Raw genomic sequence first — 55,140 nt, forward strand, 5'->3', positions numbered from 1 at the left:
AGTTTGACTGCTATTATGGCAGTGTGTCGAATCCAAAAACCTTTGTGGACATAAACTTGGCATTTAGGCTGCGCTACAGTACTATAAATTCAAAGACAATGTTCCCGCGTTAGTGGAGACTGCAATCACGGTAAAAGCTGCATATGTTGGCTCAATCGGAAATTACCTTTAAATGTGAACCTTGCTATAAAGCAGATCTTCAGCACTACGGATTGAATTGAGCCCTCGTTTCTGAGCTTTTTTCAGGGCACAAAGATCTTGTAAGTTCCAGGAGATGTTGAGTAACTATGGATGTCCTGAAGAGGAGCATCAGTTTCATTATTTTAAGCTTTTACAAAACTAAAGCAATGGCAGAGGTCTAGATTACCATCTGTGTCCCATTTTAGTGTTTAACTGAAGATATTATCGCAAGAGATAAAATCCACTTGGGGGAAATCTAGAATCACTTTTTCTTATTCAAACGTGTGTTGACGTACAAAGTCATGTTTTCTGTCTTAAGGTACAAGTGGATGAGTGTTTGTGGGATTGGCCAGAGGTGTCACGTAGTATAAATGATTGGAGACAGGCACAGGAATTCGAAATAGTGGGTTTTAATACTACACCCAAAAATTCAACATGCCATGAAAGGCACGGGGACGAAGCCCAAAACAAACACATATACGAAAACACAGGGGATGTAACCCAAACAAAAGAGTGAGATTAAACCAAAACAATAAAGCACAGGTAATAATAAAGACCAACGGACATGGGAACAATAACCGACAAGACAATGGTGAACAGAGGGCACAGACATATACAATTACTAATCAGGGGAAATGGAATCAGGTGTATGTAATGAGACAGTTCAGTGACGCCTAGACAGAAAATAAATGTCCTCTCACTGTCAACTGTGTTTATTTTGAGAAAACTTAGCATGTGTAAATATTTGTGTGAACATAACAAGATTCAACAACTGAGATATAAACTGAAAAAGTTCCACAGACATGTGACTAACAAAAATGGAATAATGTCTTCCTGAACAAAGGGGGGTCAAAATCAAAAGTAACAGTCAGTATCTGGTGTGGCCACCAGCTGCATTAAGTACTGCAGTGCATCTCCTCTCCATGGACTGCACCAGATTTGCCAGTTCTTACTGTGAGATGTTACCCCACTCTTCCACCAAGGCAAGTTCCCGGACATTTCTGGGGGGAGTGGCCCTAGCCCTCACCCTCTGATCCAACAGGTCCCAGACGTGCTCAATTGGATTGAGATCCGGGCTCTTCGCTGGCCATGGCAGAACACTGACATTCTTGTCTTGCAGGAAATCACGCACATAATTAGCAGTATGGGTGGTGGCATTGTCATTCTTGAGTGTCATTTCAGGATGAGCCTGCAGGAAGGGTACCACATGAGGGAGGAGGATGTCTTCCCTGTAACGCACAGCGTTGAGATTGCCTGCAATGACAACAAGCTCAGTCCGATGATGCTGTTGCACACCACCCCAGACCATGACGGACGTCCACCTCCCTATTGATCCCGCTCCAGAGTACAGGCCTCGGTGTAACACTCATTCTTCGACGATAAACTCGAATCCGACCATCATCCCTGGTGAGACAAAACCGGGACTCGTCAGTGAAGATTACTTTTTGCCAGTCCTGTCTGGTCCAGCGATGGGTTTGTGCCCATAGGCGGGTTTGTGCCCATGTTGGGTTTGTGCCCATAGGCGACGTTGTTGCCGGTGATGTCTGGTGAGGACCAGGCCTACAAGCCCTCAGTCCAGCCTCTCTCAGCCTATTGCGGACAGTCTGAGCACTGATGGAGGGATTGTGCGTTCCTGGTGTAACTTGGGCAGTTGTTGTTGCCTTCCTGTACCTGTCCTGCAGGTGTGATGTTTGGATGTACCGAACCTGTGCAGGTGTTGTTGCACGTGGTCTGCCACTGCGAGGACAATCAGCTGTCCATCCTGTCTACCTGTAGCGCTGTCTTAGGCGTCTCACAGTAATTTGCAATTTATTGCCACATCTACAGTCCTCATGCCTCCTTGCAGCATGCCTAAGGCACGTTCACGCAGATGAGCAGGGACCCTGGGCATCTTTCTTTTTGTGTTTTTCAGAGTCAGTAGAAAGGACTCTTTGGTGTACTAAGTTTTCATAACTGTGACCTTAATTGCCTACTGTCTGTCAGCTGTTAGTGTCTTAACGACCGTTCCACAGGTGCATGCTTATTAATTGTTTAAGGTTCATTGGGAAAAAGTGTTTAAACCCTTCACTATAAAGTTATTTGGATATTTACGAATTATCGTTGAAAGATAGGGTCCTGAAAAAAGGGTGTTTCTTTTAATGCTGAGTTTATTTTTGGCTACATACAGACCGTTACTGGAATTCCCACGAGAGAGTAACAGTTAATGTGATTGGATGTAAATTATTTGACTAGGCTACCTGTATTTGACATTGTGTTGTTATTTCGCTGAACACTAGATGGTTTCATTTTATTTTTGGCAGTGAAACGAGGCTACTTAGGCGAGAAAAAAAACTCACCCAAATGTATAGCACTGTTGGAAAATATAAATGGACTATTTGAAAATGTGAAGGATTTTTTTTTTCTCCAAAAATAAACTGAATAATTTTTTTATTATAATTTAAAACAAAATGTAAATCACATTTTTATTTGGCAGAACAGGAAAATATTCTGCAGAACAGGAAAATTCTCTTCAACAAAGGAGTGATCAAATTAAGATCCTAAATCCGTAAGACTCACCTCAGCCTGAGTACTCACCTTCATAGCAAAACCTAAACATCATTCTCAGCTGTTACCCACTATCACTGTAGTTCAAATTTGGTTTGGGAAGAGACAGAGGATCATAGGATCCATCTTCCTTCTTGTTGTCTGTAAAAGGGAACCACGAATAGCAGATATTGCTTCAAACAGTGGTTCCCCACTTTGTGAGTTCCCCTGTGACTCAGGGATTTAACAAAGCCAGTTCCTCTTCTAACTTCAACCCAGCTTGACCACAATCCATGGACTAGTGGCGACCCACCAGTGGGCCACAAACCACTATCTGGATAACACTGCTCTAAATGCTACTGTATCATAATCTTCACAGAGAATCCTACATGTTCATAAACATGTAATCATAAAATGTCATAAATTATACAATGGGTGGGTCTAATCCTGAATGCTGATTGGTTAAAATCGCATTCCAGCCGGTGCCTATTCCACAAATTGCCACCAGCTAAATCTATGCCTATAAAGTGCCTATTTACTCTATTCCATCTGACTGCGCAATTTACTGTCTCATCAGCCTGGCCATGCAACTTATAAACTTGATCTCCATTATTAAAAGCATCTAGACATTATTTCACATTTCTTTTACACTAACATTATGTTTTCAACAGTGGAGATATGTATAAACCTTGCTGTCTGTCTCTCCGACATTTGCAACATTGTTTCAATATTCAAATTCGATCTCCTGCTGTCCCATAGTAATGAACGTGTCGGGAGTTGTGACAAGACAGACAGGCAGGCAGCATTTCTCAGCAAGTCGAAATCATGAGTCAGCTGGCATCATTTTAATGGATATATACAAAAAAATATATAATTGAAGAAGGTACAACAAAACGCAGCTAATTTGCTGTCTTTCCAGCTTCAGTTTGAGGTGATTGTGTTACTGCAGCTATGTTGTTGGCTAGCTCCTCCGAACAACAGTGTCCTGACGAGTGAGCACATTTTCTATGCCAGGCGAAATCATGCCTCGTTAGCTCATTGTTATGGATGTATCCAAATAAATGTGATCCGATTCAGGAAACTAGGCATATGTCACAAGTCACGACTTCACAGGAGAGCTGTTTGAACGTAAAACATTTTTTAAAATCAAAATGTGTTTTTGGGCAGAAATGCCTTCTCGAACATGTGAACTTTCATGTGCCTTAATATCAAACTTGTATGCCATCTCTAAATACGGATAAAAAATGTCAATTACGAGCCTAGTTGGTTTAGCTACGGAAAAAGCCAGCAACCTTCCCGCTAGCCATGATTGGCTGAGATAATGAGTGGGCTGGACATGCCAAGAGATGAGTTTGCATTGGTCTGCCATATAGCACACGTCTGTCTATTGGAGCTGGTCAGCATGTCTAGGTATTCATGTCAAATGTTGCTTTTTAAAAAATGTGTCCCGTAGTAAAACTGCATAAACCTAGTTAAAGGGTACTGTTAGCTAGCTAACGTTAGCTGGCTGGCTCGTTAGCTAACGTTATGTGTATGCTCTCCACTTTTTGGAGGACCCAGTTTTGAAATCAGTGGAATTCGAGCATGATACTGTAGCTAAGGAGATGGAGAAAACGCCAGTCTGGATTACGTCATCAAACTAAGGTACTGGTAAAATAGTCTAGCTAGCTACATTTTCAGATATTACACATTTCAAATTTTTGACAGAAAGTGGTTTAATTTCAAGTGTACTGTTAGCTAGCTAACGTTAGCTGGCTGGGTAGCTAGCTAATGTTAGCTGGCTGAGTTGCTGAGTTGATCTTATTCTTCGTATCTCAGACACATTTGTTTGACTAGTTATAGCCATAGAAACTGGTTGGTTAGCTACCTGCAGATTCATGCAGGGTAGTAATGTAATGAGTTGGGATTATGGTCCATTGTTTAGCTAGCTAGCTAGCTAGCTACCTGTCTTAACAAAAGACTCCATTCTAATTTTGACAAAGTATTTTCATTTCATGTTAGTGTACTGTTAGCTAGCTAGCTAACGTTAGCTGGCTGGCTCGCTAAGTAACGTTACATCATACTTTGGGATTCATTGTTTACCTAGCTAGCTCTCTAGCTACTTTTCTTAACAAAATACTCTCGTCTTAGTGTGCCAGACGCAGAATGACTGATACATTATTAAATGCTCAACACCCATTGAATATGGCCGGTGTCAGTAAATATCAGCAACAAAGCGTAATTCAATGGTTGCCAGCAGCACAGTTAGAGTCACCAACGCTCTGGATAACATGAAAACTGCCTAACCAGCTCTGCTAGGGGGAGTAAAATGGTCAGAGTGGGGTGTTCTCTCATTACGTGTCTGGAAGTAGCTAGCCAATGTTAGCCAATTAGCTTGGGTGCTTTTGGAACAACCCTACTTATTGGCCAGAGCATCCAGTGTGCACTCTGAATGCGAAACACTGAATTTACGAATGGACAATCTGACAGCACAGTTGCAGTCACCAACGCTCTGGATAACATAACAGCCTAACGAGCTCTCCAAGGGCGAATAATGTTCAGTGAGGTGTTCGCTCTCTCTTAGATGTCTGGAAGTAGCTGGCAAGTTGGTACAGAACACGCGGATCAACCCTGAAACAGATGGGTTGGGCTAAGGGTTAAGAGGGTGTGAACAATGCTGAATGGGTGTAGACAAAGAAGGGCTCTCCAATAGTAGAACCAAAACATTGAAAGAAGGTTTTCTCAAAAGTGAGTTTACAAATTGATCAACTTTCAAAGAATAATTATGTTCCCATTGTTTCTTCAAATGCAGTATTTAATATACCATTTTGTAGCTCTGAGTCTTTACTTTTATCCAATGTAAAAAACTGAAATAAAAATGTTGAACATGCAAGTAAGACCGAATTCAGGTGGTGAGTCACAAATGTGACTATGAAACAGCTTAAACAAATGCAAAAGCAGCTACTTTGCTGTTATTCTGGCTAAACTTCTTGACGTGACTGTAAGTTAGCCGTAGTTGGCTAGCTAGCAAGCAAGGGATAAGACCGCTGCCAGCCAGTATGGCAATGGAACATTTAGAATGAACGACTGGGCCGCGTCCATATACTGTATACAGAACAAAAAGACAACGACTGGGTCACGTCTCTAGCAACCCTAGATTTGCGTCTGGACTATATCTTGTGTAAGGATGAAATAGTATGAATGAATTCATCAAAATAACGTTTTTAATGAAAATATGTCAGTCATTATTTGAATATGTTGGTAACCCGTTGTATAAAAGTGATAATACCCGAGAAGCCGGTGTCTGGAGGATATATTTGCATGGGTGTTGTCGAGTATTGCATTGCATAGGCCAGCAACTTTGTGTCTGATGACTGTGGAGTTGTATTGTTCCTTCTTCTGTTCGGGAATCCCCAATCACTTCTGGGAAATTGTCCATCTCAAGAAGTGTTTCTTTTCCCTTTTTAGAGGTTTTGACAACTTTGTGTTTATTTTGAGGTTCGGAGGGTGGAAGTGTGGATGGGGGCGAGTCAGGGTTGATTACTGCAGTTTTATAAGAGGTGGACTTTATTCTGTACTTCCCCTCATGGGGAAATCAGGAAATGTCTGCATCCTGTCACCAGGGTATTTTGGCACAACTTTCACCTAAACCCATTAACATTGGAAAGGGCCTAATTAACATGGATACTATTGTCCATATCAGACCCGTCATTCAGGGCAGGTGGGGCAGAGACATCTATTTAGCAAAATAAATGGTGTATGTTATACAATTTTTTTATTCAATATCTTTGTTTTGCATGTCCATTGATTAATTCATCAATCTTATGCTACCCAAATATAAATAACATTTTAAAAAATGTACTAATCCAATCTGTGACTTGGGCTTGTTGCTCCAGTTACTGAAATGGTTGTTCCAGTTTAGATGGTTTCGGTCAGCAATTCTCAAGTGTAAATTTAACACTGGAGAATTTGCTGTGTAGTGAAAGGGGAAAGATTTATGTACAGTAAAATATCTCTAGCGAAGATCAACCACATAACTCTCAAACTTTTCTTGTAGAATTTAAGAATTTAAAAGGCAAGCCTCCTGCTGTATGGTTCTCATGGGTGTTTTCTCTTCATCCAAATGTCTTCAGGAAGACGTCGTCAAATATCGTCGTGTCGTCAAATATCTCAGAACACTTGAACTTGAGCTTACAATTAAATGAAAATGCCCAAGAAGCCGATGTTTGGAGGATATATTGGCACGGGTGTTGTTAGGCGAACCCTGCCAATATATCCTCCAAACACTGGATCCGAGGGCATTATCACTTTTATACAACAGGTTACCAACATATTCAAATAATGATTGACATATTTTAATTAAAAACATTATTTTGAGGAATTTATTTATACTATTTAGTCCTTCCACAAGATATAGTCCAGACACAAATATTGGGCTGCTAGAGACAAGATCAGTCATTCGGTCTTTTTGTTCGGTATCTATGGACGCGACCCAGTCATTCGTTCTAAATGTTCCATTTCCATACTGGCTGGCAGCGGTCTTATCCCTTGCTTGCTAGCTAGCCAACTACGGCTAACTTACAGTCACGTCAAAAAGTGCAGCCAGAATAACAGCAAAGTAGCTACATTTGCATTTGTTTAAGGTGTTTTCTAGTGACATTTATATGGATACATCCATAACAATGAGCTAATGAGGCATGATTTTGCCTAGCATAGAAAATGTGCTTACTCGTCAGGACACTGTTATTCAAAGGAGCTAGCCAACAACACAGCTACAGTAACACAATCACTTCAAACTGAAGCTGGAAAAAGAGCAAATTAGCTAAATTTCGTTTTACCTTTTTCAATTTACCTTTTTTTTGTATATATCCATAAAAATGATGCCAGCTGATTTATGATTTCGACTGGCTGAGGAATGCTGCCTGTCTACCTGCTTGTCTGTCTCTTCTCGACTCCTGACACGTTCATTGCTATGGGACAGCAGGAGATCGAATTTGAATATGGAAACAATGTTGCAAATGTCGGAGAGACAGACAGCAATGTTTATACAATTCTCCGCTGTTGAAAATTAAATGTTATTATAAGGTAAATGTGAGATAATGTCTAGATGTTTTTTTATAGTGTGGCAGGTTTGCCTAGTGGTTAGACTGTTGGGCCAATAACTGAAAGGTTGCTAGATTGAATTCCCGAGCTGACAAGGTAAAAATATGTCATTATGCCCCTGAACAAACAGTTAACCCATTGTTCATTGGCTGTCATTATAAATAAAAATGTGTACTTTTTATTGCCTGGTTAAATTAAAATAAATAGTGGAGATTAAGTTTATTAAGTTTACATACACTTAGGTTGGAGTCATTAAAACTCGTTTTTCAACCACTCCACACATTTCTTGTTAACGAACTATAGTTTTGGCAAGTCGGTTAGGGCATCTACTTTGTGTAGGACACAAGTCATTTTTCCAACAATTGTTTACAGACAGATTATTTCACTTATAATTCACTGTATCACAATTTCACTGGGTCAGAAGTTTACATACACTAAGTTGACAGTGCCTTTAAACAGCTTGAACAATTCCATAAAATGACGTCATGGCTTTAGAAGCTTCTGATAGGCTAATTGACATCATGTGAGTCAATTGGAGGTGTACCTGTGGATGTATTTCAAGGACAACCTTCAAACTCAGTGCCTCTTTGCTTGACATCATAGGAAAATCAAAATAAATCAGCCAAGACCTCAGAAAACAAATTGTAGACCTCCACATGTCTGGTTCATCCTTTTGGAGCAATTTCCAAACGCCTGAAGGTACCACGTTCATCTGTACAAACAATAGCACGCAAGTATAAACACCATGGGATCACACAGCCGTCATAACGCTTCGGCTTAGGCATTCTGTCTCCTAGAGATGAACGTACTTTGGTGCGAAAAGTGCAAATCAATCCCAGAACAACAGCAAAAGACCTTGTGAAGATGCTGGAGGAAATAGATACAAAGTATCTATATCCACAGTAAAACGAGTCCTACATCGACATAACCTGAAAGGCCGCTCAGCAAGGAAGACGCCACTGCTCCAAAACCGGCATATAAAAGACAGACTACGGTTTGCAACTGCACATGGGGACAAAGATCTATTTTTGGGAGAAATGTCCTCTGGTCTGATGAAACAAAAATAGAACTGTTTGGCCATAATGCCCATCGTTATGTTTGGAGGAAAAAGGGGGAGGCTTGCAAGCCGAAGAACACCATCCCAACCGTGGCAGCATCATGTTGTGGGGGTGCTTTGCTGGCATCATGAGGGAGGAAAATTATGTGGATATATTGAAGCAACATCTCAAGGCATCAGTTAAAGGCAAGTTAAAGCTTGCTCGCAAATGGGTCTTCCAAATGGACAATGACCCCAAGCATACTTCCAAAGTTGTGACAAAATGGCTTAAGGACAACAAAGTCAAGGTATTGGAGTGGCCATCACAGAGCCCTGACCTCAATCCCATAAAAATCTGTGGGCAGAACTGAAAAAGCTTGTGCTAGCAAGGAGGCTGACAAACCTGATTCAGTTAAACCAGCTCTGTCAGGAGGAATGGGCCCAAATTCACCCAACCTATTGTGGGAAGCTTGTGGAAGGCTCCCCGAAACGTTTGAACAAAGTTAAACAATTTAAAGGCAATGCTACCAGATACTAATTGAGTGTATGTAAACTTCAGACCCACTGGGAATGTAATGAAAGAAATAAAAGCTGAAATAAATCATTCCCTCTACTATTATTCTGACATTTCACATTCTTAAAATAAAGTGGTGATCCTAACTGACCTAAGAGAGGAAATTTTACTAGGATTAAATGTCAGGAATTGTGAAAAACTGAGTTTAAATGTATTTGGCTAAGGTTTATGTAAACTTCCAACTTCAACTGTAAATGACCTGGCTGGGCTGATTAGACAGTGGATTGTGAAGTCAGATGGAACAGAGTAAATAGACATTGTAATGTTGTAGATTTAGCCGGTGGAAACTTGTGGAATAGACAACATCTGGAATTTGGTTTTAACCAATGACGTTGGCCTGGGGGGTAGGTTTATGACAGTCATAAATACCTCTTCCCCCCTTTTTCCTCTCTCTACCCTAACTGAGGTTACATTTGCAAAACCCTTGGTTAACATTGAGACTCTGGGAACATCAGAAGGTGGGGGGAAATGAACTATATTCTGGCAATCCGATCAATTGAACATATGCGGTGGTACTTACTTTGTCAGTTCGGTTGTCATCTGAGGCATTCTCATCAATGATAAGATGACAAACTCTACAGTGGAAAGTCTACACATCAGAGTTATCGGATTCACATGGAATTGTTGTTCAATTTAAATGTTTGAATATGAAATTATTCATGATGGGATGAAATGTGATTTTAGCTTCTAAAATGTGAGATTTGGGTTTTCATAAGATAGGGCTCTGCAAACATGCAAACTTGATTACAAATGACGTCATAAAGGAAAACATCCATAGAGGGCGGAACAGATATGACAGCTTGTTACACAAAAGAAAAGCGGCTGGGTATGTGTGTATGTGTGATTCTGTGTGATTAGTTAGGCATTTAGTAAATAAATAATTAAACCCAATTTTGTATTGCTGATTCAAATTGTTAGCCAGAATTTGTGCAGATAACTAACAATTTACAACTTTCAGGTGAGATTATTTTATAGAATAGCATGTCATATTACTTAATCCGGCATAGCCAAAGACACAACAGGAGTCAATTAACCTTTGTTTGCATGTAAAACAATATTTTCTAGGAATGTGTTGAGAGAAATAGGTCACGAGTGGTGCAGCGGTCTAAAGCACTGCATCTCAGTGCTAGAGGCGTCACTACAGACACCCTGGTTTGAATCCAGGCTGTATCACAACCATCCGTGATTGGGAGTTCCATAGGGCAGTGCACAATTGGCCCAGCGTCGTCCGGGTTTGTCCGGTGTAGGCCATCATTGTAAATAATAATTTGTTCTTAATAACTGACTTGCCTAATTAAATAAAGGTTACATTTAAATTAAAATAAAAAAGATGAAAGGTTCCCTGAGGAGCACTTATTGGTCTCTGTTGATCTCAGAAAGGGTAAATCGCACACAGGCAGATTTACTATAAATACACTAAAATGTACAGGACATATTTGACCGTGTACAGTAAAAACTGCTGCCAGATAATGTTACAGTCTTGGAGTACATCAAGACCAGTCAAGTTCAAATCTAAACCAATTCCTTAAACTGTGTGAAATGTGAAATACAAAGAGGTCTTTTCATTGAAGTATGACTCACACCAACCCACACAAACTATGATCAATCAGAGCAGTAGTCATTCATTATTCGCACCATTCTCTATCATTCATATCATCTGTCTAGTACTTTCACAACAATACTCTGTTGCAATGACTATTACTATCAAAAAAACATTGTGTGGCAATGCATTTTTAGGTAATGCCATTGTTGTAATGCTGAGAAGCTCAAAAACGTCAATGAGCCAAAACTTGTCAAACATTTTCTATTTCAAAGGTTTTGACACAGTACCCAACGCATTATGCACATTCACTTCAAGCTGTTTGGATCTGTATGTAAAACACATACAGTAATGACTTACAGTAGACACATTGTTTAATTGCATGCTTATATAATACTGTGTTTTTCCTCTACTCAGCATATATTCTTTGTGTTTTGTGTCCATGAAGCCTGCCATTAATCATTTGTAATCATTTTTATGTAAACGGTAAAGATAAGTGTTATTTCGCAATGGCAAGGTCGTCATGCAGAATATCATTTCTGCATAGGGGTGGCGTCAGGGAGATTGGTTTGGGCAAGATGATCAGTACTATCCTTTTGAAAGGCTTCAGGGAAAATAAAAAGAGAGGTTGATTGTAACATCTTTGTTTTAGGTCAATGGGTAGAGGAACATTGTGGTCTTACATTAATTTTTATGTTTTTTAAGATCACTGTCTAAATTTGCATCAGTGTGTGTTTGTGTGCACGTTGTGTGTGCAATTACACTACTGTGTTGTGTCTTTATCATTAAATTGACGACTTCGTTTTTATCAAAGATTCCTGTAATTAGTATTACGTGTTTAAACTGAATTATCATGTAACTGTAATTATCTAGGAAGTCAGAGGACCAAGGAAAGTATTCAGATTACAAAGTTCTAATTTCCCAATATAACCTTTCAGATATTTTCATATCTGATCAATAGTCTTCTGATTAATGATTTATTTATTTTACCTCACGTTAGTCTCATTCCAAACGTCGTAAATTGTTGGTTATCTGCACAAACCCAGTCTTCACTATGACTCATCCATACATCAATTGCCTTAAATAATTTATTTATGACTAACTAAGTAATTCACAGAAATGCATAAACAAACAAACAAGGTAAATGTGGTTACATGAAATGATAGGAAAATGTACCCTAGTGGGCTGAACCGGCATGGCGGCTTGTTAGACAGAGGGGAAATGGGGGTCAACTAAGAAGTCACTACAAAGTGATAATTATAACAATTAAAATGCAAATCCTTTACACATGAACGCTCACTCATTCGGGAACAATTGCAATCAATATATATATTTACGCTCAGTATGTCGTCTTGATCGCTGGTGAAAAGTTTGTGTCTTTTGTAGAATTGTCCGTCTCTCTCCCTCTCTGTCTTGGTTAGAGGGCATAGTTCAAAGTGACGTTCGTTATAGAATGGATGTTTCGACGGTTGTCGTTCTTCGCGTTCAATGATACCGAATTCCTAGCTGCAGACTAGTAATTAGTATCAAAGACTTGTTCCTATTCTGTCGGTATCGATAGTCTAAGAGTTTAACCACGCGGTATGGTTAAAAGATTCTGCAACCTTTAGCCATCTCGTAATTGAGGTAAGCTCGGCCTACAACCTTTGTCCCCCTCCTAATGGAGGAACACATGGTCTGGTGATAATTTCTCAAAGTTGGGTTTTATTCGGAATGGCAGAAAAGGGCTGTCCCAGGATGTCTGACCCTAACTGGGCTCAGGGGCGTTCCTCTGATTTAGTTCAAATCCAATTCCCTTTTTGAGTTTTCCTTCATTAAACAGTCCAAAATCACATTGTAAAATTGTGTAAACAGTATCATACTCACTCATTCATCTTATACAACAATTAGATGTAAACTTTATATCTGGGGCTATTATATAAACAGCATTATGGTAATGTGGCCACACCGTCTCCCATGAGCTTCCCAAGTTGTGACAAACGGACCAGTTCGTAGCTGGATTCTTCACCGATCTTTTACACTTTCTCCGGAACATGAAGTTTGTTCATACCTCAAGTTCTGTGAGGTGGAAGGATTTCCTTTGTCCTCTGTGAAAGTTTACCCTATCTCTAATACTGTGTGGCCATGAGGCAGGGTCTTCTGAGGAATTTACGACTTCTGACCACAGCAGTCTGGTTGTAGAAGCAGAGAGCGGGGGATGGTGCTCGCTGTACTCAAAGAGGGCAACGTCATGACAACTGTATGTTATATATTTTTTTTTAAATAGATTTTTGGAAGGCAAAGTGACAGTATTTGATGTATCAACCAGGTGGAGATAATACATGACACTTTCCTCCACTTAATAACTCTAAGATGTGTGTTTATGTTGCGTAGTTTGACTGCTATTGGCAGCGTGTCTAATCCTAAAACCTTTGAAAGGCAATGTTCCCGCATTAGAGGAATCTGCATATGTCGACTCAATCGGAAATGACTTAAATGTGACTGGTGCTATAATGCGGATTATCAACGCTACGGATTGAATTGAGCCCTCGTTTCTGAGCTTTTCTCAGGACATGTCCTTCTAAATTCCAGGAAATGTTGCGTAACTATGGATGTCTTGAAGACAAGCATCAGTTTGATTATTTTAAGATTAAACAATACCAAAACAATGGCAGAGGTCTAGACTACCATCTGTGTTTCATTTTAGTGTTTGTCTGAAGATATTATCGCAAAAAATAAAATTCACTTTATTTGTATACAGATTTGTTTGGGGTGGTGGGAAAATGTTGGGGAAAATACAGAATCTCTTTTTCTTGTTCAAACATGTGTGTTGACGTAGAAAGTCATGTTTGCTGTCTCATGGTGGATAAGTGTTTGTGGGATTGGCCTCAGGCCACTTGTGCATGGGGAGAGACTGATTAAGAGAATTGAAATCTGGAAAGCGGTCAACCTCAGACATGTTTGGATCTGTGGTCAATACTAATGCGATCGGGCATTCAGAATATTTCGAACAGTGGTTATATTTTTGCTCTCCTAGTCCACTAATACAGATGTAGGGTCTTAATTTGAGCAAGTTTGCTACAGCAGGACAATAATCCTGCCGCAACAGAACATGTGAATTATTATGTGGATTATAATTAATGGTCAATCTTTGTAGGGAAGATACATTTTACGTTAGGGCAATTAGAAATGTACAACTTTAGAAGCTTTTTTATTCCTTGAATGCACTACACTTTTATATATCCTGCAGTACAGGAACAATATTTTCAAGAAAAGAGTGATCAAAATAAGATCCTATGTCTGCGAGACTCATCTCAGCCTGAGTACTCACCATCATAGCAAAACCTGAACACCATCATTCTCAGACATTACCCCTTAGCAATGTTGTTCAGATTTGTTTTAGAAAGAGACAGAGGATCTTAGGATACATCATACTTCTAGTTGTCTGTAAAAGTGAACCCCGAATTGCTTCAAACAGTGGTTCCCCACTTGGTGTTCCCCTGTGACTCAGTGATTAAACAAAGCCAGTGCCTCTTTTAACATCAAAACAGGCTTGACCACAACCCATGGACCAGTGGCGCGCAAACCACTATCTTGAAAACACTGCTCGAAACGCTATCATAACATTCACAAAGAATCCTACATGTTCACAAAGATATAATCAGAAAACGTCATACAGTGTATTGCATAGGCCAGGAAACGAGTGTCTGATGGCTCTGTTTTGTCTGCAGAATTGTATTGTTCCTTCTCCTGTTTGGGAATTCTCCAATTACTTCTGGGAAATTCTCAATTGTCAATCTCAGGAAGATGTCCTTTTCCCTTTTTAGATGAGGCTTTGGTGACTTCATATTTCGTTTGGAAGTGTGGATGGGGGGCAATGCTGATTACTGCACTTTTATAAATAGTGGACTTCATTCTGTACTTCCCCTCGCGGGGATCCTGTCACCAGTGGGTTTTGACACAACTTTCACATGATTACAGTAGTAATGGAAAGGGCCTAATTAACATTAATACTGTTGTCCATATATCGTAAGTAAGAAAGATAACAGTTAGAAACTGATAAAATTAGTACATGCTAATGTAGAAAACCTTTGTTCATGTTCAGGTCACATGGTCCAGAAAAAACGAATGGATCTTGGAATGAGCATCGACCTCTTTTGTTCACAAGGTCATGATTAACAAAATGAGAGCCGCACACTCTAGGAGCTCAGATGCAAAAATGTAATACCAACGTTTCGACAGCCAAGTATTACATTTTTGCATCTGAGCTCCTAGAGTGTGCGGCTCTCTTTTATTTTCAAGTTTCTACTCCGCTAGCCAGCACCTCGTCTTAATAGGTGTGCGTTTCTTTTTCTTCTACATGATTAACAAAATAACACATAGCTTCAGTCACCAGACAAAGGGAATTTGGCGCACGGTGGCACACTCATGGGTTTCAAAATACTACATACAAATGATGTTTACGTATGTATGCGTCATAGAAAACCATCAGGGTTGTGCTGCATGCAGCCTTGCTGTATCTGAAAACAGCCATCTCTATAAATCAACAACATCGTATAAACAAATAGGCTTATGTACGGAAGAATGTAGATGAATGAAAGCGAGCCACACAAATATTTAGGTCACAAGTTTTATTACATCTTGTTTTGTAACTAAAATGTTGGGAGTCATCCCTTGTTAATACTGCATACAGCTTGAAACAGCTGAACATTTTGCTCTGTGATGCTCACCCAGTAGCACTGAGAAGTCAACACAATCATTCACAATAGTTTTCAGTCATTCAACCCCAGTCAAAATCATTCTGATAGTTCAGTAAGCTAGCATCACAGCTCTGAATCTTTAGAGATAACTTTCATATACAACTGTCATAGAAAATCTGCAGTCAGGCTATGCCATAATAAATAACACGTTTAATTAAATAAAAAAGTTAAATACAGCTTTATCTTTACTATGCTAAATAACATCAGCATATCATACAATGTATCACAAAGTGATGCTCTCTGCATCCCATCCTTTTAACATAAAAGATATTCAAGATGTCCAATTGCACTTTCTTCTGTGCAGAAATTCAGTCTGAATGCTTGTGCAATGTCCCAAAAACCCTGTCCCAGTGTGTGAAGTACGGAGCATAGTTGGACTTGAACTTCAGATGGTGCAGGTCGTGGTGCGGAGCTCCACCGTAGAGCCCAAAGGGCACCAGTCTATGCGTGGACCAGGGCAGGTCATAGCCAGAGTGGTCCTCCACAGAAAGCCAGATATTTAGAATATAGAAGAGCATCTCTGTCAGGGGGTGGCAGCCCAGCAGCAGAGGGTTGACCCCAGCGAAGAATCCCAGAGACAGGGTTTCCCAGGCCCCAGAGTACTCAGTGGTCAGGGCGAAGGTGGATGTGTGCTTGTGGTGCACCTTGTGGAACGTCCGGTAGAGCCAGGGCACCTTATGGTGCAACAGATGCCAGATGAAGTATTGGAAGTCGAACAGCAGGAGGCAGGCGACCACGTCCCAGATGAGACGCAGCGTTCCGGGGGCCTCGGGCATGAAGGTGGCTGGTCTCCAGAACCAGTGCAGCACAGTGAGAGGGAAGAGGAACACTACATGGTTGTAGAGGGAGTGAGCCAGGCAGCTCCACATCATGGTCCAGGAGACGTGGCTCTTCTGCTGGATCTTAAAGGTCCTGATCCAGGCCAGCCTGGGGGAGAGGAGGTCCAGCACCACGAAGGGCAGGCAGAAGGTGAGGTAGACGCTGAGGGAGAAAAGCACAGGGAAGAAAGGTGATCTGAGCCACGCATGATATCCCAGGATGAAGTCCCATAGGCTCTGTAGAAGCATTGTGTTCAGTCTTGTTGTGTGTGAGCTTGACAGGCGTGTTTAAACAACCTCCTGCAAAAGCTCTCTCCTTTTATGAGTTCTCTGTGAAAAGTATCCGCCCACAGATGTCCTTATATAGACTTACTAAACTTCCGGGGGACTTCTTACAGTGCCTTCAGAAAGTATTCATACCCCTTGACTTATTCCACACTTAGCTCAGTTATCTGATTCAGAGTATGATTGTTCTGTGTGCCTGTATTGAAAATCTCAATACAATCATTAAATAAATACATTCATAACCAGAAATGAGTGTTACTCTAAGCTAAGGTATATCAAGTTTCCCTGTACTGCATAATGTTATCAAGGAGAAGAGGAGGACAACGAGGAGGGGTGGGTTGAACATTTTTCTTTTGCCAGGAGCAAACAACGTGGTGAGAGCTGATGGAGGTCTGACCCACTGATAGTCAGAGAGACTTCACCACTGTTACAACAGAGCTGTGACCCTCTGATGACTCAACCTTGTGTAGCAGAATTCCTGTGAGAGCTGAGAACTTGGCATAGTGACAATGCAAACAGTAGATGGCGCTGTTGATTGCTTTCCGTTTCTGTTCTACTAATTGTCCTTCTATTCACATTCCAATGTGTGATGAAATGAACTTTCCATTCATCAGTTTTAGGGATGTGTTCCTGAACAGTATTATGTCGGTGCCAGAGATCAAACAGAAAAGGAAACCTGTCATTCCTGATGTTGAGTGGTCGACTGCCTTGGTATTTAGAGTGAATAGCTGGATAATAGACCATGACTCATATAGGCTCTGTCAAGCCCTACTCATGATAAACATCTGTTAACAAAACCCCAGTAATTAATTATTTTCTATGCACAATGAAGATGTCAATAGCACTTTCTGTAAACTGGATGTGGCAACTAACTAGGTTTTAGTTGGGATTAAAGCTCATCCTCATCTCCACTTTAAATTCAATGCATCTATCCTATGAATCACAGGGAGAGAGTGGGAGTGGGTCAAGTGGTGACTCTCCCTTTCTGAGATAAGATAAGGTAAGTTAAGTTCCACTTGTCTTTACTGGTTCTTTGGTGTCAGCTACAAATAGAGATCCTTCCATTCCCGGAAAATCCAAGGTGTACTTTCCAAGATTACCCAACACACAATGGTTACATTCCGAAATCTCAATTCTGATCATATCTGTGGCAGTGGCGACTGGATCTACGGGTTTACTTTGGCTCCCCCCCTCTGTCACACAGTCTGGCTTAGTGAACCACTTTACGTTTGTATTTTTTTATTTTTTATATTTCACCTTTATTTAACCAGGTAGGCCAGTTGAGAACAAGTTCTCATTTACAATTGCGACCTGGCCAAGATAAAGCAAAGCAGTTCGACACGTACAACGACACTGAGTTACACATGGAGTAAAACAAACATACAGTCAATAATACAGTAGAAAAAATGAATCTATATATAATGTGAGCCAATAAGGTGAGATAAGGGAGGTAAAGGCAAAAAAAAGGCCATGGTGGCGAAGTAAATACAATATAGCAAGTAAAAAATAAAAAATAAACACTGGAATGGTAGATTTGCAGTGGAAGAATGTGCAAAGTAGAGATAGAAATAATGGGGGTGCAAAGGAACAAAATAAATAAATAAATACAGTAGGGGAAGGGGTAGTTGTTTGGGCTAAATTATAGATGGGCTATGTACAGGTGCAGTAATCTGTGAGCTGCTCTGACAGCTGGTGCTTAAAGCTAGTGAGGGAGATAATTGTTTCCAGTTTTAGAGATTTTTGTAGTTCGTTCCAGTCATTGGCAGCGGAGAACTGGAAGGAGAGGCGGCCAAAGGAAGAATTCGTATTGGGGGTGACCAGAGAGATATACCTGCTGGAGCACGTGCTACAGATGGATGCTGCTATGGTGACCAGCGAGCTGAGATAAGGCGGGACTTTACCTAGCAGGGTCTTGTAGATGACATGGAGCCAGTGGGTTTGGCGACGAGTATGAAGCGAGGGCCAGCCAACGAGAGCGTACAGGTCGCAGTGGTGGGTAGTATATGGGGCTTTGGTGAAAAAACAGATTGCACTGTGATAGACTGCATCCAGTTTGTTGAGTAGGGTATTGGAGGCTATTTTGTAAATGACATTGCCGAAGTCGAGGATTGGTAGGATGGTCAGTTTTACAAGGGTATGTTTGGCAGCATGAGTGAAGGAGGCTTTGTTGCGAAATAGGAAGCCAATTCTAGATTTAACTTTGGATTGGAGATGTTTGAGACACCTAGGTGTTTGAGACACCTAGACACCTAGGTATTTGTAGTTGTCCACATATTCTAAGACAGAACCGTCCATAGTAGTGATGTTGGACGGGCGGGCAGGTGCAGGCAGCGATCGGTTGAAGAGCATGCATTTAGTTTTACTTGTATTTAAGAGCAATTGGAGGCCACGGAAGGAGTGTTGTATGGCATTGAAGCTTGTCTGAAGGGTTGTTAATACAGAGTCCAAAGAAGGGCCAGAAATATACAGAATGGTGTCGTCTGCGTAGAGGTGGATCAGAGACTCACCAGGAGCAAGAGCGACATCATTGATGTATACAGAAAAGATAATTGAACCCTGTGGCACCCCCATAGAGACTGCCAGAGGCCCGGACAGCAGGCCCTCCGATTTGACACACTGAACTCTATCAGAGAAATAGTTGGTGAACCAGGCGTGGCAATCATTTGAGAAACCAAGGCTATCGAGTCTGCCGATGAGGATGTGGTGATTGACAGAGTCGAAAGCCTTGGCCAGGTCAATGAATACGGCTGCACAGTATTTTTTCTTATCGATGGCGGTTAAGAAATCGTTTAGGACCTTGATCGTGGCTGAGGTGCACCCATGACCAGCTCTGAAACCAGATTGCATAGCGGAGAACGTGTGGTGGGATTCGAAATGGTCGGTAATCTGTTTGTTGACTTGGCTTTCGAAGACCTTAGAAAGGCAGGGTAGGATAGATATAGGTCTGTAGCAGTTTGGGTCAAGAGTGTCCCCCCCTTTGAAGAGGGGGATGACCGCAGCTGCTTTCCAATCTTTGGGAATCTCGGACGACACGAAAGAGAGGTTGAACAGGCTAGTAATAGGGGTTGCAATAATTTTGGCAGATAATTTTGGAAAGAAAGGGTCCAGATTGTCTAGCCCAGATGATTTGTAGGGGTCCAGATTTTGCAGCTCTTTCAGAACATCAGCTGACTGGATTTGGGAGAAGGAGAAATGGGGTAGGCTTGGGTGAGTTGCTGTGGGGGGTGCAGTGCTGTTGTCCGGGGTAGGTTGAGCCAGGTGGAAAGCATGGCCAGCTGTAGAAAAATGCTAATTGAAATTCTCAATTATAGTGGATTTATCGGTAGTGATAGTGTTTCCTATCCTCAGTGCAGTGGGCAGCTGGGAGGAGGTGTTATTATTCTCCAAGGACTTTACAGTGTCCCAAAACGTTTTGAGTTTGTGTTGCAGGAAGCAAATTTCTGCTTGAAAAAGCTTGAACGTGTTACACAGATGTTGATCTATACGCAGCAAATTGGCCAGTGTTAACTAGTGCTGATTTTTCAGTGTAAAATTTCTAGTGTTGATTCAGGTGTTACATTAACTCTGTAAATCTGTCCTGTACAGCCAGGGCACCTTGGGGTGCAGCAGATGTCAAAGTAAGTATTGAAAGTCGAAGGAGGCAGGTGACTACGTCAATCTGAGAATGTGATCTGAGTCACATATGATATTCCAGTATCAAGTCCCATAGGCTCTGTAAAAGCGTTGTGTTCAGTCTTGTTGTGTGAGCTTGACATATGTGTTTAAACAACCACCTGCAAAAGCTCTCCCCTTTTGGGCTCCCGAGTGGCGCTGTGGTCTAAGACACTGCATCTCTGTGCTTGAAGTGTCACTACAGACACCCTGGTTCGATTCCAGGCTGTATCACAACCGGCCATGATAACAAATATGGAATCATGTAGTAACCAAAAATGTGTTAAACAAATCTGAGGTAACTCTGGGTCTTCCATTCCTGTGGTGGTCCTCATGAGAGACAGTTTCATAATAGTGCTTGATGGTTTTTGCGACTGCACTTGAACAAACTTTCAAAGTTCTTGAAATGTCCCGCATTGACTGACCTTCACATTTTACAGAAATTATGGACTGTGGTTTCTCTTTCCTTATTTGTTCATGCTATAATATGGATTTGGTCTTATACCAAATTGGGTTGTCTTCTGTATACCCCCATACCATGTCACAACACAACTGATTGGCTCAAACGCATTAAGGAAATAAATTCCACAAATTAACTTTTAGGAAGGCACACCTGTTAATTGAAATGCATTCCAGGTGACTACCTCGTAAAGCTGGTTGAGAGAATGCCAAGAGTGTGCAGAGCTGTCATCAAGGCAAAGGATGGCTATTTGAAGAATACCAAATATAAAATCTATTTTGATTTGTTTAACACTTTTTTGGTTACTACATGATTCCATATGTGTTATTTCCTCATTTTGATGTCTTCACCATTATTCTACAATGTAGAAAATAGTTCAAATTAAAGAAAAAGCCTTGAATGAGTTGGTGTTCTAAAACTTTGGACCGGTAGTGTACTTATTGTATGTAGGCCTAATGCAACTTCCCTATGAATTCTTCAAAACCATGAATAAAATAAATATTGCCTCAGATTGAAAATTGAAAGTGAGAGATCAGGAATCTGTATCTTTAGCATTGTAGTTTCATAAGTAGAATGCTGCTGTGTTGTCTGCTCTATTTTGACTGGACACTGGCCACGGATGAAACCCCAAAATCTTTTGCCCCTCTAGCTCCTAGTGCAGAGCGCCATCAAGTGGTTAAAACAAGTAATGATAAAGCTGAATGCCGATAGTTCGTAAACGTGACCCGGTAAATTGTTGGAGAAATCCATCAGTCAAGCAAATGTATTGATAAAGCCCTTCTTAAATAAGCTGATGTCACGAAGTGCTGTACACAAACCCAGCCTAAAACCCCAAACAGCAAGCAATGCAGGTGTAGAAGCCGGATGTATGGTATGCTTGAGATACTATTAATATGATGGTGCATACACGTTATCTAAATTTCGATTCAGTTGTTGATAGTAGGCTACTGTTTTTTATTCACATAAAAAATACTTTGTTACATGATAAATAGCTATTTGGCAGAATAGAAACTCATGGCAGTCACGTATCAGTTTCGTTTTCGTCTCTGCAAAATATAAATAATATGCCAGGGAGTGGCTAGTTCAAGTTTCAAGTTTCTGTGCCAATTATTTCTTTATATACTACATTACTTCCAGGGGGCGCTGTTTTGAAGCCTCCATCTTGGCTTCTAAAAAATGTTTAGGAAGCTATATAAATGCATTTATTGTCTACATTCATTTTTCCCATAAATGTATTATATTACAGACACTTTAATGCATACTTTGAAATTATATTATGTGAGCTAACTATACAGTGCCTTGCGAAAGTATTCGGCCCCCTTGAACTTTGCGACCTTTTGCCACATTTCAGGCTTCAAACATAAAGATATAAAACTGTATTTTTTTGTGAAGAATCAACAACAAGTGGGACACAATCATGAAGTGGAACGACATTTATTGGATATTTCAAACTTTTTTAACAAATCAAAAACTGAAAAATTGGGCGTGCAAAATTATTCAGCCCCTTTACTTTCAGTGCAGCAAACTCTCTCCAGAAGTTCAGTGAGGATCTCTGAATGATCCAATGTTGACCTAAATGACTAATGATGATAAATACAATCCACCTGTGTGTAATCAAGTCTCCGTATAAATGCACCTGCACTGTGATAGTCTCAGAGGTCCGTCAAAAGCGCAGAGAGCATCATGAAGAACAAGGAACACACCAGGCAGGTCCGAGATACTGCTGTGAAGAAGTTTAAAGCCGGATTTGGATACAAAAAGATTTCCCAAGCTTTAAACATCCCAAGGAGCACTGTGCAAGCGATAATATTGAAATGGAAGGAGTATCAGACCACTGCAAATGTACCAAGACCTGGCCGTCCCTCTAAACTTTCAGCTCATACAAGGAGAAGACTGATCAAAGATGCAGCCAAGAGGCCCATGATCACTCTGGATGAACTGCAGAGATCTACAGCTGAGGTGGGAGACTCTGTCCATAGGACAACAATCAGTCGTATATTGCACAAATCTGGCCTTTACGGAAGAGTGGCAAGAAGAAAGCCATTTCTTAAAGATATCCATAAAAGTGTCGTTAAAAGTTTGCCACAAGCCACCTGGGAGACACACCAAACATGTGGAAGAAGATGCTCTGGTCAGATGAAACCAAAATTGAACTTTTTGGCAACAATGCAAAACGTTATGTTTGGCGTAAAAGCAACACAGCTGAACACACCATCCCCACTGTCAAACATGGTGGTGGCAGCATCATGGTTTGGGCCTGCTTTTCTTCAGCAGGGACAGGGAAGATGGTTAAATTTGATGGGAAGATGGATGGAGCCAAATACAGGACCATTCTGGAAGAAAACCTGATGGAGTCTGCAAAAGACCTGAGACTGGGACGGAGATTTGTCTTCCAACAAGACAATGATCCAAAACATAAAGCAAAATCTACAATGGAATGGTTCAAAAATAAACATATCCAGGTGTTAGAATGGCCAAGTCAAAGTCCAGACCTGAATCCAATCGAGAATCTGTGGAAAGAACTGAAAACTGCTGTTCACAAATGCTCTCCATCCAACCTCACTGAGCTCGAGCTGTTTTGCAAGGAGGAATGGGAAAAAATGTCAGTCTCTCGATGTGCAAAACTGATAGAGACATACCCCAAGCGACTTACAGCTGTAATCGCAGCAAAAGGTGGCGCTACAAAGTATTAACTTAAGGGGGCTGAATAATTTTGCACGCCCAATTTTTCAGTTTTTGATTTGTTAAAAAAGTTTGAAATATCCAATAAATGTCGTTCCACTTCATGATTGTGTCCCACTTGTTGTTGATTCTTCACAAAAAAATACAGTTTTATATCTTTATGTTTGAAACCTGAAATGTGGCAAAAGGTCGCAAAGTTCAAGGGGGCCGAATACTTTCGCAAGGCACTGTATAGTTAGCTCACATAATATAATTTCAAAGTATGCATTAAAGTGCCTGTAATATAAACATATATAAATATTTTATATAAACATTTTCCTTAAAGTACATTTTTTGAGATAACTAATGTACTGTTACCATTACAACAACAAAAATACTTAAAAACAGGTAATTTTGTCCTTGAAACATTGAATTGAAATACTGTAAAATTCCATTCATTTCTATGGAGGACTGCTCCTTCCAGGGAGTGCCAATACGGCCAACCCGGTGGCTTCAAAGCCTCTCAATGGTCAATACATAGAAAAATCACAAAGCCAGGGTTTATATACATGATTGGTCTCAGATTTGTATTACCTCAATACTGTGGTCATATATCTTATCTGCCATCGAAAATAAAACGAGGTAAGAATTTTACACCAATTGTAAAATAATTTAATTACAATCTATCTCTCTGAACTACTTGATATCACAATAACAAACAATGCTGTTGTGTTGAAGATGAGGATGATTATGACTGTTAACAACGATGTCAATGTTGGGCTAGTAATAATATAATAACTTGTAATAAGTGGTATTTTTTCTATTTCCTCACAGAGGTCAAAGTCCCTCAGTGACTCAGACAAGCAGCTCTGCTATGCCGGCTTTGGTATAGCAAGAAGAGAGACGGGGATGGCGCTGTGACAGTTCAAAAACGCCTACCAGATTTGGAATGATAGTTGGGACAAGAGGCAGGCTGGGAAGAGGTACCTCTCAGCGGATCACAGAGGTGGCAGGGATAACAAGAGAGTTGGCGAGTCCTCTGAGATTTTGTCGTTCCACAAACAGGAAAGGTAGTCTGAGGACACAGGCGACCTGACAGATTCTTTCGGCAAAGGAATGAAACTCAAATGATATGCCTAACTACAACACAATGCATGGCTTACATGACTCACACTGCTGCATGCATTTGAGCATTTGAATGGTTTTAATGGCTAAGTGAAAAGTAAAGTTCAAGTTGGGACTACGCATCTCTGGCTGCACTCTTCGTTTTATTTTGTGCAAAAGTTGCAAAGAAAATTTTAGTTCAAATGTATTACTTTTGGGAAACATATATGTTTTTATGTCTTAAGATGTCAGGTAGTGTCACAAAGTTCAGTTGTCTGAGTAAAATTGCACCATGTGGCTGCATGATACATCTTGCAATAAAACAACTAGGCCTATAAAAAAAACACTTGTAAGTGTTATTATAATTTCTAAAGTTTATTATTCATCATGTAAATAAGCATTGTTCAGAAACAATGAGTGATTATAGAGTCACTAGTGTTGAAATAACAATTTGAATATTTACTCGCTGGAAAATTATTTTTCTACAAGCATCTCCTCTCTACCCCTTATATGACCTTCTCCTTTCCCCCTTTATATAGTACACAGCGCCAGTACATGGTCAATCATTGCAGCACAGGAATTATCTTCATGCAGGTTTGAATAAGGGTGTTGATGGCACTGCTTTTCTATTCAAAGTTTTTAAAGTTTGTCACATGATGATCACAAGTCAGTAGACCATATACCAACATCTTATGTAGGCTACAGTGCAACATGTTTAATAATTTACGTATTTGCACTTGTCAGAATGTAAACCGTGGCAATACAGCTACGCATCAGTTTCGGTTTCCTTTCATTTATTTGTAAATTGCAGAAGGTCTATATATAGCCAGGGAGTGAGTACGTGTTGGCTGTGTAGCCTATTCCGCGTACCCCGACATTACAAAAACACAACTCGCTGTATTCAACAAGATGAGGTGAGAATTTTACTCCGAATATTAGACAGGATCTCTATGTGGGATATAAATATATGTTACATTGTTATTGTCAATTAATTGTCAATTTATCAATTAATTGAAGGCACAATTTGGCATCACCTGTGATATTTCTTCTTGAAATCATGATTTATTTAGCGTATACTACAATTTGTGTAATTTCGTATTGCTAATAAATAGCTGTCCTGAATGTGACAAGTTTATTTTTGGATGCAATATTCAGACATTCACAGAAGTAATGACATCATAACACAATCATCCAAACCGGAAAATGTAGTTTACAGTAGTCCTAGCGCTAATTTATGAAATATTGATTTAACACAATAGCTAATATTTAGATAACTCTCGGCTGACAAAAAAAAACCACAATGTGAATTAGCTAATAGCAATTACTATTTATAGTTAATCATATCACGGGTGAGCTCAACATTGATCGAAATAATTGAGTAAAACACTTTCTAGAAATAAAAAATAATCCGATGATGGTAGTTTGTGCGCGCCGCCCTATTTGTTTTCGCGTCGACCAAAGATAATACGAGACAAGATGAGTTTGGTCTGTTTGCAGTATGCATGTTGAAGGGGGTGTGTCGTCTACCATCATTGACTTCCCTTCATTCACTTACGGAAGTTTACCCGAATGACGAGTAAACCATTCCTTCACCTCATTATAACATCTTCCGTCTGGGGGAGGTGCCAAGATGGCGGCTTGAACCGACGCTTTTTTTACCGAGCTCCGTACTAAATTTCTGAACGATTGTGAAAAAAACAAGTTTACAGTCATTACTATTACAGTTTTTATTTGTTCAAGATACAAGACCTTTCATGTGACTGGAATAATAATTGGATAATTTAATTCGGCATGTCCATGCAAAGTCGTGACAAAAAAAAGAAAGGAAGAAGCTAGCGGTTCTATTGCTAATCAACAAGAGAGAAACGTTCTTATAGACAACTGCCATAACTACGCGTGCCCTATGGATAATATCATGCTTTCGAATGCTGTTGAAGATGACGAATTCCCCTCTTTACCGGTTATTCCGTCCAAACATCCACCCTCCAAAAAACCCAACATGAACTCTTACATCGTGGCTACCCTCTCCTTACTCATCAACTCGCAAGTCTGACACAATTGAGAAAATGGTAGAGGCGCAAACACCATGGTTATCGAAGGCTTGAAAAAGACTGGAGTTTGCATGTGGTGAAATCAAGGATGTGAAAACGAGAGTGGCAAAAGTTGAAAAAAGTGTGGAAAAGAATAACAATGTCTACCATAGACGTCTCAAGATGCTAACGAAATTCCAATATCGATCAATGTGATACAATCCTTTCCCAAAGCGTCTGGTCTATCTTAACATTAATAAATGTGAACTCATGGCTGTCAAAGATTGTGTGACACCTTCATATTATGGTATTCCAGTAAAAGAAGAACTTACATATTTAGGCATAACCATTACAAAGGATCAGAAGTCTAGAGGCGTACTAAATTTTAACCCTCTTATTTAAAAAAACCCAGAAGAAGCTAAATCAATGGCTACAGAGGGCCTTATCTTTAAAAGGTAGAGTCCTAATAACCAAGGCTGAAGGTATCTCTAGACTAACATATGGCGCTCTATCTTTATATCTTGATGGTAAAATAAGCAAGGAAATAGACCAGATGCTTTTCAACTTTCTGTGGAGAATCCGTACCCATTACATTAGGAAAACTGTTGTAATGAACACTTGGTGTTCATTACAACAGAATGGTGGGCTGAATTTTCTGGACTTTACTACCTTAAATAATACTTTTAAGTTCAATTGGATAAAACAATTTCTAAGAAGACCCACTTCTATCTGGAATTTTATTCCTCATCATGTCTTCTCTACTTTTGGTGGCCTTAACTTCATGTTGTTTTGCAATTATAATATTGACAAAGTTCCAGTGAAACATTCTGCTTTTCATTGGCAGGTTTTCTTGTCATGGTCCTTAATTTATAAACACAATTTTTCACACAGATATTATATATGGAATAATCGGGATATATTGTATAAAAATACTTTTTGTTTTTAGAATATTACTTCCGAAATAAGATCCTATTGGTGAGCCAACTGGTAAATGCAGAGGGTCTTTTACTCAGTTACAAGGAATTATTATCACTTTACATCATTATAATCAGTACAACCTTCAAAAAAGTAATTTACACACATAGATGTGAATTACAATATATGCAATAATCGGAATGCATTATTTGTTACTAGTACTTGAAAACGTGACTAAGACTGTAAATACATTATGCTCCATCCATACATACTTCATGCTACAGTAGAAACGACAACACGATATACAGATAGGCTGTCAAGGCTGAAAAATTGCTAAATAACTTTGGCTGAGCTGGAACACTAGCTCGAGCCCAGAGCAAATTACTGGAATCGAACGTTCGCCGAGCCTCTTCGGACTGGAGTGACGCTTAGAATTCAATTTTACCCCTACAATCTGTTCTTAGGACGCAACTGAAAAATAACAACTTGTGTAGAACGTAAACATCCGCACCTCGATAGTGTCAAGTTATGTCTGCATAACGAGGACGTAGGGGAAAAATTACAACTTTTTATTATTTCTGGTCTAGCGATCACGACAGCAGAATACGCTGCCCAACCATATGTAATTAGAAAGAGGTTATCCACCTAGTTAAAGTTGGTTTTATATTCCAGTTTTGATTTTATATAAATAGCTCAAATCTATATAATGACTTTTAAAACGGTATAAATCAATAACTAAATCACCGTTTGTCACAGAAACATCAAACTAGGTATTATTTATTCTATAAATGTCTAGCATACTTTTACAACCATTGTTTTGAGGAAAAATGCCAGTTTTGATTTGATATAAATACCTCAAATGTATAAGATGCCGTTTAAAGTGGCATGAATCAATAACTAAACAAACATCAAACTAGGTATGATTTATTCTATAGATGTCTAGTATACTTTTACAACCTTTGTTTTGAATAAAAATTCCAGTTGACTTGATAGAAATACACAACATCTTTAAAATGCCATTTAAAGCTATATAAATCAATAACGTTTCACTGATTATGACAATCATCAAACTAGGTATGATTTATTCTATAAATGTCTAGTATACTTTTACAACCTTTGCTTTGAGTAGAAATTCCAGTTTTGATTTGATAGGAATACATAACATCTCAAATATTGCATTTAAAGATGAAGAAATCAATAACTAATTCAGTGATTTCACAAAAAAAGTGAAAATATGCATTTATTTGCAATAACTTTAAAGAAATGTTAATTTCAAGTGAAATGTGTTATATAGGAAGTTAGACCATGTTTACATAAAGTTGTACAGTTTGCATTTTTTTGTGCAACAGTTCCACATTTTAAAGTAGTTACAAGGCACAACAGTCATTTATTTATATGTCTCTAATTTAACAGGAAAGAGGCCCCTTCCAATCATTTTCTATTTTGGCTTTGTTGAAGTCCTTCTTTGTCATCCCCAGTCAAGCTGAATAGTACCATCTCCTGAGGTAATAGACTAAAATGTTCAACACTTACAGCCAAATTTTTAATACCCCGGGTATTCCCAGAACACATTCTGGAAAGTCTATAGATTGAGTGGTCACTTTATTAGGTACATCCCCCTTTGCATCTGGAACAGCGTGAATTCAGAACTGTTGATGAAACTGGGAAAGGAGATAAGACTGTTCAAGTTTTTAAGTCCAGTTGGAGTTAATTACAGTCAGTTCACATTTTGGAACTTTTCTGAGTTACAGAAGACCATCACAGACTGCTGTCGTTTTGCACATTCTAAAGTTCAAACAAACAGTAACAGAATACCTGATTAATACTTCTCTGCATGCTTTAGTGTCTAGCAAGCCGAGACCACGGGGCTTTGTGTATGTACTGTAGGAGTAATTTATTTTCATGAATAGGATGGTGAACCTAATAAAGTAGCAACTGAGTGTAGATATCACAAATAACTCCTTTTGAGATGTGTTTGTCTGTTATACGTTTCATCAATGGGTATAATGGTAAATCTGATCCCCAAGGTCCTCATAGGCTCACTTGGATATATAGAGTTGGAGGTAAAGAAAAAAATATAAAACTAGGACTTTAACACACTGGCAGAATTCTTTCATCCACATCCATTCACATAAAATATGTATTTTAAAGTATAAATACCCTTCTTAAGTTTTTCTGGATGTTTTAAAAGGTTTGCAAATAGTTCTTTCTGCAAGGAATGTAAATTGAAAGGGATATGGTAATACTTATGTAGGTGATGTAATTTCTCCATTGGTATAATGGGTATACTGTGTGGTAGTTTCACACCTCCCTGCTGAATTATGTATAGCTGATTTGGGCCAGTTGATCTTTTTTTTCATGATCTTTTGTGAAAAAACACATTTTCACGTAGGCTTTGTGCTAGCAGTTTAAGAGAGAAAGAGAGCAAATAGCAAAGGGACAGCCTGGTTGAAGTCCTAGTTTTTAATGGTTAGTGCCGGTAGATTGCAGAGGGTTTCACATACAGTTCAGAGGCAAATCACAATGTATACATTTAGCCCAAAAACAAAACATGTACCTTCCACTTCTTTTATTAGTGCTTTTTTTTGTTATCCACCATCTGGTATCTTTATATATATATATATATTAGCATGGGTATTGAAAGATACCAGATGGTGGATAACAAAAAAAAGCACTAATAAAAGAAGTGGAAGGTACATGTTTTGTTTTTGGGCTAAATGTATACATTGTGATCCATATATATATATATATATATATATATATATATATATATACACTGCTCAAAAAAAAGGGAACACTTAAACAACACAATGTAACTCCAAGTCAATCACACTTCTGTGAAATCAAACTGTCCACTTAGGAAGCAACACTGATTGACAATAAATTTCACATGCTGTTGTGCAAATGGAATAGACAACAGGTGGAAATTATAGGCAATTAGCAAGACACCCCCAATAAAGGAGTGGTTCTGCAGGTGGTGACCACAGACCACTTCTCAGTTCCTATGCTTCCTGGCTGATGTTTTGGTCACTTTTGAATGCTGGTGGTGCTTTCACTCTAGTGGTAGCATGAGACGGAGTCTACAACCCACACAAGTGGCGCAGATAGTGCAGCTCATCCAGGATGGCACATCAATGCGAGCTGTGGCAAGAAGGTTTGCTGTGTCTGTCAGCGTAGTGTCCAGATCATGGAGGCGCTACCAGGAGACAGGCCAGTACATCAGGAGACGTGGAGGAGGCCGTAGGAGGGCATCAACCCAGCAGCAGGACCGCTACCTCCGCCTTTGTGCAAGGAGGAGCAGGAGGAGCACTGCCAGAGCCCTGCAAAATGACCTCCAGCAGGCCACAAATGTGCATGTGTCTGCTCAAACGGTTAGAAACAGACTCCATGAGGGTGGTATGAGGGCCCGACGTCCACAGGTGGGGGTTGTGCTTACAGCCCAACACCGTGCAGGATGTTTGGCATTTGCCAGAGAACACCAATATTGGCAAATTCGCCACTGGCACCCTGTGCTCTTCACAGATGAAAGCAGGTTCACACTGATCACATGTGACAGATGTGACAGAGTCTGGAGACGCCGTGGAAAACGTTCTGCTGCCTGCAACATTCACCAGCATGACTGGTTTGGCGGTGGGTCAGTCATGGTGTGAGGTGGCATTTCTTTGGGGGGCCGCACAGCCCTCCATGTGCTCACCAGAGGTAGCCTGACTGCCATTAGGTACCGAGATGAGATCCTCAGACCCCTTGTGAGACCATATGCTGGTGCGGTTGGCCCTGGGTTCCGCCTAATGCAAGACATTGCCAGACCTCATGTGGCTGGAGTGTGTCAGCAGTTCCTGTAAGAGGAAGGCATTGATGCTATGGACTGGCCCGCCCGTTCCCCAGACCTGAATCCAATTGAGCACATCTGGGACATCATGTCTCGCTCCATCCACCAACGCCATGTTGCACCACAGACTGTCCAGGAGTTGGCGGATGCTTTAGTCCAGGTCTGGGAGGAGATCCCTCAGGAGACCATCCGCCACCTCATCAGGAGCATGCCCAGGCGTTGTAGGGAGGTCATACAGGCACGTGGAGGCCACACACACCACTGAGCCTCATTTTGACTTGTTTTAAGGACATTAAATCAAAGTTGGATCAGCCTGTAGTGTGGTTTTCCACTTTAATTTTGAGTGTGACTCCAAATCCAGACCTCCATGGGTTGATAAATTTGATTTCCATTGATAATTTTTGTGTGGTTTTGTTGTCAGCACATTCAACTATGTAAAGAAAAAAGTATTTAATAAGAATATTTCATTCATTCAGATCTAGGATGTGTTATTTAAGTGTTCCCTTTATTTTTTTAGCAGTGTATATACACACACATATACAGTATATACATACACTACCGTTCAAAATTTTGGGGTCACTTAGAAATTTCCTTTTTTTTGAAATTTAAGCAAATTGTTTTGTCCATTAAAATAACATCAAATTGCTCAGAAATTCAGTGTAGACATTGTTAATGTTGTAAATGACTATTGCAGCTGGAAATTGAATATCTACATAGGCATACAGAGGCCCATTATCAGCAACCATCACTCCTGTGCTCCAAACGTGCTCTGGCACGTTGTGTTAGCTAATCCAAGTTTATCATTTTAAAAGGCTAATTGATCATTAGAAAACCCTTTTGCAATTATGTTAGCACAGCTGAAAACTGTTGTGCTGATTAAAGCAGCAATAAAACTATCCTTCTTTAGACTAGCTGAGTATCTGAAGCATCAGCATTTGTGGGTTCAATTACAGGCTCACATAGAATAGCCTTCTTTTCTCAGAACAAGAATAGACTGATGAGGTTCAGAAGAAAGTTTTGTTTCTGGTCATTTTGAGCCTGTAACAATGTCTACACTGTACACTACACTGGCTCATTCTGTGGAATGTCCATGTTGATCCTCTTGGTTGTCTTGGTCCTCTAGATCCATCCACCGGTCTTCTTCGTTAGTCAGGCCTGACCACTTCATCCCGTAGTTTTTTCCTGTAATCTAATTTAATATGACTGAAGATGCAGAATTTTCTGTCAGGCCCCTTCTAATAGACTCGTTCGAACTTTAAACACACACCCTCTAGATGGACTACATGCCCTCTATCAAATCAAAACTGGAATTTTTACTCAAAACAAAAGTTATAAAAGTATGCTAGACATTTATAGAATGAATCATATCTAGTTTGATGATTGTGACAAACGGTGAATTAGTTATTGATTTTTAAATGGATTTTGGCGAATGTCTGTTGAACGACTGATGAATGTCTGAATATGTGAATATAAAACCAACTTTACCTCGGTAGATTATCCTGATTAAAATGGTGTCCAACTTGAAAAAAATCCAAATATACATATTGCGAGATATTTGGCGAAATATACCAGCATGCCTCTCCATAGGAAAACAATGGGGGGAGCTCAGCGTTCCAAGGGCAAAAGGTATTTCGGGGCTAGCTTTTGATGACAACGAAGTACGCTACCCAGTTGAGTCAATTGCATCTGAATAATCTAAAAGGGCTAAACGAATGTTGGAGTTTATGTGACGGCCCTTCATAAATCCTGTTTGAGTCTCATTTCTAATGGTATCTATTCCTTTCTTTAATCTATTGGCATAATCCAGAGCAATCCATTTGTAATCAATATTTAATAAAGTAGTTGGTCTCCAATTGTCAATGAGAGAAGGGTCTTTATCGGGCTTCGCAATCAGTGAAATAAGGCCCCGTTTCATAGTGGAGACCATTTCATCATTTTCAATGCAATGTTGAAACATTAAAAATAGGGTCTTCTAGTAACTCCAAGTACTGTCTATAGAATTCAACTGACAGGCCATCAGGGAATGTCTGCATACTTGATCTGCGGAAACATTGGTGTAGTGCGTGGGCACTCCTCGAATGGAGAAGTTTGTCCGGCTCATTAAAGCCTCAACCATGAATTGCCCGAAATGCTGAAATGGGCTACTTCTATGTGAATTAATGAGGAGGTGGTACACATCTATTCAAACAGTTAGAAAATACAACTTGTTAGAAAATCATTTGAAATTGACAAGCCTATAGATAATTAGCAGGCAGCCCGTGTTAACCGTCCTGTTGCGTAACAATCACATTTTGGAAAAGTGAGTGCATTCTGATATCACGTGCACAAAACAACTCTGCTGGGGCGACTGTTAGAGATATTTGGAACTCACCTGTGAAAAGGTTTTAAAGATGACAATTGACAGGCGGGCTACACGTGAAAAAGGATTCATATAAAAAAAAATACCAAGAAGAAAATAGGACATACTTTGTACTCACACACAGCAACTTCGATAGTGCTAGTGCAATATTAATGCTCGGGCAGTAAAGGGAGCTAGGCATTAGTGTAAGTGTGTGAAAGGATAGAATAGGCAGATAGTGCCGGTCAGGGGTGTTGATCAACTAGACGACCTTGGGTACAATTGTGATTATGTGACCCTCAGCTTTATGGTCCGACACCTTGGGAGGCAGAAGTGACAACGGTAATTAAAATGCTGGGTGTTAATTATGGTATTTTTGCCTTTCTCACAGTGCCTCGGTCAAAGCAGATATGGAAGTTAAGCTGAAAGCACTTGAGTGTCATTTCACATGGGGCATAAGGAAAGGTGACATTAAGGAACTGGACAGCCTCCCTGAAAAACTCCTGGATCGCATCATGAGGTTTACCACGCCGAAATACCATGCCACATATTTCAACTTACTAGCGTTCCTGAGCCACCTGGAGGAAAATAATGTTAGTGCTCTTGAGTATCTCCACAAGGCTGAGAGTGCATTGAAGGACAGACAGGATGATACAGAGTTACTGGTGACCTATGCTAACTTTGCATGGGTTCACTATCACTCAGGAAACCTTGATGATGTGGATGCCTACATTGGAAAGCTGGAAATCATCAGTAAGGGAATTCCAAGTGCCTTAAATATTCAAGGCAGCTTACCTTCCGTACATGCTGAGAAAGGTTGGAGTCTTATCAGGTTTGGGGGATTATTTTATAAGAGGGTAAAAGAGAGCTTCCAGAAAGCTCTTGAGGGGGAACCAGACAATGCATCTTTCAATATGGGCTATGCCTTGGTCCTGTACAGGTTGGAGGGCATGGTCAAGAATAAGAGAGTGAGTTCAGTGATGACTGCAGGTGCCAACCAGCTAAGGAAGGCCTTATCCTTGGAGCCTGATAACTCTGAACTTATGGTCCTCCTAGCTCTGAAACTTCAAAAAAATCAAGAAAACAAAGTGGAGTCCTTGAAACTCACCAAAGAGGCCCTCAGGCTGTCTCCTGACGTGCCTCATGTACTACGTTATGTGGCCAAATATTTCAGATATGAGGGCTCCATCAATGAGTGCCTACAGGTTTTGGGGAAAGCTCTGGAACTGTCTCCAAACTCCCACTTCCTCCATCACCAAATTGGCCTGTGTCACAAACAGCAGCTCATCCAGATGTTCGAGCAGAAGAGGGAAGGGGGAGAGGTGAAAGTGGGCCAGATAAAAGCAAAAGTGTTGGTCTGTATCCGTCACTTCGCCAGAGCCGTAGATCTGAAGCCCTCCAACATCCACGCCAGGGTGAACCTGGCTGAAGCCTACGGGAACAACTACCAGCTGGAAGAGGCGATGAAGATATTCACTGTCCTTTTAGTGGACAAGTCCCTCAGTGACTCAGACAAGCAGCTCCTCTACACCGGCTTCGGCACGTTTCTTTATTACAGGAGGATGGACGAGGATGGCGCTGTGACACAGTTCAAAAATGCCTACCAGATTCCAATTGAGAGTTGGTACAGGAAGCAGGCTGAGAAGAGGTTGAAGCAGATCGCAGAGAGGTGGCAGGCTAACAAAAAGAGAGTTGGCGAGGCCTCTGAGATTTTGTCGTTCCTCAAACAGGAGAGGTAGTCTGAGGACACAGACATCCAGACATATTCTTTCGGCAAAGGAATGAAATTCAAATGATATACCTAGCTGTAACACATTGAAACACTGCTCAAATCAAACTTTATCTGTCACATTGCCCCGAATACAACAAGTGTAGACTTTACCGTGAAATGCTTACTTACAAGCCCTTAATCAACAGTGCATGTTTTTAATGGTGAAGTTCAAGTTGGGTGTACGCATCTCTGGCTGTGCGCTTCTTTTTATTTTATTTAAAAGTTGCAAAGAAAATTTCAGTTCAAATGTATTACTTTTGGAAAGCATATGTTTCTATGTCTTAAAGATGTGTCATGTAGTGTCACAAAGCTCCGTTTTTTTCTGTACATTTGTACCATGATAAATCTTGCAATAAAAAAAATACTTTGAAGTGTTATTCTAATTTCCAAATGTGGTTATTCATCATGTAAATAAGCATTGTTCAGAAACAATGAGTGATTGTAGCGTCACTAGAGTTGAAAAAACAATTTGAATATATACTCGCTGGAAAATTATATTTCTACAAGCATCTCCTCTCTACCCCTTATATGACCTTCTCCTTTCCCCCTTTATATAGTACACAGCGCCAGTACATGGTCAATCATTGCAGCACAGGAATTCTCTTCATGCAGGTTTGAGTAAATTGTTGATGGCACTGCTTTTCTATTCACGGTTTGAAAACTTGTGTCACGTGATGATCGCCGGTCAGTAGACTATATACCACCGTCTTTGTTAGGCTACAGTGCAAAATGTTAATAAATTACCTGTTGTCACTTGTCAGAATGGAAACTTTGGCAATACAGCTAAGCATCAGTTTCGGTTTCCTGTCTTTTGCGAATTGCAGAAGGCCTATATATTGCCGGGAGTGAGTTGTTTCGGCTGTGTAGCCTATTCCGCGTACTTGGTCATTACAAAAAACAACTCGCTGTGTTCAACAAGATGAGGTAAGAATTTTACTCCGAATATTAGACAGGATCTATTGGTGCGATATAAATAAATATGACATTTTTATTGTATTTCATCAATGACTTAAAGGCATACTTTGGCATCACCTCTGATATTTATCTTTGAAATCATGATTTATTTAGCGTATACTACCATTTGTGCAATTTCGTATTGCTAATAACACCTATAATTTGTATCATCGACTTGACATAACACAGTAATATTCCGTGTGGTGTGCTGTATGCTTCTTCAGTTCAATTCACATTTTATTTATCCAGAGGGACAATTATTTCTGGAAATTAAAGGTGACAGTTGACAGGTGGACTACGCATGAAAAATGATTAATATAATTACCACAACATATAGGAAAAAAACAAGAAGAAAATAGGACATTCGTGTAGGTGTGTGAAAGGATAGAGAGGAGGCAGTGTTACTCCAATTTCTGTTGGTTATTCACCATGAAAATACGCATTGTTCAAACACAACGAGTGATTGTAGAGTCATTAGTGTTGAAAAAACAATTTGAATATTTACTCGCTGGAAAATTACATTTCTACAAGCATCTCCTCTCTACCCCTTATATGACCTTCTCCTTTCCCCCTTTATATAGTACACAGCGCCAGTACATGGTCAATCATTGCAGCACAGGAATTCTCTTCGTGGAGGCATTCTTACTGAATAAATTGTCGATAGCACCTCTTTTCTATTCACGGTTGAGAAACTTTTGTAACATGATGATCCAGGGTCAGTAAGCTAAATTACCACAAGATGTTGTATGCTACAGTGCTAAAGGTTCATAAATGGCGTATTGCCGGAATGGAGACGGGCAATACAGCTACTCATCAGTTTCGTTTTCCTGTCCTTTGCAAGTTGCAGAAGGCCTATATATTGCCAGGGAGTGAGTACGTTTCGGCTGTGTAGGCTACGTCCGCGTACTTGTGCAATGCAAAAAAGTACTCGCTGTATTCAACAAGTAGAGGTACGAATTTTACTGCGAAAATTAGACAGGATCTCATGTTGTGATATAAATATATTGTAATGAAACTTCAGAGAGTAGGTCTCGAACCCTCGACCTTCTAGCCCGAAGTCCAGCGCGCTATCGACTGTACCGCAAAAGCATGCTCAAGCAGCATGGGCAATTTCCGCGCTTATAAACCCAGGCTCGTTACAATATGTAACATTTTTATTGTATTTCATCAATGAGTTGAAGGCACACTTTGGCATCACCTGTGATATTTGTCTTTGAAATCATGGTTTATTTAGCGTATACTACCATTAGTGTCATTTCGTATTGTTAATAATAACTATGATTTGTATCATCGACTTGACATAACACAGTAATAATCCGTGTGGTGTGCTGTATGCTGCTTCAGTTCAATTCGCATTTTATTTATCCAGAGGGACAATTATTTCAGGAAATGAAAGGTGACAGTTGACAGGTGGACTATGCATGAAAAAGGATTCATATAATTACCACAACATATAGGAAAAAAAACATTAAGAAGAAAATAGGTCATACTGTATACTCACACAAAGCAACTTCGATAGTGCTAGTGCAATATTAATGTTTGAGCAGTAAAGGGAGCTAGGCATTCGTGTAAGTGTGTGAAAGGATAGAATAGGCAGATAGTGTAGGTCAGGTCTCAGGGGAGAGGGTGTTGATCAACCTGACGACCTTGGGTACAATTGTGATTATGTGAACCTCAGCTTTATGGTCCGACACCTTGGGAGGCAGAAGTGACCACAACCGTTAAAATGCTGTGTGTTAATTATGGTATTTTTGCCTTTTTCTCACAGTGCCTCGGTCAAAGCAGATATGGAAGTCAAGCTGAAAGCACTTGAGTGTCACTTCACATGGGGCATAAGGAAGGCTGACATTAAGGAACTGGACAGCATCCCTGAAAAACTCCTGGATCGCATCATGAAGTTCTGCCCTTCAAAATACCATGTCACGTATTTCAACTTACTAGCGTTCCTGAGCCACCTGAAGGAAAATTATGCTAGTGCTCTTGAGTATCTCCACAAGGCTGAGAGTGCATTGAAGGACAGACAGGATGATACAGAGTTACTGGTGACCTATGCTAACTATGCATGGGTTCACTATCACTCAGGGAACATGGAGGATGTGGATGCCTACCTTGAGAAGCTGGAAAACATCAATAAGGGTATTCCAAGGGCCTCAAAGATTCAAGGCAGCTTACCTTCAGTACATGGTGAGAAAGGTTGGAGCCTTATCAGGCTTGGGGCATTCTTTTATAAAAGGGTAAAAGAGAGCTTCCAGAAAGCTCTACAGGGGGAGCCAAACAATGCTTCTTTCAATGTGGGCTATGCCATTGTCCTGTACAGGTTGGAGGGCATGGTTAGGGATAACAAAGTGAGGTCAGAGGAAAGTGAAGCTACCACTCAGCTAAGGAAAGTCTTGTCATTGGAGCCTGATAACTCGGAGGTCATGGTCCTCCTAGCCCTGAAGCTTCAGAACAAAAATAAACAAGAGTCCAAGAAACTCATCACAGAAGCCCTCAGACTGTCTCCTGATGTGCCTCACGTCATGCGTTACGTGGCAAAGTTTTTCAGATACGAGGGCTCCGTCAATGAGTCCCTACACATTTTGGGGAAAGCTCTGGAGCTGTCTCCAAACTCCCACTTCCTCCATCACCAAATTGGCCTGTGTCACAAACAACAGCTCAGTCAGCTGTTCGAGCAGAAGAGGAAAGGGGGACGAGTCAATGGGGGCCAGATAAAAGCAAAGGTGGAGGACTGCATCCGTCACTTCTCCAGAGCCGTGGAGCTGAAGCCCTCCAACATTCACGCCAGGGTGAACCTGGCTGAGGCCTACGGGAACAACTACCAGCTGGAAGAGGCGTTGAAGATCTTCTTCAACCTGGTGAAAGATGAATCCCTCAATGACTCTGACAAGCAGCACTGCTACACCAGCTTCGGCCTGTTTCTGTTCCACAAGAAGAAAGATGAGGGCAGGGCTGCGACACAATTCAAAAAGGCCTACCAGATTCAGATTGAGAGTTGGGACAGGAAGGAGGCTGGGAAGAAGCTTAAGCAGATAGCAGAGAGGTGCCAGACTAACAAGAGGAGAGTTGGCGAGGCCTCTGAGATTTTGGCGTTCCTCGCCACTGTAGACAAAGAGGAGAGAAAGGCTGAAGAGCCAAGGGGAGTCAATGTGGACTCTCCAGACACAGATGACCTTACAGATGCCCTAGGCAAAGGAATGAAACTCAAATGATATATTTGATTGTAACACAACGCATGGCTTACATAAGAATACTGCTACGTGCATTTTAATGGTTTTAATCAGGGAGTAATATTTACTTCAAGTTGCATGTATGCTTCTTAAGTTTGATTTTGTGTAAAAAAAATTGCAAAGAAAATTTGAGTAAGATTCTATTTACTTTTGTAAGATTTTTTTTTAATGTCTTTGGATGTGTCCCCTATAGCGTAGATGATTAGATATCTTCATTGACTGTTAAACTGTTGCTTCAACTGACAGTAACATTCTGAAGAGGTAATAAAACACAGTACCAAAGTCTTGATTATCTTTTGTTCTTGTTAAATTGCTATGTTTTTTTCTACTTAGTTCCTAAAGCCAACATTGCTTAATAAAGGGGAACCACGTCAGATATACACGTTTCCTGTTGTTCCCTCTAAGAATCTCCATGCTTGCACTTTGATTGAAGTTTGGAGGGACTCACTCGAAGTTTGACAGACAGTGAGTCTACCTACCACTTACATTACAGGGAACAATAAGAAATAAATTCCATAACAAAATTAAAAGTAATTTTATTTCAGATATTTAAGATCCAATGCAGCTGGGTTTTTTTTCTTCTCAATATCAAATAATTTCAGGCAGTCTTTCCAAACAGCTCTTACACTAATTTTCACAATTTCACAGTACTATTCCAACCTCATAGTTTGGAAATATATATAAATCACAGGAAAATCATGTTTCTACTGCACTGGGCATTTAACGATTGTAAGGCTTCATTTAAGGGGTTAGGCTATGGCTCTGGTGACAGTAAAATTGCAAACTGTTGTGCTGCCATCCAGGTTAGGAAGAGATTTTCAATGTACCGATTCCATGGTTTATGAACATACACAAAACAACACCGGATTCAATTTAGATTTGTATGGCCTCCCGAGTGGCGCAGCGGTCTAAGGCTCTACATTGCAGTGCTTGAGGCGTGTTTCCTACAGACCCGGGTTTGATCCCAGGCTGTGTCACAACCAGCCGCGACCAGGAGTTCCATAGGGTGGTGCACAATTGGCACAGCGTTGTCCAGGTTACAGGAGGGTTTAGCCAGGGGTGCTTTACTTGGCTCATTGTGCTCTTGTGGCGGGCTAGGTGCCTGCAGGCTGACTTCAGTTGAACGGTGTTTCCTCTGACACATTGGCACAGTTGGCTTCTGGGTTAAGCGGGTGGGTGTCAAGAAGCATGGTTTGGTGGGTAATGTTTCGGAGGACGCATGGCTCGACCTTTGCCTCTCCTGAGTCTGTTGCAGTGATGAGACACGATTGAAAGAGGGGGTAAAAAATAAATAAACACTTTTTATATACAATTCTTGCTCCCAATATAATTGTATATATATGGGGGATACAACCATCCCAGCTCTGCAGAATTTGCCACGAAGAGAGAATCATTAGATTACTTGTTTTGGTACTGCCCATATGTAGCTTGTTTTTGGTCAACATTACAACATTTACCAGGATCTAACTCTGCAAATAGCACTGCTGGGTGATTTGAAAAGTCATAGTCAATCAATCAATAATATAATAATACTCTTAGCAAAACATTTGATCTTTAATTCACAATCTGTAGAAACTATAAGAATATAAAGGTACAGGTCTTTTGGGAAACATCACAGCACAGTTGAAAAATATATGACTAATAGAAATCAAAACTGGATGGTGTTCAGAGATAGATGGGAGGGGTTGAGCGGAGCTGAAGGGTGGGACTAAATACAACAAAAATAATCATATGAAAATAAAATGTTCCGAAAAAATTAAAGCATAGAGTAGTAGCCTACGGAAGAGTATTACTGCCAAGTGAAAAAAACAAATTAAAACATGCTGATGGATGGAAGTACTCTGATAAATTCTTTTTGCGCAGATAGTACTTTAAAAATGTAAAATACTTTTACAATAAAGTCAAGATTTCGAGAATAAAGTAGAATTTTCATTTTATAAAGTCACATTTAAATGCCGTGAATAAAGTAGCAATATTACGAGAATAAAGTGGGTATATTTCGAGAATGAAGTCGACATTTTGAGAATAAAGTCGCAGTTTCAAGATTAAAGTAGGAGATTTGGTTATTAATGATTAATGCATCCCTGGCTCATAGTTGCTTGGCGCGCCACGGTTAAAATGCCTGAGTTAGATGACTGGTGAAACTATACTTTAGGATTTGCTTTAGAAATAACGAAATCCTTGCTCTTGTAGCACATACTAGCCATATTATTATAAGTCTAAGGACCTGTAAGAGGTTGTGCCACAAATTGGGTATTTTCAGGAGGAACCACACCAACTTGGAAGAGGTATTTCATCCAAGTCCGTGTGGTTACATACACAGGTAGAGACTGGTCGGTTGTGTGTGTTGGTGGGCGCTAAAAAGTACGGTGTTTCCTGGTGCGGCTGGCTTCCGGGTTGGATGCGAGCCGTGCGGCTTGGTTGTGTTGTGTTTCGGGGGACGCATGGCTTTCGACCTTTGTCTCTGCCGAGCCCGTACGGGAGTTGTAGCGATGAGACAAGATAGTAACTACTAAAATTCAACAACAACAAAAAAGTACATTCTTAAACCATGTACCTCTAGGGTGCCTTTGTTTAAAACGTTCATCAAAAACAACCACCGACTTTCCTCATTGCTGCATGTGCCAATTGAATCTCAACATGGAAACAGTCAGTGGTTGTAGATTTATTTGGATGAACATTTTATTGAAAGGTATAGATTTCAGCAAATAAAGGCATGCAACAACAGAGGATAAACATAGGTACAAGGTAAAGGGTTTAAGAATTTACATTTTGAAGCATAGACTGCATAGCGAGCAACTCAGAGGAGTCAGAGGTTCCTTTTTTTTTACTCTAAGGAGGGGTTGCAGGGTCATTCAGCTTTCTTGCCAACATCAAATATCTGAAGGGTTACCCAGAGGAGGCCGTGGCTAATTTGGCTAAAGGCTGAGGAGCTCAGAAGGGAGCACTATGGGGAGAACTGTGAGAAACATCTGTGTCACCTATGGAGACCTCACCTGGTTATGTGTGGGTGATTACATCAAGTGCCAGAGCTACATAGAGAACTGAAGATCAAGGAGAAGTTTCTGGTTCCACATCTGTCTTGTACCCTGAGGTCTATCGGGGAGAAAGGCTGGACCTACCTCATGTTCTCCTATAACAACTATGACAAAGCTGTAGCGTGCTTCAAGAAAGCTCTGGAACTGGAGCCTGAGGAGAGTGAGTGAAATGTAGGCTATGCAGAACAAGAGCGCTCTTCATTTTGACTCGCCAGCTATCAAACAGCTGAGACGTGCCCTAAATATCAACCCACAAGACGCAGTCCTGATGGTCCTACTGGGCCTGAAACTGTCTGTCTATAAAATATTTGGGGAGACAGAGGAGCTAGTGAAGAAAGCTCTGGAGATGTCCCAAGACTGCATGCATGTGACACGATATGTGGGGAAGTTTCTCCGACCAACAGGAGCACATTTGCAAGTCCATTGATCTGTTGAATGGAGCACTAAAGCGTACAAGCCAGTCTGCCATAATATATCATCAATTGGCTTTCTGCTACAAGAGGAAAAATATTGTTCTATGCTAGGAAGCTTCCATGAAAAGGGTGCTGAGATCCAGCAGCTACTCCGTAAGTGCATTTATCATCTGAAGATGTCTACTTTACTGATGTCCTCCTTCACCTATGCCACGGCTAAACTGGCACTGCACTACGGCGAGGATAAAGACACCGCCAATGCAGAGGAACTGTTCAAGAAAGTCTTAGACAGGACTGCCATTCTGCAAGTGGTCAACCTGCACACCGGCCAGTTCCACCAGTATCACAACAAATGTGAACCTCTGGCCATCAAGCACGACAAAGGTTTTTGGAGCTGCAGAAGGACACTGCTGAAGAGAAGAGATGTATCCAGAAACGGATGATGATCGCAGAGAATCCTTTCTCCAAAGACGCCACAGATGAAAAGGCCTGTGGTATCCTGGGGGTTGTGTATAAAATAACAGGGGGAGAAACAGCAGGCCAGAGAATGACAAATACCTCTCTGTGCACCGTGAACTCCGTCTCTCACTGCAGTAATAACATACCAGGGTAAAACAGTCATTTACAAAGTGATCTAGTAATAAATCCCTGCAAGGGTGCATGCATCAACTTTATTAGACATAGTTTAAATTCTCCCTGAGCGGAGAATGATGTGTTTTTATAATAGCTGAAAAATATATATTTTAGCCAATGTATTTATTGAAAAGGAAAAGGCGCAACACTTGCACACCATAACAAAATATTTGTTTTATTAAGCAAGGTTCAAAAATAAAAGTTTCGGCCTTCAATGGTTTTCATCCGAATAATCACACAAAAGGAATGAACAACATCATATACAGTGGTGGAAAAAGTACTAAATTCTCATACTTGAGTAAAAGTAAATATACCTTAATAGAAAATGACTCAAGTAAAAGTGAAAGACACCCAGTAAAATACTACTTGAGTAAAAATCTAAAAGTATTAGCTTTTAAATGAAGCTAGGGGGCACTATTTTCATTTTTGGAAAAATAACGTGCCCAAAGTAAACGGGCTATTTCTCAGGACCAGATGCTAGAATATGCATACAATTGATAGCTTAGGATAGAAAACACTCTAAAGTTTCCAAAACTGTAAAAATATTGTCTGTGAGTATAACAGAACTGATATTGCAGGCGAAAGCCTAAGACAAATCCAATCAGGAAGTGACTCGTGTTTTGAAACCGTTGTGTTCCTATGCACCCCTATTCAAATCAAATCAAATCAAATTTTATTTGTCACATACACATGGTTAGCAGATGTTAATGCGAGTGTAGCGAAATGCTTGTGCTTCTAGTTCCGACAATGCAGTAATAACCAACAAGTAATCTAACTAACAATTCCAAAACTACTGTCTTGTACACAGTGTAAGGGGATAAAGAATATGTACATAAGGATATATGAATGAGTGATGGTACAGAGCAGCATAGGCAAGATACAGTAGATGGTATCGAGTACAGTATGTACAAATGAGATGAGTATGTAAACAAAGTGGCATAGTTTAAAGTGGCTAGTGATACATGTATTACATAAGGATACAGTCGATGATATAGAGTACAGTATATACGTATGCATATGAGATGAATAATGTAGGGTAAGTAACATTATATAAGGTAGCATTGTTTAAAGTGGCTAGTGATATATTTACATCATTTCCCATCAATTCCCATTATTAAAGTGGCTGGAGTTGAGTCAGTGTCAGTGTGTTGGCAGCAGCCACTCAATGTTAGTGGTGGCTGTTTAACAGTCTGATTGCCTTGAGATAGAAGCTGTTTTTCAGTCTCTCGGTCCCAGCTTTGATGCACCTGTACTGACCTCGCCTTCTGGATGATAGCGGGGTGAACAGGCAGTGGCTCGGGTGGTTGATGTCCTTGATGATCTTTATGGCCTTCCTGTGACATCGGGTGGTGTAGGTGTCCTGGAGGGCAGGTAGTTTGCCCCCGGTGATGCGTTGTGCAGACCTCACCACCCTCTGGAGAGCCTTACGGTTGAGGGCGGAGCAGTTGCCGTACCAGGCGGTGATACAGCCCGCCAGGATGCTCTCGATTGTGCATCTGTAGAAGTTTGTGAGTGCTTTTGGTGACAAGCCAAATTTCTTCAGCCTCCTGAGGTTGAAGAGGCGCTGCTGCGCCTTCTTCACAATGCTGTCTGTGTGAGTGGACCAATTCAGTTTGTCTGTGATGTGTATGCCGAGGAACTTAAAACTTGCTACCCTCTCCACTACTGTTCCATCGATGTGGATAGGGGGGTGTTCCCTCTGCTGTTTCCTGAAGTCCACAATCATCTCCTTAGTTTTGTTGACGTTGAGTGTGAGGTTATTTTCCTGACACCACACTCCGAGGGCCCTTGAAAGGGATATCAACCAGATTCCTTTTTCTACGTATTCCCTAAGGTGTCTACAGCATTTTGACGTAGATTCACGCCTTTATGTTGAAGAATGAGCGTAAACGACTACATTGCGTAAGTGGCCAGCTGAGGGCTCTCCGAGTGATTCTTGCGTAAAAGACAGAGGTAGTCATTTTTCCTCTCGCTCCAACTGAAAAGCCAATTGTCATGGTTGATATTGTCATGTATTGTCATGTTGTGTCTTGTTTCTGTCCTTTCTCTTCACCCTGTCTCCCTCTGCTGGTCGTATTAGGTTACCTTTTCTTCCCCTCTTTCCCCCAGCTGTTCCTTGTCTTCTCTGACTACCTCGTTCACCCCTTTTCCCACCTGTTCCCTTTTTCCCTCTGATTAGGTCTCTATATCTCTCTCTGTTTTTGCTTCTGTCTTTGTCGGATTCTCGTTTGTGTTACTCATGCCTGAACCAGACTATCGTCGTGTTTGCTGCTACCTTGTCCTGTCGGAATCTGCCTGTCCATCTGAGCCTACGTGTGTTTCATCATTAAAGAAACTCTGTTTTGTTAATTCGCTTTTGGGTCCTCATTCACCGCATAACAGAAGAATCCGACCAAGAATGGACCCAGCGACTTCGGATCCTCTCCACTCTGCCGTCGAGATCCAGGGAGCGATGCTAGGCAGACACGAGCAGGAATTGTCTGCTGCTCGACATGCCGTTGAGACCCTGGCCGCCCAAGTCTCCAACCTCACAGAACAGGTTCACCATCTCCGCCTCGATCCACCGGCCACTTCCAGGGCTTTCGAATCTCCGGAGCCCAGAATCAATAACCCGCCGTGTTACTCTGGGGAGCCCACTGAATGCCGCTCGTTCCTCACCCAGTGTGATATTGTGTTTTCTCTCCAGCCCAACACTTACTCCAGGAGCACAGTTCGTATCGCCTACGTCATATCTCTCCTTACTGGACGGGCTCGTGAGTGGGGCACGGCAATCTGGGAGGCAAGGGCTGAGTGTACTAACCAGTATCAGGACTTTAAGGAGGAGATGATACGGGTTTTTGATCGTTCTGTTTTTGGGGAGGAAGCTTCCAGGGTCCTGTCTTCCCTATGTCAAGGTAATCGATCCATAACAGACTACTCTATTGAGTTTCGCACTCTTGCTGCCTCCAGTGACTGGAACGAGCCGGCTTTGCTCGCTCGTTTTCTGGAGGGTCTCCGCGCGGAGGTAAAGGATGAGATTCTCTCCCGGGAGGTTCCTTCCAGCGTGGATTCCTTGATTGAACTCGCTATTCGCATAGAGCGACGGGTTGATCTTCGTCACCGAGCTCGTGGAAAGGAGCTCACGTTCTCCGTTGCCCCCCTCTCCGCATCACTACCATCTTCCTCTGCCGGCTCGGGTGCTGAGCCTATGCAGCTGGGAGGTATCCGCATCTCGACTAAGGAGAGGGAACGGAGAATCACCAACCGCCTCTGTCTCTATTGCGGTTCCGCTGGTCATTTTGTCACTTCATGTCCAGTAAAAGCCAGAGCTCATCAGTAAGCGGAGGGCTACTGGTGAGCGCTACTACTCCTGTCTCTCCTTCAAGATCCTGCACTACCTTGTCGGTCCATCTACGCTGGACCGGTTCGTCAGCTTCCTGCAGTGCCTTAATAGACTCTGGGGCGGAGGGCTGTTTTATGGACGAGACCTGGGCTCGGGAACATGACATTCCTCTCAGACAGTTAAGGGAGCCCACGGCCTTGTTCGCCTTGGATGGTAGTCCTCTCCCCAGGATTCAGCGTGAGACGCTACCTTTAACCCTCACTGTCTCTGGTAATCATAGCGAAACCATTTCTTTTTTAATTTTTCGTTCACCTTTTACACCTGTTGTTTTGGGCCATCCCTGGCTAGTTTGTCATAATCCTTCTATTAATTGGTCTAGTAATTCTATCCTCTCCTGGAACGTCTCTTGTCATGTGAAATGTTTAATGTCTGCTATCCCTCCTGTTTCCTCTGTCTCTTCTTCACAGGAGGAGCCTGGTGATTTGACAGGGGTGCCGGAGGAATATCACGATCTGCGCACGGTGTTCAGTCGGTCCAGGGCCACCTCTCTTCCTCCACACCGGTCGTATGATTGTAGTATTGATCTCCTTCCGGGAACCACTCCCCCCCGGGGTAGACTATACTCTCTGTCGGCTCCCGAACGTAAGGCTCTCGAAGATTATTTGTCTGTAGCTCTTGCCGCCGGTACCATAGTCCCCTCCTCCTCTCCCGCCGGAGCGGGGGTTTTTTTTGTTAAGAAGAAGGACGGGTCCCTGCGCCCCTGCATAGATTATCGAGGGCTGAATGACATAACAGTGAAGAATCGTTATCCGCTTCCTCTTATGTCTTCAGCCTTCGAGATCCTGCAGGGAGCCAGGTTTTTCACTAAGTTGGACCTTCGTAACGCTTACCATCTCGTGCGCATCAGGGAGGGGGACGAGTGGAAGACGGCGTTTAACACTCCGTTAGGGCACTTTGAATACCGGGTTCTTCCTTTCGGCCTCGCTAACGCTCCAGCTGTCTTTCAGGCATTAGTCAATGATGTCCTGAGAGACATGCTGAACATCTTTGTTTTCGTTTACCTTGACGATATCCTGATTTTTTCACCGTCACTCCAGATTCATGTTCAGCACGTTCGACGTGTCCTCCAGCGCCTTTTAGAGAATTGTCTTTTTGTGAAGGCTGAGAAGTGCACTTTTCATGCCTCCTCCGTCACATTTCTCGGTTCTGTTATTTCCGCTGAAGGCATTAAGATGGATCCCGCTAAGGTCCAAGCTGTCATTGATTGGCCCGTCCCTAAGTCACGCGTCGAGCTGCAGCGCTTTCTCGGCTTCGCGAACTTCTATCGTCGTTTCATCCGTAATTTCGGTCAGGTGGCAGCTCCTCTCACAGCCCTTACTTCTGTCAAGACGTGCTTTAAGTGGTCCGTTTCCGCCCAGGGAGCTTTTGATCTCCTCAAGAATCGTTTTACATCCGCACCTATCCTTGTTACACCTGACGTCTCTAGACAGTTCGTTGTCGAGGTTGACGCGTCAGAGGTGGGCGTGGGAGCCATTCTTTCTCAGCGCTCCCTCTCTGACGACAAGGTCCACCCTTGCGCGTATTTTTCTCATCGCCTGTCGCCGTCGGAACGTAACTATGATGTGGGAAACCGCGAACTGCTCGCCATCCGCTTAGCCCTGGACCGACCATAGGAACCTTGAGTACATCCGTTCTGCCAAACGACTTAATGCGCGTCAGGCGCGCTGGGCGCTGTTTTTCGCTCGTTTCGAGTTCGTGATTTCTTATCGTCCGGGCTCTAAGAACACCAAGCCTGATGCTTTATCTCGTCTCTTCAGTTCTTCAGTAGCCTCCACTGACCCCGAGGGGATTCTCCCTGAGGGGCGTGTTGTCGGGTTGACTGTCTGGGGAATTGAGAGGCAGGTAAAGCAAGCACTCACTCACACTCCGTCGCCGCGCGCTTGTCCTAGGAACCTTCTTTTCGTTCCCGTTCCTACTCGTCTGGCCGTTCTTCAGTGGGCTCACTCTGCCAAGTTAGCCGGCCACCCTGGCGTTCGGGGTACGCTTGCTTCCATTCGCCAGCGTTTTTGGTGGCCCACCCGGGAGCATGACACGCGTCGTTTCGTGGCTGCTTGTTCGGTCTGCGCGCAGACTAAGTCCGGTAACTCCCCTCCTGCCGGCCGTCTCAGGCCGCTTCCCATTCCCTCTCGACCGTGGTCTCACATCGCCTTAGATTTTGTCACCGGACTGCCTTCGTCAGCGGGGAAGACTGTTATTCTTACGGTTGTCGACAGGTTCTCTAAGGCGGCTCATTTTATTCCCCTTGCTAAGCTTCCTTCTGCTAAAGAGACGGCACAAATCATCATCGAGAATGTTTTCAGAATTCATGGCCTTCCGTCAGACGTCGTTTCGGACAGAGGTCCGCAATTCACGTCTCAATTTTGGAGGGAGTTTTGCCGTTTGATTGGGGCTTCCGTCAGTCTCTCTTCCGGCTTTCACCCCCAGTCTAACGGTCAAGCAGAACGGGCCAATCAGACTATTGGTCTGATTGGTCTGACTATCTTACGCATTCTTTCTTTTCGCAACCCTGCGTCTTGGTCAGAACAGCTCCCCTGGGCAGAATACGCCCACAACTCGCTTCCTTCGTCTGCGACCGGGCTATCTCCTTTTCAGAGTAGCCTCGGGTACCAGCCTCCGCTGTTCTCATCTCAGTTCGCCGAGTCCAGCGTCCCCTCCGCTCAGGCTTTTGTCCAACGTTGCGAGCGCACCTGGAAGAGGGTCAGGTCTGCACTTTGCCGTTATAGGGCGCAGACTGTGAGGGCTGCTAATAAGCGTAGAACTAAGAGTCCTAGATATTGTCGCGGTCAGAGAGTTTGGCTCTCCACTCAGAACCTTCCCCTTAAGACCGCTTCTCGCAAGTTGACCCCGCGGTTCATTGGTCCGTTCCGTATTTCTCAGATCATTAATCCTGTCGCAGTTCGACTTCTTCTTCCGCGATATCTTCGGCGCGTCCACCCGGTCTTCCATGTCTCCTGTGTCAAGCCCGTTCTTCGCGCCCCCGCTCGTCTTCCCCCCCCCCCCCCATCCTTGTCGAGGGCGCACCCATCTACAGGGTCCGTAGGATTTTGGACATGCGTCCTCGGGGCCGTGGTCATCAGTACCTAGTAGATTGGGAGGGGTACGGTCCTGAGGAGAGGAGTTGGGTTCCCTCTCGGGACGTGCTGGACCGTGCGCTGATCGATGATTTCCTCCGTTGCCGCCAGGTTTCCTCCTCGAGTGCGCCAGGAGGCGCTCGGTGAGTGGGGGGGTACTGTCATGTATTGTCATGTTGTGTCTTGTTTCTGTCCTTTCCCTTCACCCTGTCTCCCTCTGCTGGTCGTTATTAGGTTACCTTTTCTCCCCCTCTTTCCCCCAGCTGTTCCTTGTCTCCTCCTAACTACCTCGTCACCCCTTTTCCCACCTGTTCCCTTTTTCCCTCTGATTAGTCCTCTATATCTCTCTCTGTTTTTGTTTCTGTCTTTGTCGGATTCTTGTTTGTGTTATTCATGCCTGAACCAGACTATCGTCATGTTTGCTGCAACCTTGTCCTGTCCTGTCGGAATCTGCCGGTCCATCTGAGCCTACGTTTGTTTTGTTATTAAAGAAGCTCTGTTTACGTTAATTCGCTTTTGGGTCCTCATTCACGCACCTAACAGGCTCAAACACATTAAGAAGGAAAGAAATTCTACAAATTAACTTTTAATAAAGCACACTTGTTAATTGAAATGCATTACAGGTGACTACCTCATGCAGCTGGTTGAGAAAATAACTAGTGTGTGCAAAGCTGTCATCAAGGCAAAGGGTGGCTATTTGAAGAATCTCAAATATAAAATATATTTTGATTTGTTTAACACTTTTTTGCTTACTACATGATTCCATATGAGCCTCTAGTCCCACTCAACATGCCTCAGACAGCTCTTTTATCCCACCTCCAAACACATGCGGTGACCTCAGCCTGCATAACTAGTGCGTCCAGAGATGCAACCTCTCTTATCGTCAGTCAATGCCTAGGTTTACCTCCACTGTACCCACACCCTACCACACCCGTCTGTACATTATGCCCTGAATCTATCCTACCACACACAGAAATCTGCTCCTTTTATTCTCTTTCCCCAACGCACTAGACGACCAGTTTTGATAGCCTTTAGCCGTACCCTTATCCTACTCCTCCTCTGTTCCTCAGGTGATGTGGAGGTTAACCCAGGCCCTGCATGTCCCCAGGCGCTCTCATTTGTTGACTTCTGTAACCGCAAAAGCCTTGGTTTCATGCATGTTAACATCAGAAGCCTCCTCCCTAAGTTTGTTTTACTCACTGCTTTAGCACACTCCGCCAACCCTGATGTCCTTGCCATGTCTGAATCCTGGTTTAGGAAGGTCACCAAAAGATTTCCATCCCCAACTACCACATTTTCCGTCAAGATAGAACTGCCAAAGGGGGAAGAGTTAGCCTGCAAAGTTCTGTCATACATTCCAGGTCTATGCCCAAACAGTTCGAAAACTTCTAATTTAAAAAAATAATTTCTCCAGAAATAAGTTCCTCACTGTTGCCGCCTGTTATAGACCCCCCTCAGCTCCCAGCTGTGCCCTGGACACCATATGTGAATTGACTGCCACCCATCTATCTTCAGAGTTCGTTCTGTTAGGTGACCTAAACTGGGATATGCTTAACACCCTGGTAGTCCTACAATCTAAGCTAGATGCCCTCAATCTCACACAAATTATCAAGGAACCTACCAGGTACAACCCTAAATCTGCAAACATGGGCACCCTCATAGATATTATCCTGACCAACTTGCCCTCCAAATATACCTCTGCTGTTTTCAATCAGGATCTCAGCCATCACTGTCTCATTGCCTGCATTCACTATGGGTTTTGCAGTCAAACGACCACCCCTCATCACTGTCAAACGCTCCCTAAAACACTTCAGCGAGCAGGCCTTTCTAATTGACCTGACCCGGGTTTCCTGGAAGGATATTGACCTCAGTAGGTCCTGTCAGTAGAGGATGTCTGGTCGTTTTTTTAAAGTAATTTCCATCACCATCTTAAATTACCATGCCCCTTTAAAATGTACAACTAAGAAAAGATATAGCCCTTGGTTCACTCCAGACCTGACTTCCCTCAACCAGCACAAAAACATCCTGTGGCGGACTGCACTAGCATCGAATAGTCCCGCGATATGCAACTTTTCAGGGAAGTTAGGAACCATTACACGCAGTCAGTCAGGAAAGCAAAGGCTAGCTTTTTCAAACAGAAATTTGCATCCTGTAGTTATTACTCCAAAAAGTTTTGGGACACTGTAAAGTCCATGGAGAATAAGAGCACCTCCTCCCAGCTGCCCACTGCACTGAGGCTTGGTAACACTGTCACCACCGATAAATCCACGATAATCGAGAATTTCAATAAGCATTTCTCTACGGCTGGCCATGCTTTCCTCCTGGCTACCCCATCCCCGGCCAACAGCTGCACACACCCGCTGCACACACCCGCACGCAGCTACTTGCCCAAGCATCCCCAGTTTCTCCTTCACCCAAATCCAGATAGCAGATGTTCTGAAAGATCTGCAAAACCTGGACCCGTACAAATTAGCTGGGCTAGACAATCAGGACCCTCTCTTTCTAAAATTATCCACCGCCATTGTTGCATCCCTTATCACCAGTCTGTTCAACCTCTCTTTCATATCGTCCGAGATCCCCAAAGAGTGGAAAGCTTCCGTGGTCATCCCCCTCTTCAAAGGGGTTTACTCTCTAGACCCAATCTCTTACAGACCTATATTCATCCTGCCCTGCCTTTCTAAAGTCTTCGAAAGCCAAGTTAATAAACAGATCACTGATAATTTCGAATCCCACCATACTTTCTCCGCTGTGGAATCCGGTTCCTGAGCTGGTCACGGGTGACCCTCAGCCAAGCTTAAGGTACTAAACGATATCATAACCACCATCGATAAGCGACAGTACTGTGCAGCCGTCTTCAGCTACCTGGCCAAGGCTTTCAACTCTGTCCATCACCGCATTCTTATCGGCAGACTCAACAGCCTTGGTTTCTCAAATGACTGCCTCGCCTGATTAACCAACTACTTCTCAAATAGAGTTCAGTGTGTCGAATCGGAGGGCCTGTTGTCCAGACCTCTGGCAGTCTCTATGGGGGTTCCACAGGGTTCAATTCTCGGGCCGACTCTTTTCTCTGTATATATCAACGATGCCGCTCTTGCTGCGGGTGATTCCCTGATCCACATCTACGCAGACAACACCATTCTGTATACATCTGGCCCTTCTTTGGACACTGTGTTTATAAACCTCCAAACACGCTTCAATGCCATACAACACTCCTTTTGTGGCCTCCAACTGCTCTTAAACGCTAGTAAAACTAAATGGATGCTTTTCAACCGCTGCCCCCGCCCGACTAGCATCACTACTCTGGACGGTTCTGACTTAGAATATGTGGACAACTACAAATACCTAGGTGTCTGGCTAGACTGTAAACTCTCCTTCCAGACTCATATTAAACATCTCCAATCCAAAATTTCAATCTAGAATTGGTTTCCTATTTCGCAACAAAGCATCCTTCACTCATGCTGCCAAACTTACCCCCGTAAAACTGACCATCCTACTGATCCTCGACTTCGGCGATGTCATTTACAAAATAGCCTCCAACACTCTACTCAGCAAACTGGATGCAGTATATCACACTGCCATCCATTTTGTCACCAAAACCCCATATACCACCCTCCACTGCGACCTATATGCTCTCGTCGGCTGTCCCTCGCTACATATTCATCACCAGACCCACTGGCTCCAGGTCATCTATGTCTTTGCTAGGTAAAGCTCCACCTTATCTCAGCTCACTGGTCACGATAACAACACCCACCCATAGCACGCGCTCCAGCAGGTATATCTCACTGGTCAGCCCCAAAACCAACACCTCTTTGGTCACCTTTCCTTCTAGTTCTCTGCTGCCACTGACTGGAACAAATTGCAAAAATCACTGAGGTTGGAGACTTATATTTCCCTCATTAACTTTAAACATCAGCTATCTGAACAGCTAACCGATCGCTGCAGCTGTACATAGCCCATCTGTAAATAGCCCATCCAATCTACCTACCTCATCCCCATATTGTTTTTATTTACTTTTCTGCTCTTTTGCACCTCAGTATTTCTACTTGCAAATCATCTGCACATCTATCACTCCAGTGTTAATTTGCTAAATTGTAATTACTTCGCTACTATGGCCTATTTATTGCCTTATCTCCTCATGCCATTTGCACACACTGTATATAGACTTATTATTATTTAACTTTTTGTATTTATATTGTGTTATTGACGGTACGCTTGTTTATCCCATGTGTAACTCTGTTTGTGTTGCACTGCTATGCTTGATCTTGGCCAGGTTGCAGTTGTACATGAGAACTTGTTCTCAACTGGCCTACCTGGTTAAATAAAGGTGAAATAGAAAAATAAAGAAATGTGTTCTTTCATAGTTTTGATGGCTTCACTATTATTCTACAATGTAGAAAATAGTAAAAATAAAAAAAAACCCTTGAATGAGAAGGTGTTCTAAAACTTCTGACTGGTAGTGTATGTTGTCGAGCATGAACCTGCAGGAGCGGGTCACTGCTTTGATGTTTGCAGAGAATGATAGGGTGTTGTCCACAGACACGCCAAGGTTCTGGGAGGTCGCCAAGTACTCTGGGAGGTCGACACTGTGGAGTTGTTAACCGTGATGGATAGGTCTTTGCGTGGGCAGGCCTTCCCCTGGAGAAAGAGCAGTTCTGTCTTGTTGAGGGTGAGCTTGAGGTGGTGGGCCGACATCCAAGTTGAGATATCTTTCAGGCATGCGGAGATGCGTGTCGCCACCTGAGTGTCAGAAGGGGGGGAAGGAGGAAAGTAGTTGAGTGTAATCTGCATAGCAATAATAGGAGAGGCCATGTGAGGATATAACCTTGTTTAAATAAAACAAAGCATTTTTAACCGTGAGTGAGCCTTTTCGATTATGTTTTTTTTTT

General features: G+C 41.9%; 3 protein-coding genes and 1 pseudogene across 6 annotated transcripts; 3 read left to right on the top strand and 1 right to left on the bottom strand.

The window, feature by feature from the left end:
* Positions 1-15,530: 15,530 nt before the first annotated feature.
* On the bottom strand, positions 15,531-18,289 carry LOC110498991 (cholesterol 25-hydroxylase-like protein). Its single transcript, XM_021575763.3, has one exon. The coding sequence runs from the start codon at positions 16,739-16,741 to the stop codon at positions 15,983-15,985; it is 759 nt and encodes a 252-aa protein (XP_021431438.1). The 5' UTR covers positions 16,742-18,289; the 3' UTR covers positions 15,531-15,982.
* A 6,925-nt stretch (positions 18,290-25,214) lies between these two features.
* On the top strand, positions 25,215-35,913 carry LOC118936365 (interferon-induced protein with tetratricopeptide repeats 5). 2 transcript variants are annotated; one of them, XM_090212412.1, is made up of 3 exons: positions 25,456-25,567; positions 29,012-29,103; positions 34,157-35,913. In XM_090212412.1, exon 3 carries the CDS (start codon positions 34,176-34,178, stop codon positions 35,502-35,504), a length of 1,329 nt encoding a protein of 442 aa, XP_090068538.1. In that variant the 5' UTR covers positions 25,456-25,567; positions 29,012-29,103; positions 34,157-34,175; the 3' UTR covers positions 35,505-35,913. The 2 variants fall into 2 exon arrangements, with proteins under 2 accessions (XP_021431015.3, XP_090068538.1); XM_021575340.3 differs by lacking the exon at positions 29,012-29,103 and having other exon boundaries at positions 25,215-25,567.
* Positions 35,914-36,030: 117 nt separating this feature from the next.
* On the top strand, positions 36,031-39,999 carry ifit9 (interferon-induced protein with tetratricopeptide repeats 9). Of its 3 annotated transcripts, XM_021575338.3 has the most exons (3): positions 36,031-36,220; positions 36,361-36,460; positions 38,259-39,999. In XM_021575338.3, exons 1-3 carry the CDS (start codon positions 36,166-36,168, stop codon positions 39,697-39,699), a joined length of 1,596 nt encoding a protein of 531 aa, XP_021431013.3. In that variant the 5' UTR covers positions 36,031-36,165; the 3' UTR covers positions 39,700-39,999.
* A 2,434-nt stretch (positions 40,000-42,433) lies between these two features.
* Positions 42,434-43,781, top strand: LOC149974420 (interferon-induced protein with tetratricopeptide repeats 5-like; annotated as a pseudogene).
* Positions 43,782-55,140: the final 11,359 nt, after the last annotated feature.

The sequence above is a fragment of the Oncorhynchus mykiss genome, chromosome 20, assembly GCF_057628025.1.
Source record: "Oncorhynchus mykiss isolate SJ-2025 chromosome 20, ASM5762802v1, whole genome shotgun sequence".
Classification (NCBI taxonomy): Eukaryota; Metazoa; Chordata; class Actinopteri; order Salmoniformes; family Salmonidae; genus Oncorhynchus; species Oncorhynchus mykiss.

Bases quoted from the DNA above. Each gene is read 5' to 3' on its own strand.
- ifit9 (XM_021575338.3), top strand. From the start codon at position 36,166: ATGGCACTGCTTTTCTATTCACGGTTTGAAAACTTGTGTCACGTGATG. The intron at 36,221-36,360 runs GTCAGTAGACTA...TGCGAATTGCAG, and splicing joins GTGTCACGTGATGATCGCCG to AAGGCCTATATATTGCCGGG. The intron at 36,461-38,258 runs GTAAGAATTTTA...TTTTTCTCACAG, and splicing joins GCTGTGTTCAACAAGATGAG to TGCCTCGGTCAAAGCAGATA.
- LOC110498991 (XM_021575763.3), bottom strand. From the start codon at position 16,741: ATGCTTCTACAGAGCCTATGGGACTTCATCCTGGGATATCATGCGTGG.